General features: G+C 44.1%; 1 protein-coding gene across 1 annotated transcript; it reads right to left on the bottom strand.

The window, feature by feature from the left end:
- Positions 1-22,157: 22,157 nt before the first annotated feature.
- LOC126994905 (relaxin receptor 1-like) lies at positions 22,158-56,148 on the bottom strand (the record flags this gene model as incomplete). Its single annotated transcript, XM_050854176.1, has 9 exons — positions 22,158-25,021; positions 25,653-25,787; positions 31,485-32,363; positions 47,749-47,910; positions 50,477-50,667; positions 51,648-51,780; positions 54,505-54,652; positions 54,961-55,106; positions 55,987-56,148. Coding segments are annotated over 7 exons (1,127 nt in total), but the record flags the coding sequence as incomplete, so codon positions are not given.
- Between the last annotated feature and the right edge of the window lie 15,941 nt (positions 56,149-72,089).

Raw genomic sequence — 72,089 nt, 5'->3', positions numbered from 1 at the left:
AGGTAAACAGATGCAGCCGAGGTGACGCTGGCCACTCATAACTGCGATGTCCTTTGTTAACAAACACTGCCCCCCTGCCAGCACAACTCTTGTGCCATGATTTAGCGGGGCGTGGGGCTAAAGCCACCATCGTGGCAAAACTTTGTATCTCAATTTTGTAACGTTGCACAACATTGAATGACTAAGGGGTCAACCAAATTTTGGGCTGGGGCGAGGTGAGTTCATGGGGACAGGTAGGTTAGGAGGGGAGGGCCGGAGGCACAGGAATGCTGCTCTATGCATGGTAGGACATTTAATACAAGTTTTTGATTTGTAACCAATCTGACTCATACTGGCCTGTTGGTTCCGAACGGCGTTGCAACTTGATTACTACTTTTACTGCATACTATAATAGAGTCCAAGGTGTGCTTCAACCACCAGCATCACACGTTCCTCAACCGAAGTACAATCGTGGGACACAAGTGTTGACACACTGTCCACTGAGTTTCGTTCACCGGCCCCGACTTTAAAATATATACACCGCATGGAAGGAGGCTAATGTTCAGATACGTCACTACATATACACTCTCCATAATTTATTAGATATGAATTTGTCAGTTGTGCACACTGATAACAACTTTTAAATTCGCGGACGAAAATGTCTCTTTACATTTCGTTCAAATTTAGTCAGGGACAGTAAAGTTGTTTACAACGCTATTATGCTTTTGAATAGATGTTGTATTCATTCCTGCAACGTCCTCGCTAAGAAAATACGAAGAAAACATTGATAACGTGCACCAAAAATCTGATATGGTTAAAAACATATAATGATACCACCGTTTAACTCTCGCTTGATAGTGTTATGCAATGACGTCATCGGCCGTGCCAGCCGGCGCATTTAGGAAACTAGTAGGCTATTATGAATTGAAATGAATTACAAAGCCATTATTTTGCATTTGAGAATACTAAGCGATTCGTTTGCATTTATGAAACTAGGCTATTACTTTGCAGTGACTTTTTTTTTTCTCAAGATAAATTAATCTCTCTCTCTCTCTCTCTCTCTCTCTCTCTCTCTCTCTCTCTCTCTCTCTCTCCAGAATGCACAATGGCAACCAAAGCCAAGCAAGTGTTTAGCTAATGGACTGCAGAAAATCTTATTTCAGAACGTGCACTAGTGGGAATAAGAGCATTCATAACAGATTTTTTTAAAGAAACATAATCGTCGTGCAGTTGATGCTCACAATTTCGTAAGAAAAATCCTTAAATAATATCTCTCTCACACCCACACACACTCTTTGATCCTTGCACACACTCACACATAGACGCACATAAGTCTTATATAACTCGAATGCAGCTCTGCTGGATAGTTGGTGTCCGAAAGATTTTGGAAACTGTGTCAACACTTGTGTCCCACGACTGCACCTCCAACAATAGAAGACTGCATTCGGCGAGAAATGGCTACATCTACTCCTTTGAGATGAGCACCATTACTCTGGCCTGACCAGTAGTAGTAATTACCTCCACTATTGATCTCTCCATTGACAGGTCTCCTCGTCTCGGAGAACCCCGCTATGACCACTCTTAGAGGTTAAGTTCAGCTGATAAATGTGGTAGTCAGTGATCCAATGAGAGGCTCAGAATATTCCAGGCACCCACACAGAGCCCCCTGGAGTTTACACCGGGCCTGGCCCGACAAGCTTGTGTCTCAATTACATCACTGGAGATCCCCAAGAAAAGGGAGCGAGTGTGTTTAGTGGGGCAGGGTGTTCTCCATCCCCAGCCAGACCTGTCAAAAGTATTGCGTGCCATATGATGTTTAAAAAATCCTTTATTCACCTGAATCACAAATTTTGTTAACCATCTGTTTTACTACTTACATATCAATATCCAATCATTACTTCAAATAGGCTGAATGACAGTTGTGCACAAGTAACATGAATGGTCATTCGTAATTGGAATATATTGTCACTGATTTGGTTCATATGAACAAAATGTCAATAGAAGTTTGGTTAATCTTACGTTGTGTGAAGTTGTAGCTACACTTGCTGTGACATCAGACACCAGCTCAGGGCCACCGTGCCACTCAGCGCAATATCTGGAAAAGATACACACTGCAGTACAGGGAAGATCGATGATAATTTACTATTTTAGTCATGTTAAGTATGCAAGACTTTGTATATCAGTCAATCAATATGAGCATACGGGTATGCGGGAAGAGGAAGGAGGGATGCACCCACCTTATAGTGCCAACCCCGGGGGTCTTTCCAAGCAATTCTCCATGCAGGCGTCTCGTCGGTGAGGTTGGTGAGGCTGAAAGCAGATAGCGAGTGAGTCACCTTCATTGTGCCCGCTACGTCACTGAAGTCAGGACAACGAGGTGTGAACACCTCCCTACGTTGTTGGGGTGGACGTCTTGCTCATAATTGAATATCTTACACAACACACACACACACACACACACACACACACACACACACACACACACACACACACACTCACTATTGACGGACAAACAGTGTGACTTTCAAGAACTAAAATCCTGTACAACAAATTTAATGTGTTTTTACTAGCGAGGGATTGTCATAGTATTGTCAAAGACAAAAGTCGTGTCGTAGTCTTGTCCGATCATATAACTCGTGGAACAACGTGTCCCACCACATTATTGTCCATGCGGTTGGCAAGAGCGATTTTTTTCTAAAGCTTCATATCCGCCGCTGATGAGATGTGGTCGAAATGAACCATGGAGATTTTAAAGGATATGCATCTGGAATTCATAAAAGAGGTGAAATGCGAACTGTAATAATCGAGCCGGTGCGTCGACTTCGAGAGGCTGCTTTATTTTCCCGAAGCCCAGCCGTAAAACCTGCGCTGACATTGACAAAAACAGCTACGATTACAATTTGCAACACAATATGCTGGCATGAGCAGAATGTCATATTTTGTGACTAAAAGGTGTTTTCGTCTGAGGGTTTCCGGCCACAAACAGTATGGCGCAGAGTTAACTCAAGGTACCTTGTTAACTGTACATGGTTATAGCACTACAGCTTGAACATCGTAAATTATCATTTTTTTATGATAAGAGTTATAGCCTGGTATTCGTGATCCTTCCAAGGCTATGCTTGCTATATGCTTCAATAGGTTATTATGCAGTACAAGCATATGAAGTGGCAGTTTAACTTTTATATTGCAGATAAAACGAGACGAATGTTTTTGCACAAAGGAGTGGTCGCATCTCTGGTGGAGTCTGGGGCTGGGTGGTATGGAATGGCCTTTGGGAGGTGGGTGAGGTAGATGGCCGTCGGACCGCTGCAGACTGTGTTAACGTAACCATAAAATTTCCTGTCAGTACTTTATACAGTCTGCTCATGTCTCATGTACTCATGTATTTTAAATGGACTACTTTAAACAGATATTCGTTCGAGATAGTAAAGGGTGCTTCGTGGAGAAACTTACTCATCAGAGAAAACAAACCATTCTGACGCATGACGCGTGTTTATCAAAAGCCATTATGGCAGTGCTACCAACCGTTCGGATGGTCCTTGTGGAGGAAAGTGATCAGTGGCGTTCCACAAGGGTTGGTGCTGACCCTGGTCATGTTTACAATTTACATTAACGACATGACGGAGGGAGTGAACAGGTTTAAGTTTGTTTGCTCACAATAACAAGTTAATTAAAGACCTCTTCTATTTACAAGGATCCGTTTTAGATAACTGATCTGGCTGGAGAACCCGTGTTCTATTGACTACCAAGTTCTGGATTGTCATTAACTGGGTGATCCTGATCCTGATCTGCCAGATCCAGAGGCCGAGGTGGGTTGTAGCAGACGACGCCCGCGTCCAGCTCTCACGCGGTTACACTTAGCATCTCCGACTTTATTCTAGTATACAGCTCAACACCGCCTCCCTTAACGAGTGAGCAGCATATAATAAGATAAGATGTTGCAGAAATGTTTTTGTAGGCAGTAAAGATGTAAAATAGAAGTATTACACAACGGAATTGTAGGAGATATACAGCTAGGCCACACCGACTTGAGCAAGTGCTCATTATCGTCGATCTCTGGGTACTGCCAGGACCTCACACACCACACACCCTATCCCCCTTGCTCAAGGGGGGACAGTAACCACTCCTAGTCAACGGAAATAATCCGGCCTGAGCGGGGCTCGAACCGCGGCCTGTTTGGCCGTGAAGCCTTCCAGCGCGGCGCTCTAACCGATTGAGCTACCGGAGTGGTGTGTGTGTGTGTGTGTGTGTGTGTGTGTGTGTGTGTGCGCGCGCGCGCGCGCGCTTTGTTTTGATCTGTCGCTCCGCTTTCTATTTAACCAGAGCGAATCCAGGGCCCGTATCCGCGACAACTATTAATACTAAACTTGGTATTAACTTTCGACTTTAGTATTAACTTCACTCTCAAAGTGTATCCTCAACAACTATTAGCCTAATACCTACTATTAGGTCACTTTACCAAGTGACCTAAGATTACTCAATGCTACCATATAGGTACTACATCTTTGATTGTGAGTGCATCAGAGAGCACTGGAGAGCAGCATGAGTCTAATTAGGTGCTAATGAATATCCTGCCTGCATCACAGACTACATAAAATGCAAATATAATCGGTGCCTAAAGGTGTTATAAGCTAATGATGGTATATATATATATATATATATATATATATATCTATATATATATATATATATATATATATATATATATATATATAAACTGTCTGCCCTAATGTCCCTCCCACTTTTGAAGTCCAAATGACACCACTGATTGTAACAACGTATCTTGTAACACCCATGACTGGGTGCCGGTGCAAATCTCCTCATTTAACACCGAGAAATTAATCTAGGAACTAGGGAACTCGGAAAAATCCAAGTTAGAGAGTGTTGCTTTGGTGATTGAACCAGTGACCTTCGACATACAAAGCCATGTCTGTCAATCGAGCCCGAGAGGGAGGATGATCAGCTGGGTGAGCTGCACGCCGACTGCCCGGGCCAGGAATCGAACCCGGGCCCGCGTAGAAGCCAGGCATGCTGACCACTAGACAACGGATGCGTATTGGAGCCCAATCTCAAGTGAACCCACTCACAATGGCACACAATTTTTTTTCTGGTAAATTTTGTGCTTTGAATGAATTTGCTAACCATTTCTGTCGAAAAACAGCAGAGATTATTTTCCACCCCTTCCACCCTAACCTCCTCAGTAATATAAAAAAAAAGACAAAATCATAGCCTTGAGGCAGTAATATTCAGCCCCAGCATCAAAAAATTATGCTGCTGCCCTATGAAAGGCATCTCTTAACTCCGATGAAGTAGGTGGTGACTGTGGTGGAGCAGCTTCATTGTCATCCCTTGCAGTGGCAGGTGTCATTGGGCCAGGAGATGATGTAACAGTGGCAGGTGTCATAGGGCCAGCAGATGATGAAGCAGTGGCAGGTGTCATTGGGCCAGCAGATGATGAAGCAGTGGCTGGTGTCATAGGGCCAGTAGATATTGAAGCAGTGGCTGTTGCCGGAGCAGCTAATGGTATCTTTTCCACAAGTAACGAACAATGTGCTGGGATGGTCTCTAGCAATACTGATAAAGTGTGCATCTACAAAGAATATGAATTTAAGGGTGATTAATAAATTGTTTTAATGAGATTATAAAAGTTTTTGCCAAAAACATACAGGCCAGTCAATATTTCACTGCTGCTTGACTGTTGCTGCTGTCCTATCCCTAGCACATCATGCCAATGCTGAATGGCTCTGCCCCTTCAAATACATGAGACGAGCAGCCTATGATGTCATACACCAGTTAATGTCATAGTTATATAGGCAGGCGCCTGCGTATCTGTGGTGCCACACGTGTGGGGCACTCAGGTGCTGGGGGAAATGTCATTGTTATGACATTGCTGTGAGGCCTTGGTGTGGAAGTTCCCTGTCTGAACTGTGTAGCTAATCCCCCATACAGTGAGGGCCTTTTTTATTCCCTCATGGGCTGTGCAGCTGAGAGAGTGGTGTAGATGAGTGTGTGTGTGTGTGAGTGTGTGCCTGTCTTGGCTAAAACCCTTCACTGGGGGAAGACAACCAAGGTATTTAGATAGATTGATAGTCATTGACAGATGAACATTAATAAAAATTCTATATCAAATATGCAGTTCACTGCTATGAACTTATTAACTTTAAGCTGAAATAAAGGCAGTGTGGCCAGTATAGCTGCATTCTGTGAGCACATAAAAAACTAATGTAAGTTTTACATTTAAAGACATAACTAAAAAAAATTACCAGTCTGCCGCTGCTCATTCTTGTACTTGGCAATGTGAGGCTTTGATTTTTGTTGTACGTTGTACCAACGCCTCTCACAGTCATCCTGCGTACGGGGTCCACTCCCAGGGAAGGCACTGTCAGGGTATATATATGAAGCAAGTTTCTTAATCGTTTCACTTTGGCATGCTTTTTATTTCCCATACCTTCTCCAATAACATTTAATACATGCTGTGATGGAAAGCTAAATCAGTACCAGTATTTTATTTACATGCATCGTAAGACATTAACTTTTTAGTTGTTATGAACATGGCCATAAATACTACTTTTCATTACCTACTTTTCTAAAATGCTTTTCTAAGTAGGATGATATTACACAATACAGCTATATAAAAAAAATTCAAAGCATTAATCTTAATTCCATTCTTTTGAGTACTTCTAACCTAACATTATATCACCAGAAACTGTTTGACCAATGCTATCAAAATAATATTTTAATCTTACTTTACCATTCTCATCAAATCTACCTATTCTGATATAGTCTTAACATAAAATACTTGTAAAAGTGTTGAGAGTCTGGCATGCCCAACCCTCCCACCCCCAAAAAGAAAATCTAAATAAGGAATAAATAAAATAACCGGTAAATATGACTTGACTCTCTTATACGAACCCCCTTTCCACCCTAACGAACTTGGGGACCTACCATGTTAGGTTAGGACGTGTTAGGTAGGACAGCTTTAGCAGGAGTTGGTTTAGTTATGTTAGATTGTTGAGGGAGTGGGGGTTGCAGCAGAAATGGTCATGATGATGCTATTCACATGGAGCAATAGGAAAAAGTATGTCCTGTTGGAAACTCTGTGGTTGTGTTTGTATACAAAAATACCCATTTGACGAGGTTAGGTTAGTTTGCAAGTTACTTGAATCATGGATATGTGAATATGTAACAAAAAAAATAAAAGTGTTAACCTTAATTTCATTATCTTGAGTACATTCCAATCTAACATTATATCACCATAATCTGTTTGACCAATGCTATAAATATACTATTTTAATCTTACTTTACCATTCTAACGAAACCTACCTATTCCCATATAGTCTTGACATAAAGTACTTGTAAAATTGTCCACAGTCTGGCATGCCTAGCATCCCCCCCCCCCCCCCCCAATAAAAAAAATAATAAACAAATAAAAATAAATAAAGAATAAAAACAGGGCAAATATGCCTTAACTATCTATACCAACCCCCTCTCCCCCCCCCCCCCAATAAACTTGGCATGTTAAGTTAGGATGTGCTCGGTAGGACGGGGCAGGTTTGTCATGGTTAGGTTTAGTTAGGTTTGGTTGTTGAGGCAGAGGGGGTTGTGGCAGAAATGGTCATAATGAAACTACTCAGATACTGTTAGAATTTAAGTATTTAACGAGCTTGTTTAACGATTGGGTGTGAATAACCCAGCGACTGCTATCATAATTACTAGTTCGGGATAGCTCATCCGCGCTCAGGCGAGTCCTATTCTGAGACGAAGGAGCGCGAGGCAGGTTCTCCCGAGCAGTCGTTCGCCAACACCCACTCGTGACACAGCTCACACATTCAGTCCTGAACGAGCTTCCATACAAGGAAGACGTTTTAAGTTAACCTTACAACTACGTAGAAGTAATCACCGTGGATCACTGCTTCCACGCCCCTCAATATCCACCTATTGAAAAGGAACATCACAGCTAAGTTGTAATATGTAGTAGCGTTTGGCCAAAAGTTGTATTATTATAACTAGCTGTGTGGGTGAGCGTTATTATTATTACGACGTGGAGGTGAGTTACGCTTCGGTGATCTGCTTTTCTACCCTTAAGTTTCAGTTGTATAAATTACCTAAAGTATATTGTGCGCTACTGAGCGCGTGAAACCGATCCCAGAGAGGCGGTCTCCAATATACCTTTATAAGTCAACATAATAACATTATTTATAACAATCATTTACATTACTTTATAACATAAATTTAATAGTTTCTAACATAATTTCAATAGCAGTAATAAGTTTATATCACAATTTCAATAGTATTGGGTTATTGCAACTACTTGTTGCCAAGATAATTTCAACAAGTGATTAATTGCCACTTGTTGGATAAATAATTATCCATACGTCTTAATATAACTTAAAGTAAATTGGTTTATAACCTTCAATAAGATGTAAGGAATTAATATAACTTCTTTAAATTAGGTTGTTAGTAGTTGTTTGATGAATGACCTTGAGTTCCATTATTTAGCCTGGAGGCCAGGTACGTGATCACTCGTTGGCTAGTAGTACGTTAACCATCAATACCTCTCATCGGGCCTTAGCCTGATTTCATCTGAAAACCGGTTAAGTCCAGGTGAGATTGTAAAATGAAAGTGTTGGTTTACGGGCACAGTTACGTTAGAGAACTTGAACAAAAGTGCGATTGGTCTGATCATTAACCGTAAATGACCAAGAACTAGATGTGCTCTTTACATTTAGGTATTTTCCTGGAAAGAACTACCAATTCCTGGTAGAAAGGCCTCAGGAATTTGAGATATTGGAAGAGTTGAACCCGGATTACATGATTATCATTCTGGGAGGTAATTCAATAGTTGATACTTGGTCCAACGGGGAGGTCAAAGCTCTGGCAAATGAATTTTATGAGAAACTCAATGAGAGCCTACCTGACACTGTTAAAATAGCAGTGCAAATAGAACCTCGCTATTATGAAGAGGACAATCCATTTGGAGCCCCCACAGCAGACGATTTTAACCGGCGGCGCCAAATTATAAATAATTTTGTGAACAAACAACTCAAAAGGCGCGGGCTGGTTGACCATATGGCATTGTTGGGACCGGCATCAATGTACGGCCCAGACTCCTTCAGAGATGGGGTGCACCTGAATGATGAGGCTCTCCAAGAATATCAGGGTAACTTAATTAACACTCTGGTTTGTGCAATGGAAAATTGAGTGTTTTCATTTGAAAGCACCTCAATTCTAGTGATCCCTGGGCATCCTTTTAACTCTGTGGTCTACTGGAATTCAATTATAATAACAAATATTTTATTTTTTAGTAATACTTTAGAATCATAACTGTTTGGTTTGATTTCTAGTTTTATAGCAATTAAGATTTTAAGTTAAGCAAGCAAGATGACTGACCTTGATCCTAAGCAAATCACCGAGGCAGAGGAAGAAATTAAATCATTAAGAAAGTTAAGAGCTACACATAAAAGGAAAATTACCCTCAAACTAAAAACATTAAATAAACAACGTGAAGATAATATACTGGATGCTTCTCTTTATAAATCCCAGTTGAAGGGTATTCAAGAAGAGAGAGACAGTATTAAGAAGTATGATGAAAGAATTACCCTAATTATGTGTAAGCTTGATCAGGAGAGTACAGCCCCTGAATCGTTTGAACAGGAACTTGAAGAACAAGTCAATTATGACTCGCAGAACAAGTCAATTATGACTCGCAGATAGATGTTCAGTTAAATGAATATAAAGATTTGCTTCTAGGAGAAGGACAGCCTTCAGATAAGTCCTTAGCCGAACTGGCAGTCCTAATGAGATTCAGTGAAACTAAACCACCACCTCTTGAATGTGGAACGTTCACTGGCCAGGAGAAGGACAAGTTTGCTTTTAACACTTTTATAAATCAGTTTAACACAGTCATTGGTAATAAGAAAAGTTTGTCTAACGCCAGTAAGTTAGCGTACTTAGTGGGCTACCTCAGAGATTATGCCCTGACTGTGGTCAAACATCTGTCAATAACAGATGATAATTATGAGGAAGCCGTGAAATTGCTAAAAGAGGAATTTCTAAATAAGTCTTTTATCATTGATGAGACTATTAAAAACATCATGAATGCCACTCCAAGTTATAGTAATGACCCTGACTTCATTTCAGTTAAAAAGTACCTCAATGAAGTAAGAGCTTATGTTTATGAATTAAAGGCACAAGGATTAGATTTTCTGGAAGACCAGAGTGCAGGTTTAACCATGATTAGCCACGTAGTGTTTCAGAAACTGCCCAATCAGATTAAGAGTGAATTTATTCATTTATTAGGAAAGACCTACCCTAATTTAAATGAGATATTTGACAAAAGTCAAGAAGTATTAGCAGTTTTGAATTGTACCAGCACCAAGTCAGTTAGGCCAAAGACATTTAAAAGTAACCAACAACAAACGTCGGAGAGGCCTAAACAATTGAAAACTACTAATAAAAAACCTCCTCCAACAAACAAGAGTACCCTACAGAACTATAAGAACACCAACAGCAAGGAAGTAACTCCTAACAATCAGGAGAATAAATTAGAATGTAAGCTTTGTTGCTCTCATAGTCATAACATGGGTCATTGTCCTAATTTCAAGTTTTATGATAGTAGGGTGGCGAGGTTGAAGGAACTGTCAATGTGTACTCGTTGTGGTGGTTCAGGGCATGAGACACAGCAGTGCTATGGAAACCAAGGGAAGTTGAAATACCCTTGTAAACTGTGTGGCACAAAAGATCATTTTACTGCACTTTGCCCTCAAAATGTCACGGAGAAAAAGAATGTGAAAACAAATATAAGCTTGTGCTTGGCTCAAAGAAACATAGACTCCTGTCAGATGCTTCCCACTAGAACCATCACAATAAAATATGGATCTAGAACAAGAAAAGTAAGATGTCTGATGGATAGTGGAAGTCAGAGGTCCTATATATCAGAATCCTGCACAAAGTTGATTCGTCCTGACACACGCAACCTCTATAAACTTGAGTTGTGATGTGAATACCTATCTTGGAGAGGACACTAAGGAGTTCAAACAAATGTCCACAGGCATTAAGACTGGCCAGAAGTTGGTGTTTATACCATTATTGATTGACAGCACCTTTAAACTAACCTATGAAGTACCAGGGTTAAGTGCTGTAATCAACAGATTTAAACAAAATAATATAAAATTACTTGATGAAACATATTACCACAACACCGACTCTGATATTGTAAATGTGGACATGTTATTAAGCATTGATGTGTTGCAACATATTCATCATTACTCTACTGAGAAATTAGGGGGCACTTGCATATTCATGGAAGGAAAATATGCTCCTATTGGTAATATCTTTAGATTTTTAGAAGAAGAACAAAAAGGAGCTGTAAGAGCATCACTCAAAACTAAAGTAGAGCAAGTGGATAATAAAACCAGAACAATGGTTAATGCTGTGATGGATCCATTAAAGTCTTATTTTAATCCCCTGGAAAATATATTGACCGATTCAGAAGTTGATAATGGCTTGGAAAATCTTTTTAGCCTATAATCTTTGGGGATAAAAACCGACGACCAAGAACTTGTTTCTATAGACAAAGAACAAGTAGATAAGTTCAAGGAGGGAATAAAATTTAAAGATGGGCACTACCATGTAGAGCTGCCTTGGTACCCAGAAAAGGTAGATGACGTGCCATCAAATTATAATGTTGCACTCAAGGTATTAGATAGAACAGTCAGTCACCTTAAAAATAAGAACTTATTGGATAAATATGAAGCTGTTTTTGATAAACAGTTGGCTGATGGAATCATTGAAGAAATTAAAGTAGATCCATCTGAATACAAGAACAAAACTTGGATTCCACACAGACCCATCGTTAAGATGGAAGAACAAGTAACCACTAAGAACAGACCTGTGTTTAATTGTTCCTTAAAAACTGAAAAGGAAACGCCTTCTCTAAATGAAGCAGCTTATACAGGTATTGACATGATGAACAACATCCTTAATATGTTGTTCCTATTTAGATCTAATGATTATGTAATGACCAGTGATGTTAAACAAGCCTTTTTGATGATTAAATTAAAGAAAGAAGAAGATCAAAATAGGTTTTGCTTCTTTTGGAAGAGAGGAGATAAGTTAATCACTTATAGATTTAAAAGTATAGTATTTGGATTCACCTCCTCCCCCTTCATACTTCATTATGTGATGCAACATCATGCCAACACCTTTCCTGATGATAAAATAAGTCAAATACTATCAGATAATTTTTATGTGGATAACCTAATAGTAACAGGAAATGACCTTAGTGACTTGCACAATACATACCAAGAAACATATAACAGGATGAAATCCGGAGGATTCACATTAAGATCTTGGAACTCTAACTCACTTGAGTTAAGAGATAAAATGGCTCATGATGAAAAGTTAGTTGAGCACACTTGCAAGGAGGAAAAGTTCTGGGATATAGATATAACTACCAAGAAGATACGTTAAGTGTCGCCCCTTGCAAGATAAATGCTTCAGCTAACACCAAGCGCCAAGTATTGTCCCAAACCTCTAAATTATTTGATCCCATAAATTTTGCTCTACCAATAACCATCAAAGGGAAAATATTGATGAGGAAGATATGGAAATTAGAAACAGGTTGGGATGAAGTTTTACCTCAAGACTTATGCAATGAAATGAGGAAATTAAGTAAGGACTTAGAACAGGTACCTGATATACCCTTTCAAAGGCAAGCCTTAAATGAAAATAGAAATTATGGCTTGCACATATTCTGTGATAGCTCTGCAGAAGCCTATGGATTTGTAGCCTATGCAGTAGATGAGAATAATGAAAGAACATTCCTGTATGCCAAGTCCAAATTAGTACCTTTGCGGAAGAAAAATGAGCACAGTATTCCCACTTTAGAATTACTGGGTGTCATTTTGGCTTTTAAATGCTTGCCATCTCTGTTAGAGTCCTATAAGGGCATGCAAATTCAGTTTCTAAACTTATGTGTAGATGCACAGGTAGTCCTGAGTTGGCTATTAAATAAGGAGACTAAAGTCAAGTCAAAATTCCTCCGCAACAGAGTATTAGATGCAGTCTGTTTAAAGGACGAGCTAGTCAAAAAATTCAATATTCCTATTTCCTACCATTATGTAAACACAGACCATAACCCAGCGGACCTGGTAACCAAAGGCCTATCATATAACCAGTTTGTAAATAAACTGCAATTTTGGCTTGAGGGTCCTCACTGGCTCAGTAATGAATTTAAGCAGTGGCCTGAATATCCATTGCTCAGTGTATCACCTACTCAACAAACAGTCCTGGGCACATTCTGCAATAATAGCAGTAATCAGCCTCATAAAGTTAATACGGGGATAATAAATTTAAATAAATTCTCCTGTTTAAACCGGCTGATTAAGTGCACCAGTTATCTATATAAGTTTCTGAGTAAGGTGAAGGTCTGTGATCCCGTGGTAGAAGCATGGAATTATTGGATAAGAACAACTCAGGAGGAGCATTATCATGAAGAGATCTCCTTTCTGAGACAAAAAGATAAAGACAGTAAGGCACCTCCTCTGGTTTCACATCTTAATTTATTTATAGACCCTAAAGGGATACTTAGAACCAGAGGTAGGATTAGCAAATGCTTGTACTATAATTATAACGTACACAACGCTATACTCCTTTCTAGGGATAGCAGGTTCACTCTCTTAGTAATATTGGATAGCCATTATAAGAGACAGCACTTAGGAATTGGCACTACCTTAAATTATATAAGGGGACAAGGATATTGGATACCCAAAGGTAGAATGGCAGTCAAAAGTGCTCTGAGTACCTGCATGGTGTGCAAAAGATACAATGCATTAGCCTATAAATACCCTAAATTGACAGATATGCCTAAGCATCATATGAATTTAGTAAAGCCATTCCAACATGTAGGTGTGGACTTTACTGGACATTTTTGGGTTCAGGATAATGACACAGCCAGAGCAATTAAAGTTTATGTACTAGTATTCACCTGTCTCAATATTAGGGCTGTGCATTTTGAGCTGTTAACAGATATGTCCACTAAGAATTTTTGCTGGCTTTTCAAAGATTTTGTAATACCTACTCTATCCCAGAATATTTATACTCTGACAATGCCAAATCATTTATAAAGGGAGGCTCAGTTCTAGAAAATGCCCTGCAGTCAATGGAGTTTGTGGCTGAACTGGAAAAGTGTAACATCAAACACATAAGAATACCTGTTTACTCTGCCTGGATAGGTTCTGCATGGGAACGACTTATTCGTACCATGAAGAATTGTCTGTATAAAGTGGTAGGCAGATCCAAGCTGACATATCATGAACTCTTGACATCGTTGTCGAATATACAGCTTGCAATGAATTCAAGACCATTAACATACAGGTCCAGTTCAGATGAACTTGAACCAATAACACCTAATTCCTTCCTCAAATTTCATGGAAATTCTTCTCTAATATTAAGGGATAATGCAGAGGTATGGGTTGATGACCAGGAAACCCTTGAAAACACATTGGTGGTTCAGGAAGAATTACTTGATAAGTTTAAAAAGCTGTGGTATAATGACTATTTACTCAGTTTAAGAGAACTCAGCAAAAACTTATATCAAAGTAGCTGGGAAAATAGAATAAAAGTAGGTGATGTAGTTATTATTAAAGCCATCAATAAGCCCAGACCTTATTGGATGTTGGGTAAAGTTATAGAACTCATAATGGATCGTGATAATAAAGTAAGGACAGTAAAGGTAAAGCAGGGAAATGGAGCCCTAGAGTATCATTCTATATGCAACCTTTACCCGCTTGAAGTGTCAGTAACTCATGCGGGTAGGGATACTGCTGCCCCAGTTGATAATAACACTGAAGATGCAGCCTCTAGTGTAGCCCCTCAGCTGGTTTCCTCCGTCCAACAAGAAAAGCGACCCAGAGGTTCGAAAGGATGCTTAGGGATAATCTGGATAATCTGTAACTGTACAGTACTTAGTATAAGTTAGTATTACAGGGGATAAAAAATAAATTGCTACACCTCTTTCAGAGGTGAGGATAAAAAATAAGAAAATTGTATTTGGGTTCAGGTATTGTGCCTTATTATTTCATGTTACTTTAAGGATATTTGAGGTACTATCTTCAAATAATTATAAAATGCTACACCTTATATAATGAAGGTGAGGACAACTTGGATCATACTCCCAGAATGATTATTAGTATTGCTCACTTCCATTTGCAATCTGTTCTGGGGAGTGTGTTAGAATTTAAGTATTTAACGAGCTTGTTTAACGATTGGGTGTGAATAACCCAGCGACTGCTATCATAATTACTAGTTCGGGATAGCTCATCCGCGCTCAGGCGAGTCCTATTCTGAGACGAAGGAGCGCGAGGCAGGTTCTCCCGGGCAGTGTTGCCAGATTGGGCGAAAAGTAGCGGATTGGGCTACTTTTGAAGGGTATGTGCTACTTAAATTCATAATCCGCTACTTGCGACTTTTTGGGCTACTTCATGATATGTTTGGGCTACATGATGACATTATTGGGCTACTTTTGTAATTTTCTAAATGTTAACAATAATAATGAATTTTCTGTCCTTTTGGCTAAAAAGAAAGCATCCAGCTCAGTCTCAGAGGACGTCTTGCTCAACATAAAGTCAAGATGCCACAAATTTCTAATCAGAGCATGTAAGGAGCTTCTTGCTCGTATACCAGAACATTTTGACACACTGAAAAAAGTAAAAAATCTATCACCGACTGTTTGTCTAAGTCACACACGACCCCCATTCTCAGAGTTGCCACTTGGTCTAGCTGATGAGTCTAAGCTAGGTGAAATTGAGAGCCAGTGGCGTCAGATATTGACCCTCGACTGGAGAAGCATATTTGGAGGCGATGTACCAACAGCTGGATGTCTGTTTTGGACCAAAGCAATCACAGTAAAAAATGCAGGTGGCGAGAGTGTACTAAAAGACCTAGCACTCTTTGCATTAAAGGCATACAGCCTTCCCATCAGTAATGCTTTAGTTGAGAGAGTATTTTCAAAGGTTACGTCCGTAAAAACAAAACTGAGAAACAAGATGGGCTTGGAACTACTAACATCATTGTTAAGAATAAAGACAAGTCTTCAGCAAAAAGGAATATGTTGCTCATCATTTGAGCCACCACAGAGCATGCTGAAGTATGACTCTTCAATATATAAACAAGAATTAGAAAATACAGAGGAAGAAAATGACATACTAGGTAATGCAAATCTTTAAAAAGTGATGCAGAGGAAGTGAAAGGAAAAACCTTTTTTAAGGCAAAAAGAATAATTAAGTTTTGTTAAGAAGAAAAATATTTTTGTTAAATTTAGATAAGAATGGAAATAATTTATAGATAAAAACCAAGCTAGAGTAAACTTAAGGAAAAAATTTAGCATCGTGAAAGAGGACGTACTCCATTCCCCTCCCCCCCCAACCCCATGGAAGGATATGTAAACGGATAATGGTAAGTACCAAAATATAGTATGTAAAGTGTAATAGGTGGTAGTTTTTTTTTTTTTTTTTTGTATTGGGCTACCTTGTGGTCAAATCCGCTACTTTTTAAGAGTGCTTCCGCTACTTTTCATTAGGAAAATCTGGCAACACTGCTCCCGGGCAGTCGTTCGCCAACACCCACTCGTGACACAGCTCACACATTCAGTCCTGAACGAGCTTCCATACAAGGAAGACGTTTTAAGTTAACCTTACAACTACGTAGAAGTAATCACCGTGGATCACTGCTTCCACGCCCCTCAATATCCACCTATTGAAAAGGAACATCACAGCTAAGTTGTAATATGTAGTAGCGTTTGGCCAAAAGTTGTATTATTATAACTAGCTGTGTTGGTGAGCGTTATTATTATTACGACGTGGAGGTGAGTTACGCTTCGGTGATCTGCTTTTCTACCCTTAAGTTTCAGTTGTATAAATTACCTAAAGTATATTGTACGCTACTGAGCGCGTGAAACCGATCCCAGAGAGGCGGTTTTCAATATACCTTTATAAGTCAACATAATAACATTATTTATCATTTACATTAATTTATAACATAAATTTAATAGTTTCTAACATAATTTCAATAGCAGTAATAAGTTTATATCAATACAGAACAAAAAAGTATGTTCTGTTTGGAAGGTCAGTGGTTGTGTTATTATGCAAAAAATACCCAATTGGTTAGGTTAGTTTGTAAGCTAATTGAACCATGAATATGTGATTACTAACCTTGTTACAGCTTCTGCCACTTCAGTCCACGCACTCTTCTTATCCTCAGGGTTGATACTATTCCCATAACACCCTCTGATTATACGTATTTTTTCTTGAATTTGATGTAAGAAGACCGTTTCATCGGGCGACCAATTAAACTTACTCCTTTTCTGCGCTGGTTCTCCGGCCCGTAGATGTGCTCATTGGGGCAGATGACGTGGTTATGGTGCGGTAATTTCAGCAGAGCAAGTCGTGACGCAGGAGGGGAGATACGGGTATTGACGAGTGACGGAGTAAAAGCAGCCTTTGAGGCTGCTTCTATCTGCCACAAAACTCAGTATTTTCGTGTGTTAGCCATTTATTATGTTTCTGTTGTACATTTATACATGTTTTCTTTATTTTTCTTTTAAAATATATACTTAATTCATGTCGGATGTTTACGTTTTGCACGGAGGCGTCCTTAGCAACGAGCCCGCCATAAAGAAGAAGAAGATAATAGTAGCCAGGATTTGCTAATACTTACACTCAAAGTTGACGAGGATAGCTATTACTCTTAATAATTTGAAACTATTAACTTTGATAGTAACTTTAAGAGTAAAAGTTAATAGCTCTCGAGGATACGGGCCCAGAGCAGATTCAGATCCGGGCCAGTGGTCGCTGATCAGTGTTCTAAATAGAAGACGTCTTAACATTGGAAGTGAAGAAGATTGTCAAACACTGCAATATGACCTGGACAGGATATGAGAGTGGAATCGTATTTGGGAAATGGAATTTAACACCAGAAAGTGCAGTGTAATGGAATTTGGAAAGAGTAAAATGAGAACTTCAGGTAACTATTCAATGGGAAATGAAAGCACTAAAAAACGTCAATGGAAAAGGATCTTGGAGTAACTATCAGTTAATTTGTCGCCAGAGAAACAAACAATTGTGGGTGCGACATACAGCCTGGAGAGGAACATACAGGTAACATTTTAATATTTAGATGAGGTAATGATGAAGAAACTGATTGTGACCGTGATACGCCCAAGGTTGGGATACCCAGCAACAATATGGTCGCTGAGCACAAATTTAAACATAAGGAAATTAGAGAGGATTCAGAGGACAACAACAAATTTTGGTAATACTTTTTAAGAAGTCCGCCTCCGCCAGTCCAGCCCCCCTACCCCCAAGACAAGCCTGTTTATCTGTAGGGACCCGGGTTTTGGGGGGGGGGGGGAGCCAAAATCACTGAAAAAATGGGCTTCCAAAATTTCCCAAGAAAAATCCCCAAAATAAGGAAATATACATACATGTGTGGAAAGGTCCAGGGGGGCAGCCCCTTGGTTAGAAGGGGTCGAGGGGTGGCCCCTCGTTAGCAAATCGTAAAGTTCGGTTGGAGTAGTTTAAATATGCTCCCCACCCAAAAAAAAATTAAACACGATTTTTCGGAGCACCATACATGTGGGGGGGGGGGTCCAGAGAGGGGCGCAGCCCCCCTTGGTTAGCAGGGGGGTGAGGGGGGCTATTAGGTTATAAAGTTAGGACTTTCCTTACTTTCGAGACTAGGGAATTTTCCTTAATTTAGGGATTTTTCTAGGGAAATTTTGGAAGACCATTTTTTAGTGATTTTGGCTTCCCCCCCCCCCCCAAACCCCGGTTCCCCACAGTTCCTCAGGCTCGTCTTGGGGGGTAGGGGGGGCTGGAGTGGCGGAGGGGGAGGCGAACTTCTTAAAAAGTATTACCCAAAGTTTGTTCCAAAACTAAGAGACTTAACATACGAAGAGAAACTGAGGAGACTGAAGTTACCGACATTGGAACAGAAGAAGGAGAGGAGAGATCTAATTGCTGTGTATAGGGTGCTGAATGGAGTGGAAGTAAAGGACAAGGAAAGTTCAATAACATGGAATACAAGAGACTTAAGAGGCCTTGCAAAGAAGATAGAAAAGGATCCCAGTAGAAGAGATATTAAGAACAGCTTTCCATAAAGAATAGTGGAGGCCTGCAATGGCCTAGAAAAGGATGTGGTCCGTGCAAAGACGATTCATGAATTCAAGGCCTATTTAGATATTAATAGATGCAGAGACGAGAGTGCGAGCGTAGCTCCCTCCCCGTATATCACAGCTAGTTAAATACAAGTAGATATATACCACTGTCCACTGTCATATTTCAGTAATCAAAAAAATATATCGATATTCATATCAACTCGAGCCGAGGAGAGAGAGAGAGAGAGAGAGAGAGAGAGAGAGAGAGAGAGAGAGAGAGGGGGTTGAGGTGGGATGGTCTCCCGAGACTTGGATGTGTCACCTGTCACATTCTCCAAAGCCAGGTCTTAAATACAGTGGAGAGATGCAGTCATCAATTTGAATCCATTATGTCCATGCCGCCCACTGTACCAAACAACCAACGGCGTGGCTTTACATTGGTGACGAGGAGTGGACCTACTCTACCTCAAAGAATAGATTGTAGAAGTAAGGACGCGGGAGGAGGTGGGGAAGAGTTGTAACTAAAAACTGACTATGGATCGCACACTTGCCCCTCAGCCTTGCCTCTCTGCCACATACCGCGCATCCCTGTACTTAAGTTTCGTCACCCACACGCCACACGGTTCTGTATTGGGTTTTACTACATTGTGGGCAGTTAGAGTATGGGTAGACAGACCAAAAAGTTACTTTTTCATGGACATGAAAATACTGACTAGTTCCAGCATGCCCTCGTGGACACATTGTCACGAGAGGACACATCCTTAAACAGAGGAAACTTCTTTGACACAAAGGTCATAAATGAGTGGAATATTATTTCTGAATGCTGTCTATAGCCATTGTGTGAACACCTTTAAAAATGAATCGGTAAAGATTCGTTTTAGGTCCGTGGCAGTATCTCATAATCTACTTCATGAAACATCACTATCTCTTCATATATCTTTTCTACAAACCTTCAACAGTCATGGAAACGCTTTGAAAATCCAATTCAAGTTTTTTACTCTTCAAAATAGGGATAATGTTTACGGAAGCGCATCATCTCCTCTGGCGACGGCCGCGGCGCCGCTGAAGCGGTTGTTGCGATATTTACCTCCTCGCTGAAATAAGTCACATATACATGGGGGTGGGGGGGCCGATGGGGGCTCAGCCCTTCCGTTAGTAGATCGTAAAGTTCGGTTGGAGTAGTTTAAATATGCTCCCCGACCGTAAACTCGCTGCGAGCTATTTTACGGCTGCGGCGGCTGCAGCGTCGCCGTGGCCGCCAGAGGAGGCGACGCGCTTTCGTAAACATTATCCCTATTTTCAAGAGTAAAAAAAAGTCCTTGAATTGGATTTTCAATGTTTCCATGACTGTTGAAGGTTTGAAAGATATGAAGAGATAGTGATGTTTCATAAAGTAGATTATGAGATACTGGCACGGACCTAAAACGAATCTTTACCAAAAAAAGTCCTTGAATGGATTTTCAAAGCGTTTCCATGACTGTTGAAGGTTTGTAGAAAAGATATATGAAGAGATAGTGATGTTTCATAAAGTAGATTATGAGATACTGGCACGGACCTAAAACGAATCTTGACCCATACTTCCTCTACCATGAGTACTAATTGGAACGATGTGTACTGATCGACGACCCTACCTGACTATATAGTGGTGACTCGTGTGACTTACCTGCGTCAGAGAGGTGAGGAGCACGGGGCGAGGAGGCGAGTGCGGAGACGAGGCCTGCTGTGGGGCGACTGGCGGGGAAGACAACTTGAGGCCGCTCAGTGTTTCAGTGGACCGAATGACGGGTCGAACCAGTGACGTGAAACAGGCAAGAACAAAATGCATCAGAATAAGGAAGCAGTGATTGTAGAAACCGGTCGTACTAGTTCCATAAATTGAGATAGGTTTATTAGTAGCAATAGCAGTACCTTTTCAATATGATGTATAGTAATATTACCACATTTGTTTCACTGATTCGATCCGTTCGTTTCACTGTTTCACTGAGTCCGTGCTTATTTGAACTTGTTTACACAAATATACGACATAAGTGACAAAGGCAAAGCCACCAGATTTATAATAAAGCGTGGACCCTAAGTTTTTTGTATTTTTATTCATTAATATTTGTTACATTTACCATGTGTTTATCCGTATTATAACATGAAAACAACAAGACAGCTAATGGGAGGGTGAATACAACAGTTATCAAACGGCTCGTCTCGTTACAATACTCTTGTGGGCTCGTGAGTAGCCGGCCACCGAGGCACCTTTGTACTCCTCGGCAGCACCTCTGTAAGATGGTAACCTATTTTCCCTTTGCATACACCTTTGGATCATTTGAACACATCTACGCTTCTTGCCTAAATCCTTTCAAATTCTCATTTGTAGCAGTCCATCCCTTCGTTTTCTTCACTTCCCTACCTCTGCCTCTGACTTTCCCCCATCCCTCAAAACGCCTTCTGTCCCACTCCACCACTCGTGAGGGATGAGTGGAGGAGAGGGATATGTGACAGCCTCCAACTGTCTCCCTCAGCCCTGCACAGCCATGTGGCATAAAACAACAGGCATAGCCCAGAGTGTGCTGCTGCGGAGCACAAAAGTCTTACTTGTCATCTTGACTGGACAAAATCATCTCGTTCCAACACATTCCACAAGTTCTGTTCAAAAAGCTTTACAGTGCTGACAAGCTCCAAAGTTCTTCCCAAGTCAAATTTTGAACTAAACACACATGTGATTTATCATTAGTTGTCTGACTATTTTGAAAGGACTTAAATGAATATTGTAATCTGATATAAAGAGGAATAAAAGAGAAGAAATGGACTGTTGCTCACTACTAACGACGGAAAATAATATCAAGTGCGCTTCATTAACACAAGAGGATTTTTTTTATTTTTTACAACAAAGGAAGCAGCTCAAGGGCACACAAACAAAGAAAACAATAATAAAAAAAGCCCGCTACTCGCTGCTCCCAAAATTAATTAAAAGAGGTGGCCGAAAGAAAGATCAATTTCGGAAGGTCCTGATACCCTCCTCTTGAAAGAGTTCAAGTCGTAGGTAGGAGGAAATACAGATGAAGGAAGATTATTCCTGAGTTTACCAGCGTGAGGGATAAAATAGTGAAGATGCTGGTTAACTCTTGCAGAAGGGGTTTGGACAGTGTAGGGATGAGCATGAATAGAAAGTCGTGTGCAGCGGGGCCGCGGGAGGGGGGAAGGCATGCAGTTAGCAAGTTCAGAAAAGCAGTCAGCGTGGAAATATCGATAGAAGATAGAAAGAGAGGCAACATCGCTGCGGAATTTAAGAGGTAGAAGACTATCAGTAGGAGGAGGAGAGCTGATGAGACGAAGAGCCTTAGACTCCACTCTGTCCAGAAGAGCTGTGTGAGTGGAACCCACCCCCCCCACACGTGAGATGCATACTCCATACGAGGGCGGACAAGGCCCCTGTATATGGATAGCAACTGCGCGGGGGAGAAGAACTGGCGGAGACGATACAGAACGCCCAACCTCGAGGAAGCTGATTTAGCAAGAGAGGAGATATGAAGTTTCCAGTTGAGATTTTGAGCTAAGAATAGACCGAGGATGTTTAGTGTTGAAGAAGGTGACAGCTGAGTATTGTCGAAGAATAGGGGATAGGTGTTTGGAAGATTGTGTCGAGTTGATAGGTGGAGAAAGTGAGTTTTTGAGGCATTGAAGGAAACAAGGTTCCTTCTGCCTCAATCGGAAATGATAGCAAGGTTAAGGTTAAGCGTTCTGCAGCGTCCAGTCTGGAGTCGTGTACTTCCTGATGTGTTGGTCTTCTATTGAAAGAAGTTGAATAATGCAGGGTGAAGTCGTCGGCGTATGAATGGACAGAACAGTTTGTTATGGAAAGAAGATCATTGATGAATAACAGGAAGAGAGTGGGTGATAGGACATAGCCCTGTGGAACGCCACTGTTGATAGATTTAGGGGAAGAGCAGTGACCGTCTACCACCGCAGAGATAGAACGACCGGAAAGGAAATTGGAGATAAAGGAACAGAGAGGGGGATAGAATCCGAAAGAGGGCAGTTTAGAAAGCAAAGACTGGTGCCAGACTCTATCGAAGGCTTTCGATATGTCTAGCGCAACAGAGAAAGTTTCACCGAAACGGCTAAGAGAGGATGACCACGAGTCAGTTAAGAGAGCAAGAAGATCGCCAGTAGAACGCCCCTTGCGGAATCCATACTGGCGATCATATAGAAGGTTAGAAGTGGAAAGGCGCTTTTGAATCTTCCGGTTAAGGATTGATTCAAAAGCTTTAGATAGACAGGCAAGTAAAGCTACAGAGCGGAAGTTTGTGGGATTGGAACGGTCACCCTTCTTAGGCACAGGCTGTACAAAGGCATACTTCCAGCAGGAAGGAAAGATAGATGTTGATAGGCAGAGACGAAAGAGTTTGACCAGGCAGGGTGTCAGCACAGAAGCACAGTTTTTAAGGACAATAGGAGGCACTCCATCAGGTCCATAAGCCTTCTGAGAGTTCAGGCCAGAGAGAGCATAGAAAACATCATTTGGAAGAATCTTAATAACAATCATAAAGGAATCAGAGGGGGGATGAGTAGGAGGAATATGCCCAGAATCGTCCAGGGTGGAGTTCTTACAGAAAGTTTGAGCGAAGAGTTCAGCCTTAGAGACAGATGAGACGGCAGTGCTGCCGTCAGGGTTAAGGAGGGAAAGCGGAAGAAGTGAAATTGGAGGAGATATTTTTGGCTAGATGCCAGAAGTCACGGGAAGAATTAGAAGAAGCAAGGTGTTGACATTTTCTACTAATAAAAGAAGTTTTGGTAATTCGGAGAATAGATTTGGCACGATTCCGGGCTGAAATGTAAAGGTTAGTGGGAGTTCGAAGGCTCTGGAACCTTTTGTGAGCTGCCTCTCTATCTTTTATAGCACGAGAATAAGCGTGATAAAACCAAGGCTTTTTAGCATGAGTAGAGAAAGTACGAGGAATGTATGCCTCCATTCCAGAGACAATCACCTCTGTGATGCGCTGAGCACACACAGAGGGGTCTCTCTCCTGGAAGCAGTAATCATTCCACGGAAAATCGGAAAAGTACATCCTCAGGTCGTCCCACCGAGCTGAAGCAAAATGCCAGAAGCATCGCCTCTTCGGCGGGTCCAGAGGATGTACAGGAGCGATAGGACAGGATACAGATATAAGGTTATGATCGGAGGAGCCCAACGGAGAGAACAGTTTGACAGAGTAAGCAGAAGGATTAAAGGTAAGGATGAAACGAAGGTAAATGGCGATTGTTAATAGAGGAGGGCAAGGATTTTCCACTAGTTTTGAGACACGCTGCGATGGATGACTGTTCACAAAAGAAAGGAGACTGAGAGCAAAGAGCGATAGGAAGGACTGGGGAAATAGAAGGCGACAATAAAAATGTGACATGGTAGGAAAAAGGGGGACCGAAAAACAAACAGATGGACAACCAATGTAACAGTGTGGCAACCCAAAAAAATCTAAAGGTCAGGGCAGACAGATAACAAGATGGATAAATGAAGTCAGAGAATATGTGCATGAGCGACATGGAGTACACTAACATCAGACGCAGAAATAGGAGATCATTGGGAAAGGCTTTTGTCATGCAGTTGCTGCTTCAGCTGATGATGAAAAACCAGCCCCTGAATACAGGACACCCACAATCCAGGCTCAACCACTGTTTACATAGATCACAGCACACAAGCTTTGCTTGTCAGTGGTAGTGGATGAGGACAGTGTCTTCTTGCGACCTTCACCTCCATCATATATGGTGAACTGCGTCCCCAGGAGATTCGACCTCAGCTTCCCATAGAGACTCACCACCTCGGGCCTAATCAGTTGGGTCAGCAGAAATCAGATAGCTTGAGGTTGCTGACTTCTTTCGTTTTCGTCCAGCGAGGAGGAACATCTGACATGGGAGAGAGGCAACATATTTACTTTGGCTGTTCATTCTATAAAAATGCTGAGAGCTGAGTTAAACCCAATAGTCTCTTTACCATGAGTGAACCCAGGTGGTTCATGTCTAAAACTTCAGAAGGTGACAGCAAATGCATGCAGGCAGTGGGTGGATGAGCAACTTCCTGGGCAAGACAATTGTTATAGGCCTGGCACTATCCAATCCTCTACTGGATGAGGGAAACCAGACCTATATTACAGTCTAATAGAACTGAACAAGACTGCTTTGGTTATAAGGATTACAGGTAAGGCATGTAAGGTTGAAGAATTCCCCTTCTTGAAATTCCTAATGCCAGCTGTCGCCCCACTTTCCCTCAACGTAGCCACTCAACATGTATAAGTTAATTTGTTCTACAATTTCTTGTTCCTTTCTCTCTGATTTCCTAACCAGGCCCCCGTGCCTTCCCTCCCTAACCTAACTCTCCCTTCCTGTCCTTCTGACCCTTTGACCTGGCTTATACATTCTTAACTTCCTTTTTTTTTCCTTCTATCCATCGTGACCCCCTGCTCTGTCTCTTGTGCCTTAGCTCCCAACCTCCTCCTCTCTAACTTCCCATCCTGTTCCCTTGACCTGCCTTACACACCTTTTTTTTCCGTCGTCTCGCTCCACATGCAGGAAGTAAGTGGGGAAGAGGCCCCGGTCTATGCCCTTCCTGTCCCTGGAGATGCGACTGGGAGACGAATTGGTGAAGGCATGATCACAAAGACCAAAGACAGTCCTGTTGAGAGTGAGATGAATTACTGAGTTAAGATCAATCAGACCTCACCAAGGCCTTCTGAAATGGAGATGTGTTTGTGAGAGAAAGATCATTCGAGTGATAAACGAGACGAGTTGGTAATGTCATTATCAACTGAGATACAAGTGAGATGTGTCAGACATTTTCCATTTTCTTCATTTTCACATCTATTGAGATTAGACATTCGATGACCATTCTTCAACTGTCTATCAAGGGTGTTTCTCCATATTAACACCGAAAACGGGTACAGATCCTACTCTTCTTTAATCTTCCTGGTGGTCTATGACAAGGCACCTCAATGCCTGACATTCTTACCAGATGTCACTCGCATTTCTTCTCTTCACATGTTCACACAATCTTAGTCTCCTGATTCTGAATGTAGCTCGTCATTGACTCATCACAGATGCACTGCCTACGCCATCCCTCCAGGTGGTACCAGCCATATACCTCAACACCCTTCTGTCTCATTCCATCAGTACATCCTGCTGCTTCTTTGTCAGAGCCCACAATCCGCTCCATACCACACACAGGCAGTTGCTGAGTGGTTAGCTGCCGGCGCCGCGTGCGGGAGGACGCGGGTTCGAGTCCTGCCCACCGCCCCATGTTTTTTTTTCAGTCACCGCCAAGTGGCCTAAGACTACCAACATGCTGTCCTGAAGACCACCTTTGATCCCGGACTCTAGATTCTCTCTGTAAAGAGATGCTCAAAGGTAAACTTCGTGGGGCAGCATGAGCCAAGCAAGATGGCGCCACTATAAACACTTGCCTGCGCCATAACAGGCTGGGGCCGATCATTAGGGTCCACTAACAAAGTCTATCGGCGCCATAGGCCGAAACGTACAAAAAAAAAAAAACTTTTCATCAGCAACCCAAATATTCCTTTCCACTTTCTCCATGCTGCTGCAACTCTCCCACTAACTCTAACTTCGTCAGCACTGGCATCCCCTTCAAAAGTTCTCAAGCACATACCAACTTTCATACAGAAGTTAGGTCAGCTCAGAAGGACGAAGCCCCACCTCAGCGTCACTTCAATCAATCAATCAATCAATCAATCAATGGGGGCATACACCGGGGAATGCCTCACCCTGCCCACCCTATGACGAACTCTGGACATTTCCTTGGACTCCTCCACTTGCGGTTATCTAATACAGGAACAATATGGTGAGAAAGGTCGACTTCTGGGTAGCGTTCCACATGTCCTTATAGCCGGAGTTGGCGTTTACGGACTATGTAGGTAATATACCCAGAATCAGTCTGTTGGAGCAATCGCCGGTTTGACACAAAATCACTTCAGCGATATCCCATGGTTCTACGTAGCTACATATGTATTACTAAAGGCATCAATCCGCCTCTTCAGGTCACTATTCAATGTCCATTTTTCAGCCCCATGGCATAAGACAGGAAGCACACGCAACTTGAAGATCCGAGCTACCAAACCATCAATCCGCCTTTTCAAATCACTTCAATGTCCTTGTCTTACAGGCAAATAGTAAGGCAGGGAGCCCAAGCGATTTCAAGATCCGGATTTTTGTCTTTCGACATAGGTATCGACAACCCCACACACTCGTGCTGAGCGAGTCAATAACACCGTGGGAGAAGCCAGTCAGCCGTAAGATTCTTGATGAGACCCGCCGTTGTCCTGAACTACGCTGCCAACGAATGTTAAATTTTCTAAGATATTACTGTCTTCGCCAAACGAATGAATAGACTGTACTGCTGTATCTAGTAAGCCTCCAACCACCTGTACCTTGGTCTTGGCCCAGGTGACCTGGAGTTCCAAGGGAGTTATCTTGTAATCCAGTCCTACCAGCGTCATCACCAGAACCTTCTGTGATTCCACAAGGATTACCGCATCATCGACAAGACCAAGGTCAGTGACTCTGGTATTGCCAACAGATGATCCACAACTTTGCCTAATACTCAGTCAATACAAGTGTTGAAAAGTGATGAATCAAGGACACAGACCTACCTCATTCCCCCTTACTCTTCATAACACTCTCACTCCCAGAGTACAGGCCAGTCAATAGACCAACGGTCTATGCAGGAATCCCACGGAGTCACAAAAGACCCCATAGTGCCAGTTGTCGACTTACCAAGCGTGAACCCGGACTGCCTAGGTTTCTGCAGCTTTAGCAGCTGGTTGCGAATCCGCATCAGCAATAGATGGGGAAGCACCTTGCCTGGCACACTGAGCAGCGTAATACCACAATAGTCCTTGAAGTCGTGGCGGTCCCCTTTCTCTTTCCAGATAGGTACAACTCACTTCAGCGGAGGCAGATACAACTATCCTACTTTTTTGTGACGGATACGGTCATCAAGTTGTTGATTATCATATTAAAATCGAATAAAAAAGTGTTGACCACCGGAGTGAATTTAACGAAATATACTGATAAGTAGAGGTCCTGTTAACTGTACAACGAACAGATTATGCTGTGAACAGACTGAAACTGCAGCAAATTCATAAAATGAGTTTCTAGTAACTAAATATGTACTCTAGAGTCTAGAGGCTGTATCTAAAAGATAAGATAAAGGTGTGTGCATGCGCTATAGCTGAGCGTGACTGCAGTGCTGATCTCCGATCCGTTGGCCCTTTGAGCCTGTGGTAAGAACCATTTACCACGGGACACGAGCCAATGTGAAATACGGAATTGCCACAGTTTGTCTTCCCTAGGTACCCATTTATCGACCAACCCGAAAGGGAGGATGAACAGCTGGGTGAGCTGCACGCCAACTGCCTGGGCCGGGATTCGAACCAGTGCTCGCGAAGTGGTAGCACGCAGATCACTGGATCACGGAGGATGTCTTTAGACAAGAAAAATAAATAAAATAGGAAAAAGAGAGGAAGATGTACAGACGCAAAAAAATGAGGAAGGAATAGACAAGCCTACAACTTTACTATCCTCAACGACCTAGAGCGGTTGATCCAGCACCCTACACGTATTCCCGACCGTCTTGAAGACCGGCCCAACATTCTAGACCTCTTCCTTACCTCAAACCCTTCTGTCAAACTGTTCTATCCGTTTGGCTCCTCCGATCACAAGCTTATTTCTGCATCCTGTCCTATCATTCCTGTACACCCTCTGGACCCACCGAAGAGGCGATGCTTCTAGCATTTTGCTTCAGCTCGGTGGGACGACTTGAGGATGTACTTTTTCGATTTCCCGTGGAATGATTATTGCTTCCAGGATAGAGACCCCTCTGTGTGTGCTCAGCGCATCACAGAGGTGATTGTCTCTGGAATGGAGGCATTCATTCCTCGTTCTTTCTCTACTCCTGACGCTAAAAAGCCTTGGTTTAATCACGCTTGTTCTCGTGCTGTCAATGACAAAGAGGCAGCTCACAAAAGGTACCAGAGCCTTCAAACTAATGCTAATTATGAACTTTACATTTCCGATTTCCGACTAACCAAAAACTCTTTCATTAATAGAAAATGCCAAAACCTTGCTTTCTCTAACTCTTCCCGCGACTTCTGGCATCTAGCCAAAAACATCTCCAACTTCACTTCTTCATCTTTCCCTCCACTCCTCAGTCCTGATGGCAACACTGCCGTCTCATCTATCTCTAAGGCTGAACTCTTCTCAAACTTTTTCTAAAAACTCCACTCTGGATGATTCTGGGCATATTCCTCCTACTCATCCCCCCTCTGACTCGTTTATGCCTGTTATAAAGATTCTTCCAAATGATGTTTTCTATGCCTTCTCTGGCCTCAATCCTCAGAAGGCCTCCTATTGTCCTTAAAAACTGTGCCTCCGTGCTGTCATCCTGCCTGGTCAAACTCTTTCGCCTCTGCCTGTCAACATCTACCTTTCCTTCCTGCTGGAAGTATGCCTTCATACAGCCTGTGCCTAAGAAGGGTGACCGTTCCAATCCCTCAAACTACCGTCCTATAGCTTTACTTTCTTGTCTATCTAAAGCTTTTGAATCAATCCTTAACCGGAAGATTCAAAAGCACCTTTCCACTTCTGACCTTCTATCTGATCGCCAGTATGAGTTCCGCAAGGGGCGTTCTACTGGTGATCTCCTAGCCTTCTTAAATGACTCTTGGTCATCCTCTCTTAGCCGTTTCGGTGAAACCTTTGCTATTGCGCTGGACATATCAAAAGCTTTTGATAGGGTCTGGCACATATCTTTGCTTTCCAAACTACCCTCCTACGGTTTATATCCTTCTCGAGTCGAGTCGATGTAACACAGACATTGGAAGGAGTTTCTTTTCAAACCGAGTCATCCGCCACTGGAACAATCTTCCCTCAAAAGTAGTAAATGCGAATACCATCAACTCCTTCAAATATAGAATCGACCGTCATTTCGCTGCGTCGGGAGTAAATTGAATAACGAAGGGCTTCCATCTGCTCCTCAATATCGAGGTGCTTTCATCTGCTCACCAAGCCCCAAGTGGCGATCGAGCAGATTAAATCACCCAAGCGGGCGACCTCGTAATGAGCCAATAGGCTTTTTGTTGCCTGCATTTCCATGTTTCCATGTTTCCATGTTTCCATGTTTATCTCCAGTTTCCTTTCTGACAGTTCTATTTCTGCTGTGGTAGAGGGTCACTGTTCTTCCCCTTAATCTATTAACAGTGGTGTCCCACAGGGTTCTGTCCGATCTCCCACTCTCTTTCTGTTGTTCATTGATGATCTTCTTTCCAAAACGAACTGTTCTATCCATTCCTACGCCGATGATTCCACTCTGCATTACTCAACTTTTTTTAATAGAAGACCCACCCTACAGGAACTTAACGACTCAAGGCTGGAGGCTGCAGAACGCTTAGCCTCAGACCTTACTATTATTTCCGATTGGGGCAAGAGGAACCTGGTGTCCTTCAACGCCTCAAAAACACAGTTTTTCCACCTATCCACTCGACACAATCTTCCAAACAACTATCCCCTATTCTTTGACAACACCCAGCTATCACCTTCCTCAACACTAAACATCCTCGGTCTATCCTTAACTCAAAATCTCAACTGGAAACTTCATATCTCCTCTCTTACTAAATCAGCTTCCTAGAGGCTGGGCGTTCTGTACCGTCTCCGCCAGTTTTTCTCCCCCGCACAGTTGCTGTCCATTTACAGGGGCCTTGTCCGCCCTCGTATGGAGTATGCATCTCATGTGTGGGGGGAGGTCCACTCACACAGCTCTCCTTGACAGAGTGGAATCAAAGACTCTTCGTCTCATTAGCTCTCCCCCTCATACTGATAGTCTTCTACCTCTCAAATTCCGCCGCCATGTTGCCTCTCATTCTATCTTCTATCGACATTTTCATGCTGACTGCTCTTCTGAACTTGCTGACTGCATGCCTCCCCTCCTCCCGCGGCCCCGCTTCACAAGACTTTCTACTCATGCTCATCCCTATACTGTCCAAGCCCCTTATGCAAGACTTAACCAACATCTTCACTCTTTCATCCCTCACGCTGGTAAACTCTGGAACAATCTTCCTTAATCTGTATTTCCTCCTGCCTATGACTTGAACTCTTTCAGGAGGAGGGTATCAGGACACCTCTCCTCCCGAAATTGACCTCTGATTTTGAACACTCCTTTAACCTCTGTTCTGGAGCAGTAAGTAGCGGGCCTTTTTTTTTTTTTTTTCATTACGCCCTTGAACTGTCTCCGTAGCTGTAAAAAAAAAAAAAAAAGTAAAAAAAAAGCAGGGGAAAATATCTGAGAAAAATATCGACTACAAACCTGATGCTTTACTGCTCCTGCTGCTGTAGAAAGTGCTGCTACTACTGCTGTTGCTGGTGCTGTGTGATGGAGAAGGCGTGGGCCTGGGGCAGCACCACGGCATGGGGCGACTCCTTGGGGGAGACCAGAGTCATGGCCGGAACGATCGGGGTCCACTCTTGGTCCTCCTCGTCCCCTTCCACCTAACTCTTCAGCTGCAGACCAACCAGCTTCCTCTGTCTCTTTGAGGGGTATGAAGAGTGGACTCGGAAGACAGACAAGCTCACAGACATAGACAGGTATCGTGGTCAGCGAACGGATATGGTATCCCGAAGACGCGATCTTTCCAGAGGTTACTGCATTCCCAAAGTTCCTGGTACAAATGCTAGCAGGAAACCACGGGCGAATTTGGTGACAGCTTCCCTCGTGCTACCCCACAACAGGACGTTTCAGGAGACTGTTGTCTCAACTGGGGGAGGGTTGGGGTGGGGTGGTCCTGGATGGACCACAACATCTAGGCACGCCTGCGGTGTATCGTAAACAAGCTGCCACAGTCTATCACCCCATCAACACTACCGCACTGCCACACTACTCATCAACACGCAGCACCTCACAGTTTCATGTCTACAACACCACGACACCACACACCACTACATCCACCTCACATCTTGAACTCGACCTTGACCACATCGTCCCTGGCAACAGCACCGCCACCTCACAGTTTGGTCTCTATCTTTACTACCTCGTCCCGGCCCAGTGATGCCCGTGAGACCTCTGCCACGGTGGTCTCGTCAACGGTGTGGGTCGGGGCGGTACAATTGAGGGCCGGCAGAAAGTCGCGGCCGTTGGTGAGCTTGAGCGTGGCGCTCCTGAAGAACGAGGTCCGGGTTGTCTCCGAGTCTGTGAGTGGAGGAGATGAGGAGGTGATTAGAGGGTGGAGGAGAGAGGAGAGAGTGTATGGGAGGTGGAGTGTGTGCGATGTAAGGGGACATGCTACCGAGATTGCGAGCATAGGACAATAAATGAGAATGATCGTGAGAGTAGAGATTGTTGGTTAGTAAAAGGGAGGGAGGAGGGAGGCTGGTCAGATGAGGAAGGCAGGGAAGAAGACGGGAGAATTACATATAATTACATATATAATTACATAGATAACCAGACCACACAGGCCCTAAGGCCCAAACTAGGTGATCTGTCCTAAACCTAAGTGACAGTTGTTATGCGGCCACCATGACGTTGAAACTGACCTTGTGAACATTGAGGTAGAGGAGCTAGCGGTCAAGATTAGTCTTAAACGATGCAATCGAGTTACATTGTACCACTGATGTTGATAATCTGTTCCAATCTCGAACGACAACATTAGTGAAGAAGAATGAACTTGTCTACATTTTGGTTTAGCGCCATTATTTCTGGTTCGCGTCGAATCATCCATCACAAACAGCTTGGTCGGATCCACGTTGGTAAAACCGTTAAGTATTTTAAAGCCCTCGATCAGTTTTCCTCTTAGGCGGCGTTTTTCAAGAGAAAACAGGTTTAGATGTGGCAGCCTTTCCTCGTAGGGTTTGTTTTGTAATGAAGGAATCATCTTGGTTGCTCTACGCTGAACACCTTCTAGTTTAGCAATGTCTTTCGCATGTTGGGGAGACCAAAACTGCACGGCATACTCCAAATGAGGTCTGACGAAATTATTTTACAAAGGTAGTATAACATCTTTATTCTTGAAAGTTTTTTTTTTTAATCAAACCCATCATCCTGTTTGCTTTTTAACGGACTCGTTGCACTGCTGGGAAAACTTGAGGTTAGACGCGACTGTGACGCCATGATCTTTGACCGAGTGAACGCTTTTAATTTTAACGCCGCACATTTCATAGTCCTTCTTTATATTTCTATGTCCAACCTGCAGAATCTGGCACTTGTTTATACTAAAAGGCATTTCCCATTTTACTGACCAATCTGTTATTTTACGCAAATCTTCTTGTAGGCTCCGCCTGTCACGTTCTGTACGTACCGCATTGCCGATTTTCATGTCGTCTGCAAATTTACTAATGAAATTATTGAGACCAAGGTCAATGTCGTTGATGTAAATGACGAAGACAACGGGTCCCAGGACAGAGCCTTGGGGGACACCGCTAGTGACTGGCATCCACTCAGAGGTCACTCCATTTATTTCAAATCTTTGCTTTCTATTGCTTAGCCAGTGCTTGATCGATTCGTGAGACTTACCCCCGATGCCTATTTCCTTGATTTTATGAAGCAACATGTAGTGTGGAACTTTATCAAACACCTTCTGGAAGTCCAAATAACTAATATCAAGTGGTTTAGAAACATCATAGACTGCAAAAAGCTCGTTATAGAACGTTAATAGATTCGACAAACAAGATATGTTGTTACGGAAACCGTGTTGCGAGTCAAGCATCAGTGAATTACACTATGGGTAGTTAATTACTTTATCTCGAATAACTGTCTCAAATAATTTACCAATAATTGAAGTTAAGCTGGTTGGCCTGTAATTATCCGGTAATTTTCAGTCTCCTTTTTTTGAAAATGGGTGTTACGTTAGCCATTTTCCAATCACTAGGAACGGTGCAAAGACATATAAACAGCATTGTTAAAGGTCTGAGTATCTCTCTTGATATTTCTTTAAGTAATTTTGGATATATTTTATCAGGTCCTGGACTTTTGTTAGTTTTAAGTGACTGCAGCGCTTTGAGAACCTCATCTGTACAAGTCAGGGAGGGTATGACTGGGATTTTCAATATTGTTAGGAACAGCAGCAGTATCGGTAGAATTACTATTAAAAACCGTGGCGAAATAAGAATTTAACGTGTTCGCTATGCGTTGGCTGTCTGTCACGATATTGCCCGAATTATCAGTTAATGGGCCAATCCCACTTCGAATCTTTTTTTTTTTGTTGTTTACATATCTAAAACAAGCTTTTAGGATCTGACTTGCAATTTACCGCAATGTTTACTTCGTACCTCCATTTCGCCTGCTTGATTAAACTTTTGACTTGTCTTGCTTCGAAGTACCGTGTACTATTTTCGGTAGAGTTATCGGTATTCTTTTGCCGATATAACAAGTTCCTCTTTTGGAGGGCAAGTTTGATTTCATTATTAAACCACGGAGGATTTTTACTTTTCGGCGCTTTTCACAAGATTGCACGGATTTATTTTGTTCAGTTAGTAATCGAGCTTGCCAAGATTCTTTGACGTCAATGTTGGATACTAATTGAAAGTTCGTTAATAATTGTCTTAGTCTTTCAAAATCCGCTCTTTTAAAATTGGGAACCAATATCTTATTATCTGCAATCCTTGTTTGAGCTCTTATGTCGAGACGCACCAGTCTATGATCGCATGAACCGAGGTGTTCGCCAACGCTAACATCTCTTGGTCCGTTGCTTTCCATTCTCCTCCTCTTTCTCTTCCCATCACTTCGCCTCCTCCTCCTCCTCCTCCTCCTTCTCCTAGGCAAACGTTATATGACACTTGTAATCAAAAGAGGGAGGCTGATCGAAGGAGGATAGGGAACTTAACGAAAGAGGAAGCAGTCAAGCTAACAGACACACAGAAAGGCAGGAAGTTGAAAGACCAAGTCAGTCATAAACATTAACACATTATAAAAAGTGAACGGAATGACAAAATCTAATACGATAAAAGAACAGGACACTGTCAAATGTCTTCACATTGAAATATATTGTTTTATTTACTGATTATAAGTGTCATATAACGTTTACCTAGGAAGAGGAGGAGGAGGAGGAGGAACACAAAGTACATAAATGAAGAACAAACAACAGCTGATCTGCTGGTCCTTACGAGGCTGTTTGTGACAAGCTACACTAACTGTCTAATTAAAGGTGGAAGATGAAGGACAGCAAAGGCGAAGGCTCCTCCCCAACCCCCCATACCTCCAGCCAAAGCTGACAGGAAAGGAAAAAGAGCTCTGCAGCATGGAAAAACTGCATGGAAATTATGTAGGAAAGAGGAAAGCACTACCATTACTGCTATCACCAACCGGGCGATAAAAACGGACAAGGACACCAGTATTTGAAAGAACTTAACGTTATTATGACAAGAGTAAAATCTTTGTTGCTGTTTGGATTCAAAATACTTGTCTAATCTATTCTTGAAGGCCGTAACTGTTGTACTATCAACGACATCACAGGGTAGATAGTTCCAAACATTAACAACTCGATTGAAGAAGAAGTGTTTAGCTTCGTTCGACGAGAATCTTTTACCACTTATCTTCAAATTGTGATTTCTTCTTGTTCTATTTGATCGGCATCCTTCAAATGACGGTAAGGTGTTGATCTTCACAGGTGTGTGTGTGTGTGTGTGTGTGTGTGTGTGTGTGTGTGTGTGTGTATTACAAGTTTTTGTAAGCTGTTTTTAAGTGTTTTTGTTTAAGTGTTACTTTCAATGTTTAAGGTGCGAACTTATTTGCTTGTAGTTTGTCCGGAAGGGTGGGGCTTCCGGTTGTTGACGGCTGATGAAAGTCATCATTTGCTGATCCTGGTGTCAGTTCATCACAGCTTCCCACGGCCAAAAGCACGACGTGTTGTTAAACATCCTGTTGTGCGACACCGACCGGGTGTCGCCACACATACATTCATACATTCACATGTACATTATAATATACACATTACATCGCTCGGTTCCCTAAAAGTTGCGACCTCGCGACTCACCCGACCTTTAAAAGCAGTGTACCTATCCATGTTACAGTCGCACAATGTGTGCTAGTTAAACGAGGTCCTGTTATGGTTGCATTAAAAAAAATATATATACGCCTAACGATACAGCATCGGGAAATGCCAATGATAATAAAAATAATCATGGAAGTAACAAGAAATGGGCAAAGGAAATACAGGGCGAGGTAAACAGGGCTAGAGTCGTGGACATGGAAGCTCAGTACTATTCCGAGAAAACAAAATAATAGCTCGAATAGTTATTTACATGATACATCCTGGAAAAATAAATTGACTAAATTGTCATTAGGATACATGGCAATGGAGCTATTTGGAATAGTAAAAAGAAAAAGGAAAAATCCTTGAAGAAGATCTGCTACACACTGAACCTTCGAGTCACACCTTGACACAAAACTGTCGCAGAGAAACACTCATCCGTTGCGTGACAATTAATTGCCAGTGTCGTTACCCTCGGCACGCCTTCGAATTGGGCGGGGTTTAGAACAATAGATAAGGTTGTGTGAAAAGAGGTAATGTTATCCGTAGAGTCTCCTAATAGTTACAATGTGATAACAAGGACAAGTCTGGAGAACCTTAGAAGCATCGGCTGTCAGCACCACTAACTCCTGATACTCCGTTTTTCAGGTCTACAGTACTAATAAAAAGAAAATCTTGTCACCAAGTTGTGAAATCACTGTTGTAACAAATCTCACTGAAATGTATAATTCCAGCATAATTGATTAAAGTAATTCCAGCATTAATAAACATCAAATAAAAAAAAAATACAAATTTCCACCTATCCCTCGATCGTAACGAACGTGGATGACTGACATATGTGACGCCAAAAATTACTTCCAAAGCTTACAGGTATTCACATGCTGGTTACAATAAAAGTTAGGGAGAGCATCTGCTCAAGTTCAGTTAAGTCTGTCATTGCAGAAAAAAAAGTCTTTTAAGCAGAAGCACATGAGGTTCAAGGTTAAAAAGTACCTATCCCTATGTTATTCTACACCCTCGGAGACTGGAGTGAGGCACCAGTCTCTTCGGAGGTGTGGGTTCGAATCCCACCGCTGCCACCACTTTTGTTATAAGTTTTTGTTAGCTGTTTTTAAGTGTTTTTGTTTAAGTGTTACTTTTAATGTTTAAGGCACGAACTGCTATCTCACGTCAGGTCCGGTGTACCGTTGTCTGCTTTCACAAGTTGACTGTAGTAGGTGAGATAACACAATAGCCTTTTAGTTGGCCGAGCGGTAGCCGTTATAAGTTCACTTTAGTTCTCTCTCTTACAGGGTAAGTTCAAATACAAAATGTTTTTTAACTATATTAACAGTTGTACACAAAGTTTACAGTTTGCGTGAGCGAGTCGCACGAAATCAGGGACAGCCACACCAACTTGGCGCAGGGCAGCGGAGCACCACTCGCCTGCCCGTCACCCGTTTTCTCCCCCTTCTTCGCGTTGTTCGTTTGGTTTTATTTGCGTGTAGTTCGTCCGGAAGGGTGGGGTTTCCGGTTGATGACGGCTGATCAAAGTCATCATTTGCTGATCCTAGAGTCAGTTCATCACAGCTTCCCACGGCCAAAAGCACGACGTGTTGCTAAACATCCTGTTGTGCGACACCGACCGGGTGTCGCCACACGCACAGTCTGTACATTATAATATACACATTACATGTGTTTTCACTGGAACTGGAACTGTGAGTTTGCGCTCGTGTTTATCGGAGCCAAGGTTTGGGAGGTGTGGGCAGGTGCCAGACCACTACTTCGAGAGGCGGGACACGACCCCGGCTAATACCCGTTTCCCATTCACTGTTGGGTAGACAGGAGTGAGGGTGTAAAGAGATCGCCCAGCCTTCTCCGCTTCGCGCGGGAATCGAACCCATGATCTCTCGGTAGTGAGCCGAGTATGCTAGCCATTGCACTACGGAATGTGTGTGTGTGTGTGTGTGTGTGTGTGTGTGTGTGTGTTTTAGTTGCTTCTGTAGCGCCGATAGGCTCTCTTGAGGGACCTCTTGGACGGCCCCAGCCCGTTATTAGCGCAGCGAAATATATTTATAGTGGCTGCCGTGATATATGACTCTTGCTCGGCCCATGCTGTCCCCCGGTGCTCCACTTCAACGGAATCGCTGAAGTTACCGTTGACTGAAGGTCTGGGTAGCATGTGTGAAATCTTCAGCCTGCACGCTGACCACTCGACCACCGTGTGTGTGTGTGTGTGTGTGTGTGTGTGTGTGTGTGTGTGTGTGTGTGTACCCATGTGCATCTGTATTTACCCACCTGTGTCCTGGCGCGGCACCCACATGCATACACACACACACGCCGCCGGCCTATAAGGAACCAGGCTTTTTGAGTGGGTACCTGTGTGTACCTGCTTTTCATTGTGCGTACCTGTGTACCCATGTGGCATGTGCACCTGTGTGTACTCACTCGTGTAGTGGCGTGGCACACAAACATGTAACGGGCTTGTCGGGGGGCGTTTAAAGGGCGTTGATTAAGACTTCAGCTTCCTTAAGGCGAATATATTCGTAGCCTATGTACAGGAGCGTCGGAGCAAGAGCAACTGTCGTTGTGTGTCAGTCGGACTCTCGTGAAGGAGTGACGAGTTACAGGTTGGAAAATAATTGTTACAATTGGTCACGTACGTCAAGGTGACCTCTGCGCACCATGAAATGCGATGTATACAAAACTGAGATGGTAAACACTGACGGACGACATTCCTATAAGGTGGCGTGATCTATCTGTCGTGGGTTTTTTCCATTGACAATTGTATGCCTAATTCGTGGTGATATTAAATAATAATAATAATAATACATTGATATCCTACTATAACACTGCTAGGTCACCTACCAGTGATCGCGACCTCGCGATATACAAAAATCTAAATAACAGTCTAGTTACCATGAACATACATAGTGGGAGTTTGTCAAGCAGACTGCCTATGATACAATTACATCAAAACACTGGCTATGTAAGAACATATGTGGAGTTATAATGTAAATAGTGAGAGGTAAAACACAACGTGTGTGACACGAAACATAAGAAATCTCTCAAAAGATAAATATAAGGACACATGTATAAGAAGCTATCAACTGGCATAGTTACAGACAATGAAACGTTGATCTAGCTCCTAAAAAATACAGTAGTGAAACATCCAGTAGTGAAACACAGTACAATGTTAAGTATAGGAGCAGGGGAATGCCAGGTTTCTGTCCTCTGATTTGCCTGAGAAAAGGAAAAAAAATACCTTGCCAGTGGCCTCCCTGCATCCAGTCGCCGTGTCTGCACAACCAAATAATCGTGCAGGACAGAGTTCCTCCTAATAAGGTAGCACATGACGACGAGACTGACGAACATCAGAAACATTGGTACAAAAAATCCAGGGTACAGGTAGGGGAGATGCAAATAATCAGGCAGCGTTTCCTCCAGGGTTTCCGCAAACTCTGTTTTGTTTGCGAAAGACAATGAATTAAGGGAATTAGTCACATAAGAGATGCTGGAGAAGTGAATATCATCGAGAGACCGTAGAGGAAACACTCGATGGGAAATATTGGCCGTGAAAACCAGACGGATCCGGGACGGGTACGTTGTTATGTTAGTGGAGCGGATATAGCAAGCTTCCGCTATGGCATAGTGACCAGTAACCCGTTGATAAGTGGTACCCTCCGGGCAGATGACTGATGCATAGAATGGCTGAGGGAAATAAAAATAATGCAGACCCTGAAAGTTCATATGGAAAACAGGTGTTGATGGTAGCTGCTTGTAAGGGCACAAGGAAAGAGCGTCAGACGCGTTCACGCGGGTGAGGGCGATCTCGCATACCCCTCCCCGAACTGGTAGGAAGGCAAAGAGAGACGCAGAGCAATAGAATCGCCCGAAGACCGTCTCCTTGCAATATTGCAAGAGTGAGTAGCTACCCGTTGGATACAGAGTGAAATCCTTCGCGATTAGAACAAGAGACGGGGACGTGTCCAGAGCTAACACACTGTCCTTAGCTGAAAAAGGGAACGGGACAATTTCGTGTGCCTCAAACACGTCCGCCGTCTGAAATGGAACATGAATGATTATGGCATCGGGGGTGAGGCTGGACTCAATCAAGGGGTAAAAATATTGACTCATGTCTGGGTTGAATAAAGGCGTTAGGCTATAATTTTGATACCCGATATGGACAGTCGTTCTCAAATCGTGTAGAGGGAACAAGGCAGGTGTGACTCTACCGTGCGCTGCATCAACCATGTTACTAATAACCTGCTAATCTGCCGTTGCGACGGAGTTAATGACGTTTTCCAATACATGCAAGGCCTGATCTAGGAGGAGAAACTGATTCACCTGGTCGATCTGTTTGACAACTATGTTGATAACATCTACCATCTTATTTGTCTCCTCTAGCAGTTCCTCAATGTTAGTATGCAATCGCGCAAGTTTTCTACAATTGGCGTTGCTCACCCTGCGATTTCGGGCAGCAAAGGAAAGTACATGAGCGTAGTGGTCCCGCAAATCGCGTACGTCCTCGTCGGTGGCCGTACCGAAAAGGAACTTTGAGGCGGACCCAACGATGTTGAGCAACCCCCTCTTTACCCGAGAGTGAACTGAGTGAAAAATATAATCCATGTCTACCTCATCAACTTTTCCCCGTTAGAACAGAATCCTATCCTCCAGTAGTTGAAAAACAGTCAGAGTTGGTACTAGAAGGTGCCTTTGATTCCCTAGTCTTGGTAGCCCGTATGGCGTCTGCCATGCCGAGTAGTTTTTTCTGAGGCTATCCTGATTGTGTCAGCTGTGTTGGTCAAGGAAGTATATGGATATTTTACGAGGAGCACATCTTCTATGAGGAAGACCTCTCCTATGTGTGCCGTGAGGGCACCAGGCTTCAGGTGGATGGGTGTCGTTGCAAGCAGGGAGCCGAGGGACAACAAGATGATCAGAAAACGCAACATCATGATCTGAAAGTGGTGGGAATGAAATATTTAAACCCGTGGTCTCAAGTTATAGCTATGGGTGTTGGAATTATCTTGTTGAACATTTGACTCTGAAGGGGAATTTCCAATATCAAGGTCCAAAGATCAGGGAATTACTTTCAGACGATCACTGTGAACTTCTAGACTGACTCCGCTAATATTTATGGGAGCGGCTATATGCGATAGCCAATCCTCCCAGTTATCGTGGAGATCGTTCACGATAGGCCTCAGGACCTGTAAGATTTTCCTATTAGCCCTCTCCGCCAACCCATTAGCAGCTGGGTGGTAAGCTGTGATGAAGGATTGCGTGATGTTAAACTGAGCGCATAATTCGCTCAATACTGAGTTCCTAGACTCGGTGCCATTGTCACTCAAAAGAATTCGAGGAGACAAATGTGGACACAACACGTGAGTCACGAGGGCATGGGCCACGCGTGTGGCTGTCTTGTCCTTGAGAGGCGCTAGAACTAGAAACCTAGAGAACTGGTCGACGCACACCAATAAGTAGCGCGAACCATGTTGGCTCTGGGGGAGCTGTAGTAAGTCTATATTAACAACATCCCATGGCGCCTCTGGTACTGGGTATTGCAACATGGGTGCTGGCCCTTTTACGGACCCCTTGTGCTTAGCACAAACGACGCAATGTGCGACATGTTTTTCTACATCAACCCGTAATGTGGGCCAGTAGAATTTTCGTCTGGTGACAGATATCGTCTTGTCTCTTCCTGGGTGACCCGCAATGGGTGTGTTATGGACCAGCTTAAGCGTCACGGTGACGTATTTGTCTGGGATGACCAGTTGGTCTATATGTACCGGTTTGGTTGGCCATGACCTACAAAGGAGGTTGTCCTCTGATAGGAAGAATTGTGAAAAGGGAACTGGCAATTCAGGAAGGTTTGATTCGTCTCCCGACTTGAGGGCGTAAATTAACCTCTTCCACACAGGGTGGTCTCGCTGAGCAGTGTGTAGCTCAGGTAAAGTGAAGTTGTGGATGACCTCTGGGGTGGTAATCGCGCCTATCGGAATATTCCGAGATAAGGCATCTGCGACCACATTTGTTTTCCCGGTGATATATTTTATCTCCGGATTGTATGCTTGGATCGTTAAGAACCATCTTGCCAGACGACCGTGTAGGTTTTTTCCCTTGAAAAGATCAGTTATGGCCGCGTGGTCCGTATACACCACAATTATGTACCCCATCACTATGTCACGAAAATCCTTCAGAGCCCACACAATGGCAAGAGCCTCTAGGTGGGTAACAGAATAGTTCTTTTCCGGAGCTGTTAGTACTCGACTGGCGAACGCTATCATATGCTTTTTGCCGGACTTGTCTGTTTGCATCAGAGCGGCTCCTAGTCCACTAGCCGAAGCGTCGGTACAAAGCTGAAAGGGGTCCTTGAAATCCGGAAAGACAAGGACCGGAGCCTGTGTAAGCGCTTTCTTTAAATCCTCAAAGCTCGTTTGTTGAGCTGGGAGCCACTGAAATGGTACGTCTTTCTTTAATAGATGGGTTAGGGGACTCGCGCGTGCTGCGAAGTCCTTTATGAAAGACCGTACCTTGTCCACAGACGTTGGATGAGGGAACTCGGCAATAGCTTTTATTTTGTCGTCCACTGTGTGGATGCCGAATTCGTCCACGACATGCCCCAAGAACTTGATCCGAGGCTTTAAAAATTCACATTTGGTGATTTTGAGCTTTAATCCGACCTCTTGAAGTCTGTGTAGGACTGCTTTTAGTGTTTCCATGTGTGCATGCACGTCTTTACTTGCTATGATGATGTCGTCTAAATACACATAGACAGAGTTGCCCAGCAATTCACCAAAAATACTGTTAATTGTCCTTTGGAAGGTCAAGGGAGCTCCTTTGAGCCCGAACGGCATCCTCTTCCACTCATAGTGGCCATGAGGCGTGCTGAAAGCCGTTATTTCATGTGACTCGGGGGCCATGGGCAGTTGCCAGTAGCCACTGACCAGATCAAGACTCGTAAAGACTTTATTTCCTCTACCGAGACACATCAGAAGATCTCTAAGAAAGGGAAGCGGAAAATGATCATCCACGGTCGCGGTGTTCACACGCCGGAAATCAATCACAGGACGATAAGAACCGTCTTTCTTTGGAACCAGAAACAAGGGTGAATTCCACGGGGAAGTCGATTCTTTGATGACACCTTGTTCTAACATTTCAGAGAAAAGTTGTTGCACGACCTCCCTCTGACTGTGGGGGAGCTTGTACGCATTGATATATACAGGATTTGTATTGGGTTTTAACTTAATGTGGTGTTCAGCACACTGCGTAACTCCAAGCGGCTCGCCTGGTAGAGCAAGCGCCCCCCTATAATGTTACAGTAGCTGGAATAAGGTTGGCTTAATTTCGGAATAGTGTGCAACTTTTAGGAATGCCTCTAAATTAGCTGTGTCTTGTTCGGGAGAAGCCTGACACGCCGAGGTTATGCCTGAAACTTGGGCTGAAGGGTATTCAGCTGGTTCCGGGGCGACATTTCTCCCATACACTAGACACTGGCATAATCTAACACCGTGTTTTAAGGATACAGGGGATCCAGACGTGTTTATTACCAATGCCTCTGCAAAACCTCCCTCCTTGACTGTCGCGAGAGTCACCTCCACCGTCACGCGGTGTGTATGTGAGGCTCCGTCGATACACACATCACTGCCCGTTGGAGGGGCGTTAGGCAAACGGATTTTAACAAGTTTTGCAGCACGATCCGGAACTATTTGAGGACCTTCTACGACTGCCATTACTGTCCGCCACAAGTCTGCAATGTTTTCGTGTGGTTTGACCGTAAGAGGTGACACTTGGGCGGTGGCAGTCCCTGAGTGTGTGGTGGGTTGGTCATTTTCCCCCTCTGAGGGTGGGATTACAGGTGACAGAGGCGATGGATTTACTGTCCCCTGTATGCGTCGGCCTTGATACACGATCGCGTTGCTTTCAGGGTTTATGGTTATGTGCAGGTCTTTCATGGCGTTTAATCCTAAGATCCCATCCACAGGTAAGGCAAACCTGCTAGAGACATAAAAGAAATCTCGAAAGGGACATACTTTTTCATGTAAGCTGACTGTTAGTGGTACTCGCCCAATGATTCCCAAAGTGGTGCCCGTCACGCCTACCACATTCAGGTCGTTCTCTTGGAGCGGCCAATTTTCCCCACTCGCCTGTCGTGTCAGTGACCTGTAAGCGGAGTCAGAGATGACATTGACTGTCGCACCTGTGTCAACCGCTAAGGTGAGTGAAATTTTGCCCACCTTGCAAGGGAGGGCAATTATGCTTGTCCGTCCCAAGGTGGCAATGACGGAGTCAAGTTCCTCCCAATTAGTATTGTCCTTAAGGGACACTTGGATGTACGCCTTGGGGCTGTCTCGAAGTCATGTCTTTTTATTCTGAGAAGAGGAGTGTGGTTTACTGTCCGCCGAGGACTTGTACTTCTGTTCTTCCTTGGCCTTTTGTATTGCAGAACAGCTGTCTGAATCATGAAAACAAAACAAAAGGCAGTCTTCCGCTGATGGTGCGGCCTAGGGTTCCTGTGTGATGAATGATGCGCGCCACTGTAACCTCCTGATCTCCTATCAGAACCCTATCTTGAATGTGTTGATTCCCTACGTTTCGCGAAGCAAGAATGTTCAGAATGTCCTGATTGCTTGCAAAAACTACAGGTGAGAGAGACCTTACTTTGAGCCTGCAATGCTGCGGCTGTTGCGAGAGGTTGATGGTGAGGGTGTCCTTGAACCTTGAGTGGGTTGTAAGTATTCAGACGAACCCGGGGGTGAATGAATTCTGCGGCCTGGAATTGATAAATAATGAGTGCCTGAACATAAGATTACCTTAGTAGATTCATCGGTTTTGGTATCGTATTCCGTACCCTCTTCGTCTGTGGTCTGTGTTAAATGCATAAAAGTGTCGCCGAGTTTAGCGAGAGTGTCTTTGATCATACTATGGATTAAATCATTTACAAAATAGGAGCATATTTTGATAGCTGTAAATAATAACCAATAAACGGGTATGAATTAATAGTTTGCGCCGAAACCCTAAAAAACAAGAAAGAATGGCTAGCAAGGTGCCAGTTAGACGTAATAGAAGTTAAGGATATAATGGAATGCCATGATGTTACGGTTATATGAAAAAAATAACTCTATAAACACTGTGGTATTTTGAGTATACCATTGAAGCTCACGTTTTCTCTCGAGCGGCGAAAAGAAAACGGAGGCAGGGCACACTGATGAAGATTAACTTTGATCAGGGAACTCACACTATACTCAATATACTCGCTAGCAAACAATAAGAAAGAATCAATATCTTATGCGAATGAATGTTACTCTCACAATTATGACTGATTAACAGTGTTAGGAACACAGAAATAAAAAGGTCGTACCTCTGCACGGAATAATACTGAAATAAGCCGAGCCGGCATATTTTGATAAGAAGGGAATATCCACAAATACCAAGATTAATCAGCTGATGTAGTGGAGAGGGCGAAGGTTTGTGACGCCCTGGGGTACGTCCAGTCGTTGGAGTCGCGTTGGGAAACCTCGGCCTCGGCAACAACGGCAGTGAGAGATGAGGGAAGGGCGGACATCGGATGACTCGTAATGGCTGCTGGAAACTGCTGACCCAGAGATTTGAGCGGCCGCGGTTGGGTGCCGGAACACTGCCGCCAGGCGTAGGACGGCTGCGGCGTTCTCGTTATATTGAGAGATGGGCCGCGGTGGCAGATAAGACGACTTGGGTGTGTAACCTCTTGATAAGACGCCTTGCAGGAAACGGTAGTGGTAACTGCTTGGAGTCACCGGGAGATGCCCGCGGGTACCCTTGCTGACTGTTTGCCGGAAGAGGTTTGGGCCGATGCTCCCGGCAGCGGCGGTGGTGCCGCCAGCTGTGGTGCGAGGGGCATGTGGGTTGTTCCAAGGTCAGCGGGGCGTGCCTCCTCCTTTCTGGTGTGAATACTTCTCCCGTATCGTGGAGTGGCTTGCAGTGCTCGTAGCAGTGCTGGCTTGAAGCGGAGGAGCGGCTTGTACATTGTGGCCATCGCTTTCGGCTGCGTAGGCCTGTTGGTGGCTCGAGGCTTGTAGGCTTGATGCCTGTAGTGTTGCCGCGGGTGTGCTCGGGTCTTGTAGGCTTGACGCCTGTAGAGTTGCCGCGGGTGTGCTCGGGGCTTGTAGGCTGGACGCCTGTAGTGTTGCCGCGGGTGTGCTCGGGGCTTGTAGGCTTGACGCCTGTAGAGTTGCCGCGGGTGTGCTCGGGGCTTGTAGGCTGGACGCCTGTAGTGTTGCCGCGGGTGTGCTCGGGGCTTGTAGGCTGGACGCCTGTAGAGTTGCCGCGGGTGTGCTCGGGGCTTGTAGGCTGGACGCCTGTAGTGTTGCCGCGGGTGTGCTCGGGGCTTGTAGGCTGGAAGACTGTAGTGTTTACGCGGGTGTGCTCGGGGCGTGGAGGCTGGACGCCTGTAGTGTTGCCGCAGGTGTGCTCGGGGCTTGTAGGCTGGACGCCTGTAGTGTTGCCGCGGGTGTGCTCGGGGCTTGTAGGCTTGACGCCTGTAGTGTTGCCGCGGGTGTGCTCGTGGCTTGTAGGCTGGACGCCTGTAGTGTTGCCGCGGGTGTGCTCGGGGCTTGTAGGCTGGACGCCTGTAGTGTTGCCGCGGGTGTGCTCGGGGCTTGTAAGCTTGACGCCTGTAGAGTTGCCGCGGGTGTGCTCGGGGCTTGTAGGCTGGACGCCTGTAGTGTTGCCGCGGGTGTGCTCGAGGCTTGTAGGCTGGACGCCTGTAGATATATATAACTTGTAGCTGACGTCTGGAGAGAGCTTGTAGCTGGCGCCTGGTGAGTTGCTTGTAGCTGGCGCCTTGTGAGGGGCTCGTAGCTGGCGCCTGGTGAGTTGCTTGTAGCAGGCGCCTTGTGAGGTGATCGTAGCTGGCGCCTGGTGAGCTGCCGCGGACGGCTGGTGCGTTGCCGCGGACGGCTGGCTTGTGACTCCTTCCTTCCTTGTACGCCTGTCCCCGGAGTTTGTTGGTGAGTTCTCGTGGCTTGGAGCTTGGAGGAGAACGAGGTAGCGAAGGCACAGGCACGGTGGTGACCGCTGCCAACCAAATGTAACGGGCTTGTCGGGGGGCGTTTAAAGGGCGTTGATTAAGACTTCAGCTTTCTTAAGGCGAATATATTCGTAGCCTATGTGCAGGAGCGTCGGAGCGAGAGCGACTGTCGTTGTGTGTCAGTCGGACTCTCGTGAAGGAGTGACGAGTTACAGGTTGGAAAATAATTGTTACAACTGGTCACGTACGTCAAGGTGACCTCTGCGCACCATGAAATGCGAAGTATACAAAACTGAGACGGTAAACACTGACGGACGACATTCCTATAAGGTGGCGTGATCTATCTGTCGTGGGTTTTTTCCATTGGCAATTGTATGCCTTATTCGTGGTGATATTGAATAATAATAATAATAATACATTGATATCCTACTATAACACACACACACACACACACACACACACACACACACACACACATTCACACACACACACACACACACACACACACACACACACACAAACACACACACACACAATGCGGCCTGTAAGGAACCTGCCTTTCTGCGTGTGTGCCTGTGTACCCGTGTGTACCTGTGTACTCATGTGCACCCGTGTGTACTCACCCGTGTCCTGGCGCGGCACCCACACACACAGACACACGCCGCGGCCTGTGAGGAACCTGCGTGTCTGAGACCTGAACTTGGTGGTGGTGAAGGTGTAGAGGAAGGGGTTGAGGGCGGAGTTGATGGGCAGCAACACAACCACCACATAGGCGTAGAGCTCGGCTGTGGGTGAGAGCGGTGGCGTGTTGATAGGTGGTGGTGGTGAGTGGTGGTGGTGGTGGTGGTGATGAGTGGTGGTGGAAGTGGTGGTTGTGGTGGTGGTGAGTGGTGCTGGTGGTGGTGGTGGTGGTAGTGGTGGTGGTGGTGGTGGTGGTGGTGAGTGGTGGTGGTGGTGGTGGTGGTGGTGAGTGGTGGTGGTGGTGAGTGGTGGTTGTGGTGGTGGTGAGTGGTGGTGGTGGTGGTGGTGGTGAGTGGTGGTGGTGGTGGTGGTGGTGAGTGGTGGTGTTGGTGGTGGTGGTGGTCGTAGTGGTGGTGGTGCTGGTGGTGGTGGTAGTGGTGGTGGTGAGTGGTGGTGGTGGGGGGTTGGCGGTGGTAGTGGTGGTAGTGGCGGTGGTGGTAGTGGTGATGCTGGTGTTGGCGGTGGTAGGGGTATTTTTTTTTCAGCACAGAGCAACTCAAGGGGAACGAAAATAAAATGTAGAAAAAAAAGCCCGCTAACTGTTGCTCCCACAAAGCGAAAAGTATAGTGAACAGAAGAGGGGTCAATTTCGGATGGAGAAGTGCCTTGATACACTCTTCTTTAAAGAGGTCCAGTCATAGGCAGGAGGAAATACAGACGAAGGAAGTCTGTTCCAGAGTTTACCAGTGAAGGAGATGAAAGAATGGAGATTCTGGAGATCTTGCTAAATGGTTTGGACATTATAGGGATGAGCTTGAGTAGAAAGTCCTGTTCAACGGGGCCGCCGGAGGGGGGTGGAATACAGTTAGAAAGTTCAGAAGAGCAGTAGCATGAAAATATCGATAGAAGACAGAAAGAGATGCAACATGGCGGCGGAATTTAAGAGGTAGAAGACTGTCAGTGAGAGGTAGGAAACTGATGAGACTCTGTCCGAGAGAGCTGTGTGAGTGTAGCCCCCCCCCCCCACACACACACACACGTGAGATGCATATTTCATACGAGGGCGGATAAGGCACTTATAGAGGGACAGACTCTGTGCGGGAGAGAAGACCTGGCGGAGACGATACAGAACGCCCAACCTCGAGGAAGCTGAATTAGTAAGAGAGGAGATGTGAAGTTTCCAGTTGAGATTTTGAGCTGAGGATAGACCGAGGATGTTTAGTGTAAAGGAAAGTGACAGCTAAGTGTTGTCGAAGAATAGGGGATAGGTGTTTGGAAGATTGTGTCGTGTTGATAGGTGGAGAAACTGAGTTTTTGAGGCATTGTAGGACATAAGGTTCCTTTTACCCCAATCGGAACTGAAAGCAAGGTCTGAGGTTAAGCGTTTTGCAGCCTCCAGTCTGGAGTCTTGCAATTCTTGTTGTGAGGATCTTCTGTTGAAAGAAGTTGCATAATGCAGAGTGGAGTGGTCAGCGTATGAGTGGATAGGACAGTTTGTTATGGAAAGATCACTGATGAATAACAGGAAGATAGTGGATGATAGGACAGAGTCCTGTGGGACATCACTGTTGATAGGTTTAGGGGAAGAACAGTGACCGTCTATCACAGCAGAGATATTACGGCCGGAAAGGAAAATATAGATAAAGGAACAGAGAGAAGGATAAAATCCGTATGAGGGCAGTTTAAAAAGCAAAGTTGTGTCAGACTCTATTGAAAGCTTTCGATATGTCTAGCGCAACTGAGAAAGTTTCACCGAAACGGCTAAGAGAGGATGACCAAGAGTCAGTAAAGAGAGCAAGAAGATCGCCAGAAGAATGCCCCTTGCGGAACCCATACTGGCGATCAGACAGAAGATCAGAAGTGGAAAGGTGACTTTGAATCTTCAGGTTAAGGATTGATTCAAAAGCTTTAGACAGGAAAGTAAATGTGGTGGTAGTGGTGGTGGTAATGAGTTATTGTGGTGAAGATAGGGTTTAATGAATATTGGTGGTGGTGGTGGAATTGAAGGTAAGATATCGGTGAGGGTGAAAATATAAGTGGTGGTGGTGGTGGTGAGTCGTGTTGTTGAGTGGTGGTGAGGATGGCGTGGAGAAGACTGAGGAATTGGTGGATGTAGATTTGGTGGAGGGAGTTGAGTGTGGTGGCGGCGATGACGAGGAGTCGTGGTAACGGAAGTGGCGTCATGTTTTAGTTATGGTGGTAAAAATGATGAAATGTCTATAGTGATGATAGTGATGGTGATTGCATAAAACTCATCAATATTTAGAAATTGAAGGATTAAGATGTTTCTTTTTTAGGAGCAGCGAGTAGCGGGCTTTTTTTATTATTGTTTTCTTTTTTTGTGTGCCCTTGAGCTGCCTCCTTTGTTGTAAAAAAAAAAAAAAAAAAAAAAAAAAAGAGGGGAGAGTGAGAGGTAGAGGTGAAAAGACAGGTAAAAAGGGAGGCAAGGAGAAGAGGCGGAAAAGTATGTTGGCTGTAGTTGGGGTGGTGGTGGTTGTGGTGTTGGTGGTGGAAGTGCTGGTGGTACCCTTAGTATGAATGGTGGTGGGATAATTAGTGGTGATAATGGTTTAATACTAACATAAAATACTTAAATATAGCTTTATTAACACCCCCGCCACTCCCCCCCCCCCCCCCCCCCCACACACACACACATGTGATAACACCCACGTTTAATGTCCACCTCCGCGATAGCCATGATGCGCAGGACTATGATGGGCGTCCAGCAGAGACAGTCGGTGAAGACAATGAAGAAGAAGCGCATCGCGAACTCGCGGTCCCCGAGCGAGAGTGGCGTGTTGGCTCTGGTGCGTCTGATGCTGCAGAACATGCCCGTGTACGAGACCAGGATAAGGACCACACTGGGGAGGGAGGGGGGAAGAGGCGGGGATGAGTACTGCAGGGAGTAACTGCAGGAGGAGGAGGAAGGAATAGGAGATAGGACGACGGGGAGGGGGACTAGATAAAGATGTAAGTTTGTAGAATCAAGACTACGATCAGAGACAAAAAGAAAAGGGAGGATAATAGACGAGCAGAGTAAGTGATACGGTTTGAGGGAGGTGTCGCGTGGAATTTGTAAAAGTGAAATAACAACAACAACAACAACAACAACAACAACAACAAAAACAACAACATCAACAACAACAACAACAAATCAGCGAGCAATGCAGGAAAAAAAAATATCACTGAATATATAGACAGAAATATAAAGTTGAAAGAATGTAAGACGAGAACACCAACGAAATGGAAAAGGGTGACCAGAACAAAACAAATTACATGCAAATATACCAAAAGAAGATGAGGAACATCAGATAAAATTATATATTGAAAGATAATTATTAAAATAGCTGGAAGAGAGAGAGAGAGAGAGAGAGAGAGAGAGAGAGAGAGAGAGAGAGAGAGAGAGAGAGAGAGAGAGAGAGAGAGAGAGAGAGAGAGAGAGAACCTACTCCTCTTCAAATATTTACATCACCATTTACTCCTCCCTTCTATCCTTCGTGCCTCCCTTCTTGCTTTATTCATTAACTGCCTCCCTGACTTTCTTGCCCACCTTTACAGGTTTCTCCCTTTCCCAATGCCTACCACTTTATCCCTCATATCCTTTCTACCTCCATCCCTCCCTCACCTTTCCTCTCCTTCCTTCACACCCTTACCATCAGCCTCCCAAACTCTCCCTTCACCTTCTTACCCTCTTCTCCCCTTCCTCCCTCCCTTATGCACATCACCAACACCCCTCCTGCTCACCTTCTTCCACTCCCCACACTCTCATTTCACCTTCCCTCTCACACCTTTCAATTCATACCTTCTATCCCTTTCCCCCTCATTCCGTCCCCCCACTCACCCCAGCTGGTTCAGGCCCACGAAGAGGAGCCCCGAGTACAGCCAGCCAGGCACCCAGGGGTCATCCAGGTGGAGAGGGAAACACAGGCCGTTGGTGCCGTAGAAACGCTGCTGGTGCCCTTGGTAGTACAGCACTGGAACACAGGGACACACACTGATACGTGTTGTAGGAGAATAAAGGAAGGTGTGGTGGAGGCAAAGGAGAAACACGAAGAAGAGTCAGGCTGTGAAGGAAGATGAGGAGGGATGAAGAAGAGGGAGGTTGTGAAGGAAAAGGAGTTAAGAGGAAGAGGAAGAGGAGAATCAAAAAGAGGAAGAAGCACAGGCCGCTGAAGCCATAAAATTGCTGCTGCTGCTGCTGCTGTTGTTCTCGTTAGTGCAGCATTGGAACACGGGGTCACGCACATACATGCATCCATACATACAGACCAGAAATGCACAATCTTTAGTGCCACTAGGGTCACAATATCAGAGTAACAAGTAATTCAGGACCGCAGGCAAGGTTTTAGAGACACCAGCTTAATAAATTATGGAATTTGAGGTCCATTTTTTTTTTTTTTCAATGTTTTCTTAATGTGGTGTCTGACACTGTGATGCAGGGTACACGCTTCTTGATGTTGGGGCCAAGCTTGGTGTTTACCAGTCGCAAGCAGAGCAATTGTTCGTTACTAACTATATTTCGAATGTTCGGCTTGATGCGATAAGGCAGACTTAACATTTGTTCACATGTATACGTGAAGCCGAATAAGCTTGCTTAAATAGCAAAGATCGATATTGATCTTTAGAAGAAACAAAACTATAATTGAATAATATTGTAATTTAACAAGTTTCTAACATGTTGGTTGTCAATCACTTAGTTACTCACTCTGGTAATTTCAGGGTCGATCACACTTCTTGCTTCCTCTTTGTGTTATGTATTTTCAGGTACTTTTACAACTGGTGGCAATATTTTCCTCATAACATTGTTTTACCTTTTTTACACTACTTTTTTTTTTCTCGCCGTCCGGTTTCATGATAATTTCAGCAATTATCAAGAGTTTGGAATCCTTTTTCACTTAATCAACATTTTTTTTTCCAGAAAAGAATGAATGATTTCGCTGCTGAACCACAGTAAACTTTAATGCGGTTTTGTCGCTTTTCATATAATCAAATATAATAAATTATGTTATTGAAATATATGTACCCAACTACCCTCCTACGGATTCTATCCCTCTCTCTGTAGTACTTTCATCTCGTTTCCTTTCCGGCGGTTCACTGTTCTTCCCCTATACCTATCAATAGTAGTGTCCCGCAGTGCTCTGTCCTCTCTCCCACTCTCTTTCTGTTGTTCATTGATGAGGTTTCCAAAACAAACTATTATATCCACTCGTACGGCGATGACCCTACTCTTTGCTACTGAATAGGAACTACATGATTCCAGGCTGGAGGCCACAGAACGCTTAAAACCTCATACCTTACTATCATTTATGATAGGGGTAAAAAGAACTTGGTGTCCTTCAATTCCTCAAAAATTATATTTATCCACCTATCAATTCGACACAATCTTCCAAATACCTTTCTTCTATTCTTCAATAACCATCAGCCGACATTTTCTTCTACAATAAACATTATCGGCTCATCCTCAACACAATCTCAACTGGAAACTTCATAGCTCCTCTCTCACTGAACCAGTATTCTTGAGGGTTGGGTATCGTCTCCGCCAGTTCTTTTCCCTTCACAGATGCTATCCATATTCAGGTGACTTGCCCGACCTCAAATAGTTTTCTTTTTTTTTACGTGTTCGCCTATAGCGCTGGTAGGCTATTTTTCAAGGGCCTGGTGGTCGGCCCAAGCTCGTCATGACGCAGGCAATTTTTATAGTGGTGTAATTTATTCTTGGCTCATGCTGCTCCCCGGAATTGATTATTGATTCACTTGGACGGTTTCTTCTAGAGTCGGGGTTGATGTGTGGTCTTCAGGACAGCATGTGGGTCGTCTTAGGCCACTCGGTGGTGACTGAAAAATTCCAGGTGTTTGCGGATTCGAAAACGCGTCCTCCAGCACGCGGTGAGTGTGGGGCCCGCACGCTAACCACTCAGCCACCGCCTACCGCATCTCATGTGTGGAGGGGCTCCACACACACGCTCCCCTCCTCTTATTGACAGTCTTCTACCTCTTAAATTCCGCCTCCATGTTGCCTTTCTTTCTATCTTCTATCGATATTTTCATGCTGACCGCTCTTCTGAATTTGCTAACTGCATGCCTCCCCCCTTCCTGTGGCCCCGTTGCACTCGACTTTCTATTCTAGTTCATCCCTATACTGTCCAAACACCTTATGCAAGAGTTAACCAGCATCTTCATTGTTTCATCCCTTACACTGGTGAATTCTGGAACAGCCTTCCTTTGTTTGTATTTCCTCCTGCCTATGACCTGTCCTCTTTCAAGAGGAGTGTATCAAGACACCTCTCCACTCTGAATTGACCTGTCTTTTGGCCACTTTTTAAGAGCAAGGATTAGAGGATTTTTGTATTTACACTTTCTTTTTGTTGCCCTTCAGCCGCTTCCTTTGCTGAAGTAAAAACATTCTGGTGCGTAAGTTAGTGCATAAATAAAAGTAAGAAAAGCCGGAAGAATGGCGAAAAAAGTCAGGAGAGTAGGTAAGGAATTAAGGAAAGTGAAGGAGGAGGAGGGAGATGAGGTGGAAAAAAAACTGAACATGAGTTAAAGGAAGCAGAATAGAACGAACTGCATGAAGAGGTTGAACAGGAGTAGAAAAAAAAAGGAGTAAAAAATGTAAACGTTAGGAGGCGGAGGAGGTGACTCCCAAAGAAGCAAGACGAGCAGAGTCTACAGAGGAAAGTGTTTGCTAAGCAGCGTACCGGGAGTTAGAGCCAGACTGAGGCCAAGGAGCCAGATGAGGGAGAGTGCCATCTTGGCACCGCCCAGGGACAGCTTGGGTGCCGCGAGCGGCCACGTGATGCACAGCCACCGTTCCACAGACATGAACGACAGGATGAGCACAGACACCTGCGGGGAGAGGTCACACACACCTGTTGCTCACTGTACTGTCACCACCACACACCTGTCAGCCCCCCCCCCCCCCCCCCCACACACACCACCACCACCACCACTATTGACACCATATATGATCGACAGGATGAGAGCAGATACACAGTTACGGCGCGCACCCACACCCACACCCACACTTAAACACACACACACACACACACACACACACACACACACACACACACACACACACATCCTTACCACCACCGCCACCACCAAGGAACAAAACTCGACAACTCACACCACTCCTTTGACCTGAGCCTGACCTCTGTTGACGTCATGGCGAGGACCCCGGTGAAGGTGCACTGCCAGGAGGTCATCCAGTAGTAGGCGTGGTCACTGTAGCTGCTGCGGAACTCCAGGTCCTTCACGGCGATCACCAGCAGGTAGACGCCGGTGAGCAAGTCAGCCACTACAGAGGAGACGAGGTGAGGCGACGGGGAAGAGGAGGGATGGGGAAATTTGGGGAGACGGAGAGAGATGACTTTCGCCGGTTAGCAGGTCAGCCACTATACAGGGGAGGCGAGGTGAGGCGACGGGGAAGTGGAGGGATGGGGAAATTTGGGGAGACGGGGAGATATGACTGACGCCGGTGAGCAGGTCCGCCACTACAGGGTGAAGCGACAGGGAAGTGGAGGGATGAAGAGATTTGGAGAGACGGGAAGATGGGAAGATTCGGATATGAGGATGGAGAGATGAAATGATGGCGAGATAAAGGGATAGTGGAACAGAGCGATAGGTCAAGGGTGAAGGGGTGTAGAGATAAGGGAATGGTGAGATGAAGGGATTGAGAGATGGAAGTAGAGGTAGAGGGAGTTAAGAAGAGGTCACAAGGGATGGTGGGATGAAAAGTAGTGAGATGAAGGTTGGAGGTGCAGAGGAAGGGAGGAGTGGAGGAATAGTGCATGGACTGGAGGAATGAATTAACATAAAGTCCATTACTCACCATTGCCAGGGTTTACTATTGTTTTTGCTAAATCATTTGAAAACCGCCAAATGAAGTTAAAATCCCTTTGCTCGTTACCTCATTGCGACTAGAATGCATTGAACATTCCCTAACCAAAGCATAGAAAGCGCCATTATTTTCTCCCTCTTCAACCTTCCACTTTTACTGCCATTAAGACCAGCACTACCACCGCCACCAACACCACTACCACTATACCCAACCATCACCACCACTAACACCACCCAATCACCACCACCACCACCACCACCATGACGTCCACCACGACCATTGCTACTACCCAACCACCATCACCGATGCCACCACCACCACCACCTCCACCACTCACCGGCAAGGTTTCGGATAAAGAGCGACAGTATCTTGTTGTCGTCCCTGGAGAACACACGCCCACCCAGCACCATCAGGTTACCGAGGAGGGTGAACGTCGCCACCAGCCACACCCCGACGCGCAGCTCCACGCGGACGAGGAGGTGCTGGAACGACGACACACCTGCGGGGAAGAGGAGGGGAAGGTGCAATACGGGGTTGGGATGGCAGGTGTGTAGGGGGGGGGAATGGTGACGGGAGTTTCGAGGTGACATTTGTGTGTCGGCATCACAAAATACTCCCCCTCTCCTAGAGCTCAGCAACAACTGATAAGCTACATCATGCACAACCTCAACCAATCATAGGGTCGGAGATAGGGCATGGCCTGCAGGTACCTGGCCAAAGGGACAGGGGGAGGGGCTTATTTGTCAAGGTAATAAGAACACGGTATGTAGAGATCAGGTGACATACGAACATAAGAACGTAAGGAGTCTGCAAGAGGCCGCTTGGCCTATATAAGGCAGCTCCTGTACTCTTAACCCCACCTTACCTCACTATCCATAACTTTATCTAACCTCTTCTAGAATGTATCTATGATATTTACACCCACTACATGGTTGCCAAGTCTGTTCCATTCATCTACCATTCATGTCTTTGCTGAATCTGAATTTGTCTAACCTAAAACCATTGATGCGTGTCCTACCTGGCTCTTTTACTACCAAAATCTTATTGACATCGCCTTTATTAAAGCCCTTCATCCATTTATAGACTTCGATCAGGTCTCCTCGCAACCTTCGCCTTTCTAGAGAGTATAGATTTAAATGCTTCAGTCTGTCTTCATAAGGCAAGTTTCTCACCCCCTGAATCATCTTTGTCACCCTCCTCTGTACATATTCTAACATCGTGATATCCATTTTATAGTAGGGTGACCAGAACTGAACTGCATAATCGAGATGAGGTCTAACTAGTGCTAAGTAAAGTTTGAGGATGACGTCAGTGCTCCTATTGCTTACGCTCCTTGAGATGAAACCCAGTACCCTGTCTGCACGATTTTTAGCCTGAATACATTAAGCCCTAGGACGGAGGTCAGCTCTCACTAAGACTCCTAAGTCTCTCTCACACCCAGACCTGCTTAGACGAATGTCATTTAAGGAGTAATTGTGTGAGGGGTTATTCCTACCTACACTCAGAATGCTACACTTCCCGACATTGAATTTCATCTGCCATTTCACCGCCCAATCATATAGTCTATCAAGCTCGTCCTGGAGAACGCTAGCGTCCCTGTCTGATTGGATTACTCGACCGATCTTGGTAATATCTGCGAACTAACTGACATCACTACTAATTCCTGTGTCCAAGTCATTGATGTAAATAATAAAAAGCAGTGGACCCAGCACCGACCCCTGAGGGATTCCACTCGTAACACTGACCCATTCAGATTGTTTACTATTGGTTTGCACCATCTGCTTCCTACCACTAAGCACAGGGTTGGCATTAAAAAAAAAAAAACTCCAAAAAAAAACTACCCCCCCCCCCCCCAAAATAAAAAAGACAATAATAAAACAGCCAATTTTTTTTTTTTGGGGGGGGGGTAAATATTTTACATAAAATTTTGTATTATATCCTATTGATAAATACGGTCCATAATTATGTGCATGAAATAAAAAAAAATTAAAATCCATAGAAATCTTTAAAAAATATTTATAAATAACATCAAACTGAGTTTTTTCTTCATCTTATTAGCTTGTGTTCTAGTTTTTGCTTTGACACACCTGACACATCATCACACAATCACCACGCTACGACACGGTTTCACCAAGCCAAACCATACTCGGATACTCCACATTACATCCAGCCATATCACACGGTCACACCACAAGTCACTCATAAATTAAGGCCATCTTACATCGTGACTATACATCGCCGCTGTAATAAATCGTTTCGCACAACACCACTTCGTACACATGAACAAATAGTGTTTTTATATTCCATCAACCTTTCCATTAAGAATAAGTCAGGGCTCAATCTTATACTTGCCAATGCCACACAGTTTGCGATAATAATGTCAGTGAAATCGACACAGCATTCCTAAATTTATATATCAGTAAACACAGTAGCCACAAAGGGACCAACCTGCCAAAAAGTAGCAACACCAATTTGCAGTTCACCGCTCACGACTGTCGAGTGATGTGTGCCCGACCACACCTCGCGCCTCTCTCCCTGTCCAGTACGCGTACAGTACAAGTCAGTGGGCGGCCAGGCCCCTAACCCTAACGACCCGTGGGGGAGCGCGTACCTCCTGACAGAACCTTGGCGTACCCCCTGGAAAACCCCTGGTCTAAGTGATAACACACACACACATACAGGAAACAACACTACTTTTCTTCTCTGACTCTTAACTATAATTTGGACTAAATATATATATATATATATATATATATATATATATATATATATATATATATATATATATATATATATATATATATATATATATATATATATATATATATATATATATATATATATATATATATATATATATATATATATATATATATATATATATATATATATATATATATTAGGGTGATTACTAACCGCACCAGGGTGCCCCGCTAAGCACAACAATTAAACAGTGTGATCCTCTCACTCACGACAAGGAGAGACTAAGGAACCGAGGAGTGCTGAGTGGCCAGTAGTCAAGCCTCACCCGTTCGTTTCCTGTACAGTACAAGTTAACAACCTGTATCAACAGGACCTAAACAAGTGTCTATCCTTTAGATAACACTTCAAACCTTTTGTTTTACCCTTGACTACTTTTTGATTGATTATTTAAATTGATTTACATATAAATACGAGGAATACTAATAAAAAAAAACCCTCCCCCCCCCCAAAAAAAAAAAAAAAAAAAAAAACAGTGGGTTGGTTTGAAAAAAAAAAAGCTGAGTTTTTCTCTAACCCTGACTAAACCATGCCTTATTCCAGTTCTAAACTTCCCCATCTACACCGTGAGCCTGTAATTTTAGTAATAGCCGGTAATGAGGGACTTTGTTGAACGCTTTACTGAAATCTAGATACAATATGTAATAGTTTTCATCTCTGTCAACTGCCTCGATCACTTTAGTGTAGAAGGACAACAGGTTAGTAAGGCTAAGGATTAAAAGTTACGATTAAAATGTAGAAATTGAACTAGGGCAAGATAACGAAAAGGGTATTGCTGGTAGGTATTAAGAAGAGAGAGGAGGTGGCCGGTGAGGATGTATGATCTCAGATGTGTGTGTGTGTGTCTGTGTGTTTGTGTGTGTGTGTGTGTGTGTGTGTGTGTGTGTGTGTGTGTGTGTGAGTGAGTGAGTGAGTGAGTGTGTGTGTGTGTGTGTGTGTGTGTGTGTGTGTGTGTGTGTGTGTGTGTGTGTGTGTGAGTGAGTGAGTGAGTGAGTGAGTGTGTGTGTGTGTGTGTGTGTGTGTGTGTGTGTGTGTGTGTTACGTCCCCGCCATTTTGATTGAGAGAGCGGGAACTAAGTCCCAGGACAGGCGGGAAAACCAGGCAGGCAGTAAACAGAACCCTATTCAAATCATAGTCGTTATTACTGCCAAAGTTGTGCTATGTGTGGGATGTATGACCCACTATTACCTAGTGCATGGTGTTAGGTTATTAATAAATAATAATCCATAGCCGTTAGGGCGTTATTATAAGTGTTATGCAGAAAGAGGGATGTCAGTGTGGCGAGAGCTGGTATCTTGACCGTGGTCGGGGCGCTGAGGATTCTGACTCCCTCACCAACCTCCCACGCCACGTGTTCTTATCTTAGTGGTCTTTCCAGCCTTGTAGTATCCACAAGTCAGTGTGACTGTGTACTGCAGGCGAAGGAAGCCCTTGGAGGTAAGGTACGAGAGACGGCGTGTTGCAGAGAGGAACGAGAGAGGATTGAAGGAGGACTCAAGTGCCGAATGGACCTCGCGGTAGATCAGGTGGCTTGTGCTTCGCCCACCAACAGTTAAGTACACTATTCGCATAGGATGTTTTAAGATAAAATGTGTGCCTGGAATTAATTAATTATTCCTTATTTTCCAGGAGTTGCTTTAAATAAACTTAAGAGCAAGTTAATCTGGTCTTTGCTTAACCTATGGTAGTGTGTGGTCAAAATAAGTGGATAGAAGGGGCTGTGAGTCTGAGAACTCAATTTTCAGATACTTTATTTAATATTTTTTATTATTGAGAATTTTACGAGGTCTCAAGAAGTCCAGACCTTTCAAGAAGCTCACATAAAATGGCACACGAACAGGGAAGACCTCACACTCCGTAGGAGAAGTATTGGCTGTTAGGCTCGAAGTATTTATCTAGCAAAATGTCTGTATCACAGTGGAAACTTGAAGCGGAAGAGTTAGGGTACAATGCTAAGGAAGCTAGAGAATATATAATCAAAGAGCAAGAGAAAGCGAGAGAGCGAGAACGAGAGCAACATCAGCTTGAATTACGGAAACTGGAAGCTGAGAGAGAGCGAGAAAAGGAGGCCCATGCAGTAAAAGTGGCCGAGCTAGCGGTAAATACTGGGAATGATAATAACTCTCAGAATAATAAAGTAGTTTCTCCAAAGCTAAAGCTTAATCATTTCAAGGAAGGTGACAAGATTGAGATATTTATAGCGCGGTTTGAGGAAGCCGCTAACTTAATGCAGTATGATGAGGTCACCAAGCGTGTGCAATTCATGAGTCTTTTTGACGGTAAAGCTTTGGAGGTGATTCATAGATTGGATGATAACTCGTGAGTATAAGGATATGAAGGAGGCATTATTGGCAGCTTATGGAATGTCTGTTGATGGTTTAAAGAATCAGTTCTCCTCTGCCTCCATAAATGACGATGCGACAGCAATTCAATTTGCCGCTCGCCTCAAGGGGTACATAGAACAATGGCTCAAGAAAGACTGTGCTGAGGAGACAGTTGAAGGTGTGAAGGACCTAATATTGCGTGCGCAGTACGTAAAATCCTGCCCAGATGACTTAGTCACGAGGCTTAAAATAAACAAGGTGAGGAAATTGGAAGTTATGAAGGAAATAGCTAATTCCTATTTTGAGGCCTGCGGTAGGACGAAAAAGTTTGTAATTAAAAGCAATAACACCCAGAGTTAAGTCCCTAGAAAGATTGGTTCAGGCGTCGCCACCAACCATGGTGCGATCAGCCAAGCGTGGCCTTCAGCCAAAAGTAACCAGCATTATGCACCGCGTCCGAAAACTGGAAGTTATGGGTCGCGACCGTATCAGGGTAACTACTCTAAGTCGCAGAAACATGCTGCAGCACGACAAGAAAGTGCAACGCAGCATGGTAATTATGGTACAAAGCAGGGTTCGCCACCACGTGTGCCTTCCGTGAACGGCCAGTATCGTGATGAGGCGCAAAATCAATGAATAGTGGCCGGAGTCGCCACAAATCAGTACGATGAGCGGTTGGGTAGGAAACCAGTACGATGAGCGGTTGGGTAGGAAACCAGTATGATGAGCGGTTGGGTAGGAAACCGAGAGGTTACGGTGATGCGGGATAGTGGTTCTACCATTTGTACACTGAGACACAGTTTAGCTAGGAGCCATGAATTCACAGGCGAACGTAGAAAAAATATGGCTGTTGAATAGCGCGCCAGTGATAGCTCCTGAAGTCAAGATAAAAGTCAAGTCACTATTACACAGGCTGGATCATGGTGGTGACACTCGAAACACCGCTCTATGATTTAGTGATTGGCAACATTCCCGGAGCTACTAACGGGGTGAGTAAAAATGCAGTCACTCAAACACCTAACGCGGTGTTAGAGCCAGAGGATTTTGGAGAAAGGGAAAGGGTACAAGGAAAAGGTGAGCCTCAGATTGATGCAGCAGTAGTGACCCGAGCAGCTGCTAAGCGTGAGAGTACTGTTAGGCTTCTCATGGTTACATCTCTTGGAGATCTAACTAACAGCGAGGACGTAAGGAAGGAGGTGGAGAGAGACGACACCCTGCACGGCGTACGCAAACGTTTGCAGGAAAACAGTGTCATACAGCTGAACGACAACCGCGTCAGCTTTATCAAGCAGCGTGGCTTGATATATAGGCAGATTATCTCTCCCTCGGCTGAAAGGAAATTGTAGTTAGTTGTGCCTGCGAGATACAGAGAGGCTGTTCTTAAGTTAGGTCACAGTACTGCTCTAGGCGGTCACATGGGAAGAACCAAGACCCTCGCTCGCGTACAATCACATTTTTATTGGCCAGGGATAGGGCAGGAGGTAGCTAGATATGTGAGGTCGTGCGATGTGTGTCAAAAGACTATAGATAGGGGTAGGGTAAAGCCTGCTCCCTTACAGCCACTGCCTATTATTGACTCGCCTTTTGAAAGAGTAGCGGTAGATTTGGTGGGGCCGATCGAGCCCCGAGCCAGCGATGGCTCCCGTTATATTCTTACGCTTGTAGATTTTGCCACGCGTTGGGCAGAAGCACTGCCGGTAAAGAATATTGAGACGCAAACTGTGGCTGAAGCTCTCGTGACTATATTTTGCCGAGTAGGTATACCTAGACAAATACCGAGTGATCGAGGTATTCAGTTCACCTCAGGGATGATGGAGAAAGTACTCCGTCTGCTAGCGTGCAAAGGGTTACGTACCACGCCCTACCACCCCATGGGGAATGGACTGTGTGAACGATTTAACGGCACACTTAAGAAAATGCTTAAACGCATGGCTGCCGAACAACCCAAGGAATGGCCTAGGTACCTGGTTCCTTTGTTGTTCGCGTACAGAGAAGCGCCACAGAGCTCCACCAGGTTCTCCCTGTTTCAGCTAATGTATGGTAGGTCGGTTAGAGGTCCGCTTCAGTTACTGAGAGAGCTGTGGGATGACAATGTTCCGGACCCGGAAGTCAAGACCACATACCAGTACGTGTTTGATCTAGGTGACAGGCTGAGAGAGACCAGTAACATTGCTAAGGAGGAGTTACTCAAAGCAAAACAAGTACAGAAAAGTTACTACGACAGGAAGGCAAAGTTGCGTAAGCTCAGTGTAGGAGAACAGTGTCTAGTTTTGCTTCCCACAGCGAGCAACAAGCTGTTAGCTCAGTGGAAGGGACCTTATGAGGTTCAGGAGAAGGTTAATGACCTTAATTATTTTCTCCTGGTTGACGGACACCCAAAACGGTTCCACATCAACATTTTGAAACAATACCCTACACGTATTCCCGACCGTCTTGGAGACCGGCCCGACATTCTAGACCTCTTCCTTACCTCAAACCCTTCTGCTTATTCTGTCAAACTGTTCTCTCCGTTGGGCTCCTCCGATCACAATCTTATTTCTGCATCCTGTCCTATCGCTCCTGTACACCCTCTGGACCCACCGAAGAGGCGATGTTTCTGGCATTTTGCTTCAGCTCGGTGGGACGACCTGAGGATGTACTTTTCCGATTTCCCGTGGAATGATTATTGTTTCCAGGATTGAGACCCCTCTGTGTGTGCTCAGCGCATCACAGAGGTGATTGTCTCTGGAATGGAGGCAAACATTCCTCGTTCTTTCTCTAATCCTCATGATAAAAAGCCTTGGTTTAATCACGCTTGTTCCCGTGCTGTCAATGATAGAGAGGCAGCTCACAAAAGGTACCAGAGCCTTCAAACTAATGCTAATTATGAACTTTACATTTCCGATTTCCGACTAACCAAAAACTCTTTCATTAATAGAAAATGCCAAAACCTTGCTTTCTCTAACTCTTCCCGCGACTTCTGGCACCTAGCCAAAAACATCTCCAACTTCACTTCTTCATCTTTCCCTCCACTCCTCAGTCCTGATGGCAACACTGCCGTCTCATCTATCTCCAAGGCTGAACTCTTCTCTCAAACTTTTTCTAAAAACTCCACTCTGGACGATTCTGGGCATATTCCTTCTACTCATCCCCCCTCTGACTCCTTTATGCCTGTTATAAAGATTCTTCAAAATGATGTTTTCTATGCCCTCTCTGGCCTCAATCCTCAGAAGGCTTATGGACCTGATGGAGTGCCTTCTATTGTCCTTAAAAACTGTGCCTCTGTGCTGTCACCCTGCCTGGTCAAACTCTTTCGCCTCTGCCTGTCAACATCTACCTTTCCTTCTTGCTGGAAGTATGCCTTCATACAGCCTGTGCCTAAGAAGGGTGACCGCTCCAATCCCTCAAACTACCGTCCTATAGCTTTACTTTCTTGTCTATCCAAAGCTTTTGAATCAATCCTTAACCGGAAGGATCAAAAGCACCTTTCCACTTCTGACCTATCTGATCGCCAGTATGGGTTCCGCAAGGGGCGTTCAACTGGTGATCTCCTAGCCTACTTAACTGACTCTTGGTCATCCTCTTTTAGCCGTTTCGGTGAAACCTTTGCTATTGCACTAGACATATCAAAAGCTTTTGATAGGGTCTGGCACAAATTTTTGCTTTCCAAACTACCCTCCTACGGTTTCTATCCTTCTCTCTGTACCTTTATCTCCAGTTTCCTTTCTGACCGTTCTATTTCTGTTGTGGTAGACGGTCACTGTTCTTCCCCTAAATCTATTAACAGTGGTGTCCCACAGGGTTCTGTCCTATCTCCCACTCTTTTTCTGTTGTTCATTGATGATCTTCTTTCCAAAACGAACTGTCCTATCCATTCCTACGCCGATGATTCCACTCTGCATTACTCAACTTCTTTTAATAGAAGACCCACCCTACAGGAACTTAACGACTCAAGGCTGGAGGCTGCAGAACGCTTAGCCTCAGCCCTTACTATTATTTCCGATTGGGGCAAGAGGAACCTGGTGTCCTTCAACGCCTCAAAAACACAGTTTCTCCACCTATCCACTCGACACAATCTTCCAAACAATTATCCCTTATTCTTTGACAACACCCAGCTATCACCTTCCTCAACACTAAACATCCTCGGTCTATCCTTAACTCAAAATCTCAACTGGAAACTTCATATCTCATCTCTTACTAAATCAGCTTCCTCGAGGCTGGGCGTTCTGTACCGTCTCCGCCAGTTCTTCTCCCCGGCACAGTTGCTGTCCATATACAGGGGCCTTGTCCGCCCTCGTATGGAGTATGCATCTCATGTGTGGGGGGGCTCCACTCACACAGCTCTTCTGAACAGAGTGGAGGCTAAGGCTCTTCGTCTCATCAGCTCTCCTCCTCATACTGATAGTCTTCTACCTCTTAAATTCCGCCGCAATGTTGCCTCTCCTTCTTTCTTCTATGGATATTTCCACGCTGACTGCTCTTCTGAACTTGCTAACTGCATGCCTCCCCCCCTCCCGCGGCCCCGCTGCACTCGACTTTCTACTCATGCTCATCCCTATACTGTCCAAACCCCTTATGCAAGAGTTAACCAGCATCTTCACTTTTTCATCCCTCACGCTGGTAAACTCTGGAACAATCTTCCTTCAACTGTATTTCCTCCTGCTTACGACTTGAACTCTTTCAAGAGGAGGGTATCAGGACATCTCTCCTCTCGTATTTGACCTTGCTTTCGGCCACCTCTTTTGTTTCTTTTTTAGGAGCAGCGAGTAGCGGGCTTTTTTTTTATTATTGTTTTCTTTTTTTTGTGTGCCATTGAGCTCAAACTACCGTCCTATCGCTTTAAAAAAAACCAAAAAAAAAACCGGCCAAATGCAGCCGCAGGTTGCTTGCGAGAAAATGAGTACGATGAAGAGAAGGTGAGGTGTCTAGAGTTAGTTAAAGCTCACTATTGTCAACCTCAGACCGTAGATGTGGGAGCGGCAGTAGTAATACAAGATGATGAGGACGGCGAGACTCCTCCGACTGTATCTTCTAGACAGAGTCAGTGCATGACGTGACGTTGGGAGAAAAGTTAGCCCCAGAGGAGAGGGAACAATTAGCATCGTTGCTAGAGGGTTATGCAGAGTTTTTTTTTCTGACAAACCTAAGATTGCACGGGTACCAGAGTATCGAATCGAGTTGACGAGCAAGGAGCCTGTCAGACAAAGGCCTTACCAGAATCCTTTACGACTGGTAGACGCCGTAAAAAGAAAAATCAGTGAAATGGAGGCCGCGGGTATCATAGAGAGATCAAATTCCCCGCCCTGTAGCCCCATGGTAGTCGTAAGGAAGAAAGAAGGAGGAATTAGGATTTGCGGCGATTATCGAAAAGTAAACGCAGTGACGCGCGTAGACGCTGAGCCAATGTCCGATCCGCAAGCCATATTTGCTACTCTGGCTGAATCTAGATTTTTTTTCTAAGATAGACCTGACGAAAGGGTTTTTCCAGATTCCTCTGAGTAAGGAGAGTTGTAAGGTGACAGCTTTTAGTACACCTGGAGGCCTGTATCAGTACAAAGCCTTACCCTTCGGGGTGACCAACTCGCCAGCAGCTTTTAACAAATTCATGCGCTAGGTCATGAGTGGTATGGAAGGTGTGAAGCTTTTCGTGGATGACGTATTAATTCACTCACCCACATTCAGGCAGCATCTAGAGACCCTCAGGTTAGTTTTGGAGCGGCTTCGGCGCTACAACCTGACCATTAAGCCCAGTAAGTGCTTGATTGGGCACGAAAAGGTGCCATTCTTAGGACATGTCATTGGTGAAGGACAGTATGGGTGCCAGATGGATAAAATAGAAAAGGTTAGAAATGGTCCACGTCCTCAGACCAAAACTCAGGTAAAGTCATTTATGTGCTATGCTGGATATTACCGGGATTATATCCCCAATTGCGCTGTCATTGCTGCCCCTCTGCATGAATTGTTGAGAAAACATGCACCCAATAAGGTACTATAGACAGGCGCGCAAGAGGAAGCCTTCGCGACACTTACGAGCATGTTATGCAAAGAGCCCATTCTGCAGCTGCCTGATTTCAATAAGCAGTTCATTCTGCGTACCGATGCATCACAGGAGGGCATTAGTGCCGTGTTGATGCAAGAGAGTAATAATCAGGTGTTTCTTGTAAGTTATTACAGCAGGGAGTTGCGTCCAGCTGAGAGAAACTACTCTACGGTAGAAAAGGAGTTCCTTGCAGTAGTAGAGGGAATCAAGAAATATTATTTTTACCTATATGGCGACCAATTCGTTCTCGAAACTGATCATATGCCTCTAGCCAGTTTGAAAACTTCTAAGAACGCAAATGCAAGTCTGATGCGTTGGGCGTTGTATCTCCAGCAGTTTCAGTTCACTGTAAAGTACATAGACGGACAACCCAACGTTGGGGAGGACTTCTTGTTGCGTCTGGTAGCAGAGTAAGATGATCAAAGTGGACAGGTTAGGTGGCTCGGAGACTTTATATTCGGATTTTGGGACCTCAGATTCAGCTGAATCGAGGAACCAAGTGATGAAAGTGTTCAGATTAGGTGGTTTGGAGGATGGTTGGCGGAGCACCCCGCCATCCGGCCATGTGTTTTTCGAGCAGATAGGAGCTGTTAATTCTGTAGGTGGTAGAGTCGTTAAATGCAACCCTGAAAAAGCTGGTTTAGCCGAAAGTTTTGCGGCATGCTTAAAATTTAAGTTGCATGGTATGGTGCATGGTGTGATAATGTAGGAAAAAATTAGGCAAGTAGCCAGGAATATACACAATAAGTTACACCATTTTACACCTACCTACAGCTACTCCACATCTGTCCCACCTACACTATGTATACATACATAACACCACTTACATATTGTGAATAATTGTGGCGAAGTTCGCCAAGCCCGCTCTAAAAGGTACTGGCGCCTCGCTATGGAGTTTTCCCTCAAGTTTGAGTATTAACGTAAATGTTGAGGTTTTTCACTCACAGGCGAACCGTCAATTACCTGAGCAGAGGTTAACTGACATACACCACAGTATGAGAGGGTGTGTGAAAAGTGTGAGAACGTACTGTCAGGAACATGCTAATTCTGTAGGTGCAGGTGTAGGGCATGTTACCAGTGTTGGCAGCGTATCACAGTTATAAAACTTTTCTCTTAAGACAAAAGTTTTCTTAAAGGGGGGGGCGAAATGTCATGGTTTCATTATTTTAAGAAATCGCCCGTGGGAAATACCGCGGACATCCCCGCCATTTTGATTGAGAGAGTGGGAACTAAGTCCCAGGACAGGCGGGAAAACCAGACAGGCGGGAAACAGGACCTTATTTCAAATCATATTTGTTATTGCTGCCAAAGCTGAATTATGAGTGGGATGCATGACCCACTATTACCTAGTGCATGGTGTTAGGTTATTAATAAATATTAATCCATAGCCGTTAGGGCGTTACTATAAATATTATGCAGAAAGAGAGATGTCAGTGTGGCCGCGGCCGGGGCGCCGAGGATTCTGGTCGTCGGGCCGCTCCCCGCAGCCATCTTGCTCCCAGACTCCAACGCGACAGGATCTCCCTCACCAACCTCTCGCGCCACGTGTTTTCATCGTGGTGGTCTTTCCAGCCTTGTAGTATCCACAAGTCAGTGTGACTGTGTACTGCAGGCGAGGGAAGCCCTTGGAGGTAAGGTACGAGAGGCGGCGTGTTGCAGAGAGGAACGAGAGAGGATTGAAGGAGGACTCCAGTGCCGGATGGACCTCGCGGTAGATCAGGTGGCTTGCGCTTCGCCCACCTACAGTTAAGTACACTATTCGCATAGGATGTTTTAAGATAAAATGTGTGCCTGGAATTAATTAATGATTCCTTATTTTCCAGCGAGTTTTCTTTGTTGCTTTAAATAAACTTAAGAGCAGGTTCATCTGTTTTTTATCAACCTACGGTAGTGTATGGTCAAAATAAGTGAATAGAAGGGGCTGTGAGTCTGAGAATTCAATTTTCAGATACTTTATTATATATTTTTATTACTGAGAATTTTACGAGGTCTCAAGAAGTCCAAACCTTTCAAGAACCTCACACAGAGAGAGAGAGAGAGAGAGAGACTAACAATTCCACGGAACAACAGTGGGCTGAATGAACAACGAGGAAGGGCTGACTACGAGAGGGGGCGAGTTGATAAATAAAGGAGCACAGAGGAGGGAAGACTGAAGGAGACGGGAGAAAAAGGGTGGAAAGTGTAGCCGAGAAGACATAATCATAGCTGGGCGTTATCGCGATAAGTTATCGCGATACTTTATCGCTGATAACAAAATCGGGTTATCGGCCATCCGCTACTTATTTAAATATATATCGGTATCTACGTTACTTTTGTAACCAAACTAGCGATAATCGCTACTTTCTTCCGCCTCTCAGAAAAAAAAAACCGTTGTCTCCTCCCTACTGCGCATGCGTGGCCCGGGCGCCCGGTGTTGTATGAAAAAACTTCGGGGTATGAAATATCTTCGGTGAAGAGATTTCATACTTAGATCATCAACATTAAAAATACCAGATTATTTTTTATGTTACACTCAAAAATCAATATATCAAAGAGAAAAATCATTTAACATTGACCAAAAAAATGATTATTCACTGCCTCAAATTTGATATTTCATATTCATTTGTGGGTATGCCATGGTATTGAAGGCACCCGATGTTGTGTTATTTGGTGTCCCATCGTCAAAAGCTGGCACTTTTGTTTACAAACACTGGTCTCTCATGAACTGCGCATGTTCAGACCAGTAAGCGTAGCCCTGTACAGTCTCACAAAGCTTTCTAACACATTAAGAGTTGCTAGAAGGCAGAATCAGACAAACAGTAACACCATCCTCGCTGTTTCTAGAACGTCGCTCTGTACATATAAATACAACTCGTATAGAGTGTCGTTCTAGAAACAGTGAGGATGGTGGTAGTGGTACTGTATCTCTGATTCAGCCTTCCAGCAACTCTTAATTATGGTTAAAAAGCTTTGTGAGGCTGTACAGGTCTACGCTTGCTGGTCTGAGCATGCTCAGTTCACGAGAGACCAGTGTTTGTAAACAAAAGCGCCAGCTCTTGACGGTGGGACATAAATAACACAATACCGGTTCAGGCGTTTGTAGCATTACCATCCATATGTACGTGTCAACGTGTGGTTTTCAGGTTTTGTAAGTTTTCTAAAATACAGATAATGAAAATTTGAATTCATCTATGTTTTTTTTTATTTGAAATATCAATATAGTATCGTTTTCGCCGATCGGACTTATCCCTAGCTAGTATTGGAACTGTGGATTTATATCGGGTATCGGTTATCGCCTATATTTGTGTCTCTAGTTAACGAATATCGGTTATCACCGATAAGGTTTTTCCATTATCAGTTATCGGTTATCGGGAATAAGGTTTTCTGTTATCGTGCCCAGCTATGGACATAATACTATGAAGAGAAGTAACGTTAGGAACAACGAACGATGAGGCACTGAGAATAAATGTTGCGATGAGTGACGGACGTTTAGGTGAGGTGAATGAAAAAAAACAAAACAAAAGCAGGAAAGGAGATGGTAAAAAAAGGGGAAGGAGATAGGAGTGACAGGATAAGGAGTAATGAGAGAGGAAAAAAAAAGATTAAGACCAAGCAAATAGATAAGGGAATAACAAAAGGAGTAGAATTCAGGAAAATGGAGGTTTAAAAACCGTTGAGTAGGTACGAGTTAGAAGAAAATAAGGACTAAGGAGGAAGGAAAGTAAAGGAGATAAATGATAAAGACGGGAGAATGAGAAGAGAGGAATAGAGGGAGAATGGGTGATGGGGACGAAGAAGCAAGGAATAGTAAATAAAAGAATGTCAAGGAGAGATAAATAATATAGATGTAATAAAAGTGCTGATTAAGAGAGTTGAGGGGGAATTAGAGAATGGTTGACGAAATGATTGCTGAGAGGAAATTGGTGATAAAGCCTTAAGAAAAGGGTGTGCTAATGAAAATTGAACTTAGAGAAGTGTTGCGGGAGAAAATAGAGCTGTTGAATATGGGAGGAAGAGGAAATATGAGTAAAGAAAGGCACTAAAAGAATATATGAGGGTGGATGATAAATATAAAATAGATTGTTACTACAATGCATAAAAGTTGAATAATTATATTGTCCATTCGAAATTGAACTTCTTTTCAGGCAACTCAACTTATTTACTTATGCAGGAGCAGCGCTTAACGGATTTTTTTCACATTTTTATTATTTTTTTCCTTGAGCTGCTTCCCCCCAAAAATATAAATATACAAAGAAAAAACTAGCTCTCTGTAGACAATATATAATTATTGGTATACGAGTGGATGAGTAGGTGGATGAAGAAATGAGTGTTAGTGGCCGGTTAGTGATTGAGTTAAGTGATCGGGAGAGTACGTAGATGAGGAAGTGAGTGAATGTGTGTAAGTGATCCACTTGAAGCCCTGAAAGCTAAGGTTGACTTAACAATCACCCATTGAGCCTATCGTCGCCTCCCCTGTGACCTGCGGCAGCGTACCTGTGATTAGTCGTGTTACCAGTCTGGGTGGAGCAATCAAAGGGACACGCAGATCAGTCATTGGTCAAAGAGAGCGACAGATTGGTATGACTGAATTTTGGAATTGAATGTGAGCTCAAGGAGATGTGGTATATATTGATATATGGATAGGAAGAAGGGGACGAGGAGGAAACATGGATACATTTCAACATGGAAACATGGACGAGCAGGCAGCAGAAAGCCTGTTGGCTCATTGCGATGCTGCCTGCTTTTAGCGCTTTAATGCAGTGCGTCAGCCAATAGAGTGGGTAATTATTGATAATCACTACGCGCCTCCAAAGTACGATATTACGCCTCCATATTATAGTTATGGGACGAAATACATGTCCCTTAACCATAATATGAAGGCGGAAAAAATTAAAAGTAGAGAAAAAGTGGTAAAGGTAGTGAAAAGGCATATTATACATACGCGCGGCCATTGGGAAGTGAGCAGTGTTACCAACGATCCGGTTAGCTATGGTACGCTAGGTTAGCGATGGTACGCTTAGTTAGCCATTAGCCCACGCATGTGAGACCAGGTCCACCACGCGTGGTTATTATTTATTTTTTGAACACGCACTTTTACCTAATACTATACCCGGCCCAAACATTCACAAAACCCTTTGGGTAATGGTGCGTGCTCTAAAAAAAAAAAATAATAATAACCACGAGTGGTGGACCTGGTCTCACATGCGTGGGTTAATGGCTAACTAAACGTTCCATCGCTAACCTAGCGTACCATCGCTAACCGGATCGTTGGCAATACTGCTCACTTCCCAATGGCCGCCGTCAAAACAAAGTGCGCGTATGTATAATATGTCTTTCCACTACCTTTACCACTTTTT

Source organism: Eriocheir sinensis, unplaced genomic scaffold, assembly GCF_024679095.1.
Source record: "Eriocheir sinensis breed Jianghai 21 unplaced genomic scaffold, ASM2467909v1 Scaffold915, whole genome shotgun sequence".
In the NCBI taxonomy this organism is placed as follows: domain Eukaryota; kingdom Metazoa; phylum Arthropoda; class Malacostraca; order Decapoda; family Varunidae; genus Eriocheir; species Eriocheir sinensis.
The sequence above is the reverse complement of the archived record's forward strand: the minus strand, read 5'-3'. Positions and strand labels throughout refer to the sequence as shown.